This window comes from Zingiber officinale, chromosome 4A, assembly GCF_018446385.1.
Source record: "Zingiber officinale cultivar Zhangliang chromosome 4A, Zo_v1.1, whole genome shotgun sequence".
NCBI classification, from domain to species: domain Eukaryota; kingdom Viridiplantae; phylum Streptophyta; class Magnoliopsida; order Zingiberales; family Zingiberaceae; genus Zingiber; species Zingiber officinale.
The window spans coordinates 574180-646268 of record NC_055992.1 but is presented as its reverse complement, the minus strand read 5'-3'; the positions used below and the strand labels follow the sequence as shown (position 1 = coordinate 646268).

The window sequence follows — 72089 nt, the reverse complement described above, 5'->3', positions numbered from 1 at the left end:
ATATTATTCTTCGTAAGTACAAAGTTGTCTGACTGGAACACTAGCCTAAATCCGGCCTTAACTCGTGCCGCTCCAGAAACTAGGTTCTTACTGATGTCGGGAACATGGAGTACATCAATGAGTGTTAGCTCCTTTCCGGATGTCATCTTCAGAACAACTTTTCTGAGTCCGACAATTGGCGACGTCGTGGAATTACCCATATAGAGCTTCCTGCCATTTATTGGAGTATACTTGGAGAACATCGCCTTATCGGAACAGATATGACGAGTTGCTCCAGTATCAATGAACCACTGCTTTGGGTTGGTATCCACCAAGTTGGCTTCAAATACAACCGCAGTGAGATCCAAGTCCTCAAGAGAGGTTGCGACGTGGTTCGCAGCATCCTTTGGCCCCTTGGTTGGCTTCTTCGGGCGTCTGCAGTCCTTGGACAGGTGTCCTGCCTTTCCACAGTTGTAGCAGGATCCCTTGAACTTCTTCGCTTGTGCCTTCTTCTTGAACAGTTTCGGCTTTTTAGCGTTCGGCTCGACCAGGTTGGACATATCGTCTATAGTCCGCTTGGTTCCTCTGCAGTCGGATAACTTTCGATTATCCTCCTCTATTCGTAGCCTCAGGATCAGGTCTTGCAGCCCTATCTCCTTTTGCTTGTGCTTTAGGTAATTCTTGAAATCCTTCCATGACGGAGGAAGCTTCTCAATTACCGCAGCAACTGCGAATGACTCGTTCACTTCATTCCTTCGGCGTCCAGATCATGCAGTATTAATTGCATATCTTGGACTTGAGATGAGACGCTCTTTGAGTCCACCATCTTGAAATCCAGAAACCGGCCGACGATGAATTTCTTCAGTCCGGCATTTTCGGTCTTGTATTTCTTCTCAAGCGATTCCCACAAAGATTTCGCTGTCTCCAATGAACAATACACGTTATACAACGTGTTGTCCAAGGCGTTGAGAATGTAGTTGCGACACAGAAAATCTCCGTGCGTCCACGTATCGCAAGCAGCCTTGCTACCGTCCGTAGCGACTAGCGGGTCTTCACGCAAAAACCTTACAAGGTTTAGCGTTGTTAAGTAGAACAACATCTTCTGCTGCCATCTTTTGAAGTCGGCTCCGGTGAATTTCTCCGGCTTTTCTCCGTGCGGAATGGATGTCGGAACGGCCGTCGGAACAGCGGTCGGAATGGCGGTTGGAACGTCGTTGGTAGCCATATCAGTTTGTACGGAATATCATTTACGACTGTTGTTTCCGGTAAATTCCGGAGTATGCAAACTGATCGTCGAGGCTAGTGTTCAACACTATCTCCGTAAACGATATTGCTCCGCTACGGTGCTTAACGGATTGTTGCAATTCGTTCCCAAGATACAACGACGATAATCGTCTCGGAATCGTAGCACTCCGACTTCCGAGACCAGCGAACCTTCTCGTACGCTTCTTGGACTCTTGAATGCACAAGATGAGTGAGTGAATACTTGAGGAAGAGAAGATTAAGTTGAGTGATTTAATTCCAATCTGGAGGGTTCTATTTATACAGAAGGAAGAGGCTTTAGGGAGGGGTGTGACCTTTGGGTGGATTAATCTGGGCCGTCCGGACTGAAGAGTTATAACCCTTCACATAGCCCCTTTAATCTCATCCATCAGATCTAAGAGTTGTGACCCTCAGATCTATCAGCCATCGGATCTGGATCCATTGATCCGATGCTTCAGATCATGTCTCATCCCAAGCCGTCAGATCGTGACTCATTGTGATCCAACGCTCTAGATCGCATCACAAGCGATCCACCATACTTCTTTGATCAACGTTGATCAACGGCTGCCATCCGTTCGCCCAACCAACTGTCCAGTCATCTCCCTTTGCCCACGAGGATGCCACATAGGCACTGCCATGTCAGGTACTAGCCTGACACGTCACCCGAGTGCCATGTAGGCACTGCAATGTCACCTGGAGTGCGAAGTGCAAAGTGCCCATTGCGCCCGTGCGCCCGTGCGCCCGTGGCGGGTGGCGGGCTCACAGGTGCGAGCACCTGCTCGCCCCTGAGCAGAGAGTACCTGGTACTTTTCTGAGTTAACTCCAATAACTCAACATCATTAATAAGTAAGGAATGCACATCAGAAATTTCCGATGTGGGACTATTCTCCCTTGCATTTCCTTAATGAATAACCAACGTTATTTTGGGCCGACTTTGAACATTAATTTCTCATTCACCCTTAATCGGTTTTGAGCAAATTAATAGTCTAAATCTATCTACGCGAAACGTAGATTTCAATTTTGAAGTCAATTACGACTTTCAACAATTGATGACTTCCGATTTTTTCCTCCTCAAAATCGTATTGGTCCATTTAGGCCCCAATATCCAACACTTATCAAATTACAATTAAAATTAACGAATCTCTTCTACACTATAAGGTAGTATTGAGGTGACTCGGGTCATCTCACAAGGAATGCAACGATAGGATGATAACTTGAGGATTGATGATTGCTTTTGGGGGGGCTTATCAATTTGGGGGAGGGGGGAATGAAATTTAAAAGCAACTATGAAATCTAATCATAATAAATGAAAGACGATGCAATTTAAGGGAATCTAGCTATGCTAACCAAAACTACGATTGCAATAAAATCAAAAGCAACATAAAGTAAAGCATGAAGGAAACCTATACTAATCTAATCTAATTGTATCCGAACAAAAGCAAGAACTTAAAGCAATCGAAAGAGACAAGGCATGCAAGAATAAACTAACCTAATTGCAACAAATGGAAAAAATATATGTGATTGGGGAAATTCATCGAACACCTAATATGCATCTACCAATTCAAATCTAAAACATGCAATCTTAAAGATGGGAAGCAAATACCATTACAAGCATTCAATCAATTACATGTTAACTCAACGAAAGACAACCAACAGCTATGAACAAGCATAACCATAATGAAGAGATCGACCCAACACATCGGAGAGTGATGACGACGGTTACTGTAGGACCGTTGCGGTCGGCTAGAAGGATGAGGGTTGAATAGCCCTGAAAAAATAAAACACAACCCTTCCCGACTTTTCAAACTAACCCTTGCATATAAAATAGAAAAGCAATAAATAAAATCAGAAAAGTAAAAGGCACACGAGATTTACTTGGTTACAACCGGGGAGGCTGTTAATCCAAGGAAAATGATCACACTACTATCTCCTTCAGGCGGAGAAGCCTCTTTTACAGCAATGTAGGCACAGAAAGAAAGAAACTAATCTAAATAGTGGAAGCGCACAAGCATTGTTACAATTTCTGAACTGATTAAATAGCTTCTGGACTAAGGCTATATTTATAGCCTTGGTCGGGGCGCCTGGAAGGGGTTCCGGGTGCCCTGGGGGGATAAAACTTTATCCCCCAATGTTAAGATTGCGTTTGACGCGATCTGGTCAACAAACTAGGTCCGGGCGCCTCGGAATGGTTCCGAGCGCCCCGGAGCCTAAAGTCAATAGATGTTGACTTTTTCATCCGGGGACCACTGCTCCGGTTCAATTCGCCTCGGTCTGGGTCTTCAACTCCGGATCTGCTTGCTTGGGTGATCTCTGTCGTCCGGAAAAGGGCTCACCCAAACCTAACTTCCGGTCTTCTCGAGCGGGCTTCCCTCCGGCTTCACGTCTCTCGGAATCGCCGCGTGTTTCCTTCTCGTCCACCGGCGTACTCATCCGCAGTCTTCGTCCCTCAGATGCACCGCGTGCCGTCCATCTCGCTAGCTGCGTCTCTTGCTCCTTGAGCAGTCTTCTGCTCTAGCCTTCATCCCTCGAAACCCCCGCACGCTTTTTTCTCATCCGCCGGTATACTCTTCCGCAGCGCCCTCGTCCCTCAGACGCACCTCATGGCGTCCTTCTCGCTAGTTGCGTCTTCCACTCGACTACCTGTGCTCCTAAGCTCCTGCACACTCAGACGCAACAATCTTCCCCTTTTTGGTGTGAGCAACCCAAGTTAAGCTAGGGAAAAAAATAGACATAAAATAAAACTAACTTAATTTGCAATTTTAAGTACAAAAATAAAACAAGTTAAATTTTGGTCTACCTCCCCATAGACTTATACTTTTCCTTCTCCCCCTTTGATCACATAAAAAAATGGGGTTCTAAGAAGACATCTAAGGGTAAACACTTAGAAATTTTAAGATCCTTAAAAAATTTGCAATAATAAACAGTCTCTTTAACAAAAATTTTTAAGTAAGATTTTCAGAAAGTTTTCTAAGTGGAAAAAAATTCTAACTTAAGCAGCTTTGCAGAAATATTTTTTTAAAAATTTTCAAAAAATGACTTAAGCAGAAATTTTCAATTTCAGTAATACTTTTAACTTAGGCAAAAAAAATATTTTTTGAAGGTTTTTCTAAGTATAAAAGATAATTTTTCTAAGGAGAAAAACAATACTAAAAAAAAAAAATTCTAAGTTAAAAAAATATTTCCAAAAAAATCCTAACTTAAGATTTTTCTAAGTAAAAATTTCACGTAAAAGTATTTTTCTAAGTATAAAAATTTTGAAAAAAAATGTTTGAAAAACTTTTAAAAATATTAATTAATTCTAATTTTAATGCTTTGACCGAAAGTTAATTAAACATTTATTTCAATATTTTGGCTTCCAAGTTGTGGCGAGGCACTAGGCATTCTTGGTTATTGGAGAAACAACCACTTCCTTAGATAAAGCCTCATAGAGAAATTCATTGTTTAATTTTCTCACTGGAAGCATTAATTTAAAATTTTAGTTTAAGCATGATTAGGAACCCAATATAGGTTCCAACCTACTAGATTAACTAAAAAATTTTTAGGGACATATTTTCTTGAAATGTTCCTAATTTGTCCCTAGTGATATCTAAAGTACCAATTTAAATGATTAGATCTTCTAAAATTGGTTTTAGGTGAACATACATAGTTTTTTAAGTTGTCTATTTGAATTTTCAAATTTTGATTTTCTAATTGTAATTTTTCATTTTCCAATTTTGATTTATCTAATTCTTCTAAAAGGCAGGATTTAGCTAAAATTATTTTTAAATTCTTTATTTCTTTTTCTAATTTACAGCAGTCTTTAGTTAATAACTTGACAAACTTAGAAAGTTTATCGGGAGGAATAGAACGTACTTGACTTACCTTGTCGAGTTCGTTGTCTGTGTCTCCTCCTGACCTGCTGCTTTCTTCTGATGAAGCTCTCCCTTCATCGATGCTCTCGATGCTCATCTCAGAAGAGCTTGAATCGCAGTCGTCGTCTTGATAGCTCACCATCAGTGCGAGTCCGGAGAATGCTTCCACTTCCGATTCAGACGATGTATCGTCCCACGTCGCCTTTAGGGCCTTTCGCTTTTGGATAGGCTTCTTACCCTTCTCCTTGTCCTTGTTCTTCAGCTTGGGGCAGTTGTCCTTGACGTGCCCTTCTTCGTCGCAGTGGTAGCAACGGATCGTTCTTTTCTTCTTTCCCTGCGGATGGTTAGTAGATTTGGATTTACAAAGTATCTTGAATCTTCTTACCATCATTACCATTTCCTCATCGTCGAGAGAGGATTCCGATTCTGGTTTGTCTCTCGAAGCTTTGAGGGCGACGTTATTCTTGGACTCCTTCATTCCTGCACATCTTGACTCACACACTTCAAATGTTGAAAAGAATTCTTCTAATGAAATCTTTTCTAAATCTTTAGAAATGTAAAATGCATCTACTAATGATGCCCATTTAGTATTTTTAGGAAAGCAATCTAAAGCGTACCTTAGTGAATCTCGATTACTTACCATTTCTCCGAGATTTGAGAGTCCGGTAATAATTTCTTTTAGTCTCGAGTGCAGATGCGCGATTGTCTCGTCTTCCCCAAGTCGCAGGCTGGTGAGCTGATTGCGAAACAGATCTCTTCTGGCGAGCTTGGCTTCGGACGTCCCTTCAAGCAGCTCGAGGAACTTCTCCCAAAGTTCCTTTGCCGAGTCGTAGTGTCCGATCCTGTTGACTTCTTGAGGTGGAAGAACGCTTAGCAGATGGTATTCTGCTTTGCCGTTCGCCACGTATTCAACCTGCTCCTTTTTTGTCTATTGACATTTTTCCTTACCTTGTGGAGCTACAAACCCAGATTCCATTGTTAAAACTAATTCGAAATCTGTTGTAAAAATACCTGCATCAATTTTTTCCAGGTGGCGAAGTCCCCTTCGTATTTCGACGGGTGGAAGCTTGGTCCGGCCATCTCAATGTTTCGTTCGGCGGCTAGTCCTCCTGAAACACCTCGGCTCTGATACCACTTGTAGGACCGTTGCGGCAGCTAGAAGGGGGGTTGAATAGCCCTGAAAAAATAAAACGCAACCCTTCCTGACTTTTCAAACTAACTTTTGCATATAAAATAGAAAAACAATAAATAAAATCAGAAAAGTAAAAGGCACACGAGATTTACTTGGTTACAACCGGGGAGGTTGTTAATCCAAGGAAAATGATCGCACTACTATCTCCTTCAGGCGGAGAATCCTCTTTTACAGCAATGTAGGCACAGAAAGAAAGAAGCTAATCTAAACAGTGGAAGCACACAAGCGTTGTTACAATTTCTAAACTGATTGAAAATCGTCTGGACCAACGCTATATTTATAGCCTTGGTCGGGGCGCTTGGAAGAGGTTCTGGGTGCCCTGGGGGGATAAAAGTTTATCCCCCAATGTTTAGATCGCGTGTGACGCGATCTGATCAACAAACTAGGTTCGGGCGCCCCAGAGCCTAAAGTCAACAGATGTTGACTTTTTCATTCGGGGACTACTGCTCCGGTTCAGTTCGCCTCGGTCCAGGTCTTCAAGTCCGGATCCGCTTGCTTGGGTGATTTCTGCAATCCGGAAAAGGGCTCACTCGAACCCAACTTCTGGTCTTCTCGAGCGGGCTTCCCTTCGACTTCCCGTCCCTCAGAATCACCGCGTGTTTCCTTCTCGTCCGCCGGCGTGCTCATCTGCAGTCTTCGTCCCTCGGACGCATCGCGTGCCGTCCTTCTCGCTAGCTACGTCTCTTGCTCCTCGAGCAGTCTTCCGCTCCGACTTTCATCCCTCAGAACCCCCGCACGCTTCCTTCTCGTCTGCCGGTGTACTCTTCCACAGCGCCTCATCCCTCAAACGCACCTCGTGCCGTCCTTCTCGCTAGTTGCATCTTCCACTCGACTACCTATGCTCCTAAGCTCCTGCACACTTAGAAACAAGGTTAGAAACATACAGGACCTAACTTAACTTGTTGATCACACCAAAACAACCTTGGGGTTCCAACAGTTACAAGGGAGCTTCAGATGCCACTGCTATCCGGAATGTGAAGGGGTTGTGAACTTAGCGGAGACGAGGCTACTAGATGTCTGCAGACTAATGAAGAGCTCTCCTATTCAAACCCGAAGAGGAGAGGTGGCTATGAGCACTTGGTAGAATTTGCTAGAAGGTGGGAGTGCTTCCCTTCTAGCCCGAAGGGAAGATCTTTGTGGATGGTCGGAAATGCTGCTGGAGAAAATGGTCGGATGGATTCCTTATTCAAACCTGAAGAAGGGGCCGACGACATGGCTGGGAGGATGAAGAGGAAGGAAGAAGCTCTCCACCTCTTCTAACTCGAAGACAAGGTAGGGAGCTTCGGTGGTGTTGGCGATGGGTGGAAGAAGAAGCAGAAGATGATGAAGGAGTTCCGGTGTTGGGTGCTTGGCATCAGGAGTGTGCCCACGTGAGAAGAGGGCTTTTGTGTTGGTGCCAGGTTGAAGGTTAGGTATGATGGTAGATGCTTGAGAAGATGAGGTGCGGTGAGGGGCGACCGGTAGTGGGGAGGAGATTATCGTTAGCCCTTGGGAGTGGAGGAGATGGATCGCAAAGGAGGAGGAAGAATTGCTACGTTGATGCGTCGAGGGATGTCGCATGGAGTGACCCCCTTCTTGTTAGTCCGCGTGAGAGAAGGGATGGAAGGGTTTTTCTTCCTTCGATCTGAGCCATCAAGGGGGTAAGGAAGGCGGAGACCAAGGACTCGAAGTATGAGAAGGAGGGGGAAGAGGCAAGATCGATGGGGAGGAATCCATCCATGACGAAGGAGGATGGAAGCTTTACTTTTCTTGAATATGGGCATCGAGGATAAAAATCTTTTGCAGTCAGGTTTTGACGCTCCCAAATTTCGGCTGTGTTTTTAGGCAAGATTAACACAACGGTTATAATCTTATTGACAATGATTATAAACCGTTGTGAATCAATTTCTGACGTGAGTTTTAATGTGGGAAAAACACATCACTTATAATTTCATTGATAATGGTTTATAACCGTTGTCCCAACCATTGTAAAGAAAAAAACAATTCACATAAGGATATCGGTTTTGGAAAACCATTGTAAATGCATTGTTATTTTAAAAAACTATTCTGCTAAACGACTACGAATAGTGTCAAACCGTTGTCTTTTGCGATAACTGTTGCATCAAAGACAACGGTAAACCGTTGTCTCTTTCCAAGTTTACAACGATTTTTTTCTAAATCGTTGTCTTTGTAATGTTGTCTTTTAGCAGTTTTGTTGTAGTGTAATTACATTAAAACTAACTTGGGATACTTACAATCGCCCCTTTTGTGATACATTACCCAAGGTTAAGATTATGATCAAACAAAAACATAAAAAACTATTGTAATTAAGTATGAGTGAAATATTGCAATTAAGTACAATCGAAATATTGCAATTAAGGAAAAACAAAAAAATAAACAAACCTATTTTCCTCTTAACTCTTAAGTTCTTCTCACCTTTGGATCACATCAAAAAAATAGAGGTATATATCGAAAAAAATTTGAAAAGTTTTCTAAAGATGATTGAAATTGACCAAGTTTGAGAAAATTTTTCAATAATTATTTTTCAAATATCTAAATTTCTAAAACTTAAAAACTAGATTTGTAAAATAATTTTAAAACTATTTTTAATTTTCTAAAAATTATGAATTTTTATTTCACTAACAAAGACAATTATCTCTTAAATTTTTCACAAGAAAATAATATATATTTTAACAACAATAAACCATTTAGGATAGCATATGTATTTTGAAAAAAAAATGCTTAAAAATAGATTTTCACTTCAAAAATATTATTGCAAAAATTTTTCAACATTCAAAATCTAGTTGTTAGTTTTTGAAAAATCAATGTTTTGAAAAATTTAATGCCGAGAATTTTAAATATTAAAATTTCACCTTTTGGTAGAAAATTCATTAAAAATTATTTATTAGTTAAAAAAATCTTGAAAATTTTTCTATCTACAGAAAATTGGAAGCTTTAACACAAAATTTTTTAAAAAAAAAATCAAATAAAAATTATACGAAAAGAAGTTTTGACAGTAATACTTTTAATTATCAATTATCTACTAGGTCAAAATGAATTTTGGAATCCCTAATAAGTTTCTCCCTTCCAGATTAAAAAGATATTTTCTTGCAATATATTTTAGTATCACTTTTCTATTTTAGCCCTTGTGAAATTTAAAAATACCAATTTGGTTCTTGAAGTTTTTTTTATAATTTTGAACTTTTGAACAAACTTAATTCTTTTTTTATTTGTTCCTTTAATTTTTTATTTTCAATTTTCAGTTTATCAAAATTTTCTAAGGGACATGGATTAGCTAAAGTAGTTCTTAATTCTAAAATTTTCCTTTTTAATTATATGCATTTCATCCTTAGCTTGCATAGTGATTTAGAAAGTTTTCATATACCTTTGTATAGTTGATTAGGAGTAGAATATTCTAGAATATTCCCAAGAAATATATATGGGAGTAGATTACAAAAGAATAGTTTAGAAAGTTCGAGATATATATACTTTAATAGCTAGCCTTTAGATGAATATGTGTTAGCGTAATCCTAACAATTGGTTAGGAGGCGTAACTAGTATAAATAGGGATGAACTAGATGTTGGATAAAAGAATTATAGGTGAAAAAATGCACTCTACGTGGAAGAGGAGAATAGAAAGTTGAAATGTGAACTCAACTTTCTTTTATTCATTGAAAAATGTAAACATACTTATAGGCTTATTAGATAACCACTACTCTCATATACATATTGGATCTAGACCCGTTTTCTTTTACCACCTCATCATATTCTATCTCTATCTTATCACGAACTCTTATTTTTATCAAGAATCATCAATTCATCATATTCTATCTCTATCCACAATTAAGTTTAATTTCCAACAATAGATCTTATTTTGCAACCAAGCCAACATTTCAAGTAAAACAAAGGTTCAAGACAAGTTCAAGTTCTCTAGCTAGCTTAATGTTCCCTCTTCTACAAAGTACTTTTCATTCCAATAGCAACAACACAAACATCGATCATTTATTAGCCATGAACTACTCACTGTTCTATTCTTGATCTCTATTAATTAATCAACCTAAGGATCTATTGCAGGCCTAAGGAAAGATCATACGGTGGATGCAACAATGTTCCTCTTCTCGCATTGCAGGACACGATCCTTGCCCAGGACCTAACGTAGATAGCTGCTGCTTTATCTCTGCCCTCGTTGTGGTTTCTGCCCACGCCAGCTCGGGAAGGTGGAAGCATGGGAAGATTCCTATGCAAGCAGTGCCCAACGCAACATAAGGGGGTCACTGGCGATTGTTTTAAAATGTCATCTTAACTTAAGATATATTGTGATATTAATAAATATGATTATAATAATTTATGAACATAATGTCACTAATATTTATTTAAAATATATAACTTGAATTCAATATTTATATATCATCATATAATTCAGAATAAAAAAGTATAAAATATAATTTAAAGTGCTAGTAAATGTCGTTGTAATTATAAAATTGGTCATTAAAAGGGATATTTAATTTATAAAATTAATCAATTTTAATAAGTGTTTTTATAAGGACATTTTTTAATTAAGTTAACCCACCGACTCACTTAATTAGGCGCCACCTGATTAGATGGAGAGTTTGCAATAACGAATTGCGCAATGATAAACATACGATGACTCATGACATAGAACAAAGTAGCTTTTAATTTTTTACCTAGAAACACAATTTATTCCAGTTTGCCCCTTTATTTATATAGCACCATATATGTACAATTAATTTATAGGCCCGACGTGAAAGGAACGCCGGTGGCTGGTATCCACGAGTCGCCGGACAAGAAGCTTCCGACGGTGAATTTTTCAGCTTCAGACGAGTTATTGATCACGTGATAACCGGGCCAAGTCACCCTCCTACTCGTGTCGGCGCCGACGCCAGTGTTCATGAACTCCCCATAGTACAATGTGTCCGGCGCGGGGCGGTCGTCCCACTCCAACCACCCCGCTGGGTCGATCAAGTCCCCCAGCTCCGTCTTCATCACCACCGTCCTCGAATAGTTCCCCCACGGCCGGCCGAGGTACGTCTTGAATAACCCCTGCACCGGCGCGAGGTCCGATGCTGCAGCCACGACGGAGTTGTGGATCGATATGCCGGTGGTCTGGTCCGAGCTGTTCCTGCCCTGAGCCGTCACTGTGTTCTTCTGGCCGCTCATTGGCCGCCTAACGCAGAGGTTGCAGTTCTGGAAGACAACAGTGGCGTTGCCGAAGATGAAGTCGATGGTTCCGTAGACGTCGCAGTTTCGGTAGAACTGTGTTTGGGAGTGGACGTAGAGGGTGTCCTGGTAACCCTTGAAGCTGCATCTGTAGAAGACGGACTGGTTGGACTGGGATAGGAGTGCCACCGCCTGTTCCTTTTCCGGCCCGGCCGTGTTTTGGAACGTCATGTCGCGGGCGATGAATCCGTTGCCCGATACACCTGATCAGTGTACATTGAATTACAAACATTAAACGGATCCTGACCAATTTGAAGAAATATTAATTAAATAGATGGATTAATTAGAAGCTAGCAAAGTGAACATCTATTTCTTGTACGACTGTTTAATTTTGCAATTAATTCAACTAGTTCGCTAGCTGGTAAAAAAACTACAACTAACTGTTAGTCGATCGTAAACATATTAATTAATATGAGAATATATATATATTCTCATATTAATTAATTGTAAATTAAATCAATTGATTATTTATATATTCATAACTAACCGAAGGTGGGCGTTTGGAAGGTCCGGTAGCCATCTTTAACGCTCCTGTTCCCGGTCACCACGGTAGCATCTCTCCCGTCGCCGGTCATCATTAAATTCTCCATCGAGCTAGGAATCTCCACGTACTCTTTGTAGACGCCGGCCTTCACGTATATCACAAACCTCGTCGTGCTTCCTCCCCTCTCCTTGGGCACAGCCGCCACGGCTTCTACAATGGATCTGTAGTCGCCGGAGCCATCCTGCGCCACCACGAGATCCGGATTCACGTCCGAATCCGCCAGCAGCTTCCGGTCGGCCGCCGCCACCCACTCCGGGAACAGTAACCCCAAACGGCGGTGCCGTTTATGCTGCCCGCCGGCGGAAATCAGCATCGACGACTGCTCATATGACGCCATCGGCTCGCCGTAGCAGTGTTCTAGCCGTAGCAGCAGCAGGAGGAGGAGGAAAGCTAACAAAAAATTCGCCATGGATGCAGAATTCGCAGAAACTTGATGAAGAAGAATAATTAATTATATTAAACGTACGGCTGCATGCATGCTCTTAATTCGTTTATATATTATGAAATTGGATCAGTGTAAATCTATATATACCAAATTTATAGATATTTTATTTGATTTAATTGTCATATATATTTATATTTAGACGATCTCATTCCTTGTATAATTTATTTGTGCTTATCGGTCAATTTCATTAATAACATGCTCTTCATTTATACCAGGGTTAATTCGTTTATATAAGAATCAGGTTCAGGTTCAATTCGTTTGTGATCAATATATTATGAAATTGGATCAGTGTAAATCTATATATACCAAATTTATAGATATTTTATTTGATTTAATTGTCATATATATTTAGACGATCTCATTCCTTATATATATAAGGACCTACGGTCAAATTCATTAATAACATGCTCTTCATTTATACAAGGTAGGTTAATTCGTTAGTGATCAATATATTATATTATGATTATTAGATTGGATAAGTGCAAATTTATAAAAACTTTAGAGATATTTTATTTGATTTAATTGTCATATTTACATGATCTCAATCCTGATGTGTGTCTATATGAATATATTTGTGCTTATCACAAATCGTGCTAATTAAGGACGACCAACTTCATTACTAAAAAAGTACTGAGTTAATAATAATAATAATAATATTATGTAGATCTTCATTAATTGATTAGACTTGACTCACTCATCTTATCGCGTGGACTTGGCCTAACTAGGCTTTGGTCATGCCCGATTGATTTGATTTGTTAGGATTGATTATGACATTTAATTTGTTTCAAATTATCAAGTTAATTAATATATAGGGGTTGAGCATGCATGGCCTAGATATGTTACGTTATTGATGACTCAATATATATATCAAGCTAATCCAAGGCAATGTAAGCACCAGTAAAGTCTCCTTCTTCGAGCGAAGTCGGAGGTGGAGAAGTCTCGTACAACGTTTGAAAGCACGAATTGTAAAAACGAAAAATATAGTTGAAAATGAAGTACAGAAAGTGTTGTCCTAAATGAAGAGGAAATAGAGCTCTATTTGTATTCTACTAGTCGAACTCGTCTATAGCATGACGTGACATCTCCTGGCACCTGGAGTGGGTTTGGGTGCCCCAGCGGTGCACTTTATCTGTTCGTAATGACTCTTTAACGGCGTGTTGATAAGCCTTTATCGGTACCGGGGGCACCTGGTCGGTCCGGGTGCCTTGACTATTGCTGGTGTGGACCGAAAAACTATCCCCGTTGCTACTTTCGCGAAGAGGCGCCTGTTTGGTACCAGGCTAGTTCGAGCACCTAGACCTCGTCCGGGCTCCTAAACAAGTCAATATAGAGCTGACTTGTATGACTATTTCTCCGGTCACTTGGGTGATTCTCCGACCATCTAAAGTTGAGCTCACTTGACCCCCAACTCCTGAACCCAACTCCGGCCTTCTCCTCGAGTAGGCTTCCTCCCCGGCTTCTAGTCCCTCAGACCGCAACGCGCATCCTTCTCGCTCCGCCACTGTACTCTTCCGCAGATTCTCGTCCCTCAGATGCATCGAGATCGTTGACTCGCTTCTGCGCCATGTTTTTCGTCTGCTGTGTCTTCCGCTCGACTTCTTGTGTTCCTAAGCCACTGTACACTCAGACACAAGCCATCAACTACATAGGATCCAACTTAACCCGGTTGACACTACAACAAAACTATTGAAAGACAATGGTGAAAAATCGTTGTAAAAGATCCCAAAAATCCGTTGTAAATGGAAGCATTGAGAAAGATAGGTCCCTCAAAAGACAACGGTTAAAAACCGTTGTTGTTTTAAGGAAAAGACAATGGTTGTTAATCGTTGTCTTTTGAGGGTCCCATCTTTCTCAACTCTTCGATCTACAACTGAATTTTGGGGCCTTTTACAATGGTTGTTAATCCTTTGCCCGGAGCGCTGGAAGCAAGCAGGGTCGTTGGAGCAAACAGTCGAAGAGCAGAAATAGAATGCGGAAGAAGAAACGGCGACATTGCAGCTTTATAAAGATGGGCGCGGTCGACCGGGGCCGTCCGATCTAGGGCACAGGAATCGAAGTGCGCATCCGACCGTTGAATTCAAACCGCCAAACGTCACATTGGTAGCTGTCACCTCGAACGTGCGGAGACTGCGCCAACGACACGTGGCGTCCTCTCACTGGATAGCATTTAATGGGCGCGTGCTCGAACTTAATGGAATTGATTTACACGCATCACGAGGAGATTCGGACGGCGTCAGCATTAGCTGACCGACCCGCGCCCCTTCGAAAGTGGTGAGGAAAAGTATCCAAAATACTAAATATGAAGACACAAAGCACCGACCGCGAGAAAGAAAGATCAGTCCTTCGGAGACCAAGCGGGATCCAACTCATCTATTAGCCGACCGGCCAACCACTCGCCAGGTTATTCGTCCAGTCAGTTGGACTTTCAACCTCCTTCGACTAGACTTGAAGGGAAGGCATGTGATCCGGTGGTAAAGGGAGGGGGGCCCGCCCGACAGGAGGTCAGAGTGGTAAACACCCAGCAGTTGTTCGATCGGGCGAATTACGTTCCTGGTCAGCAGGAGAGATAGCCGACCCGACATGTCGACAACTCGGCCTGACGTCGAGTTTCCGACGCTCATGAGGCAAAGCAGGAAGAAACGGAGGTAGAGCGGCCATTCCGCTCGGCTAACAGCAGACACAGCAGCCGGCCGAACGGGCATCCGTCTAAAGGCATTAGCCGACAAGGCCTCAGTTCGGCTCGGGAAAGGCGCCAGCCGAGCGGGTACTCCGCTCAGCCCAGTAAAAGACAGAGGAAGCAGGTGGCGAGATCTTCCTAGGAACTAGTGTCGACGACAAGAGCATGGCCGGAAGCCTGGTTAGACAGAGAATCGTACGGTGGAAACTTCCATTGTCATATCAGATATATGCTCGTGCTATAAAGGTAGAGTGTCGGGCATGCTTTCCTGACACGACCATTACATGTATGCTTTGAGAAGCGTGCATGCCTTGGTAAGCATGCACGCGCCTTCCGGAGGCCCTGTATAAGACTCCCAGATTTCGACGATAGTATGCGCACTATTTTCTTTACTGTAGCCACAGTTCTCTTCGCTTCTTTCCATTGGATATTTGACTTGAGCGTCGGAGGGTCATCGCCGGGAACCCCTCCCCAACTCGGCATTGTGTTTGCAGGTTCACGGCAGCAAAGGATCTACGTCTTGAGAGTCTTCAACCAGTCGACAGGAGCGCCACGTCCCCAGCGTCCATCGACTCAGCTGTCGGACAGGATCAAACTTAATTTTCCTTGTTTGGAACACATGATCGATTCTAATTGGTGGGTATACCTAGCTAGTGATATTTATCCCGTAATTAACTGATTGATTAATTAAGAGGATTAATAACTAATTGATTAATTGGATGCATAATAAATGGTTAATAATAGATTCGTTGATTGAATTGAACTAAACAGGAGTTGACTAGATGCAATTATTGGTAATCTATTTAGCTAACGAGTAATTATCAAGTTAGTGAATTTGATTTATTAACAGTTAATCAATTGATTAATTAGCTAATAATGACCTTCTTGATTGATGCATTTGTGAAATACAAAGGTTTAATGATTTAATTTATTTAACTCTAAAGATAATTAATTGGTTATAATTTGATAATCTGATTAAGGATTTATTGAATCAGTAATCAAATGTATAGGTTATTAAATATCAAGTTAACTACTTGGTAATTAATAGTCAATGGAATTACTAATAGGATGGTAGCATGATTTGCTAGTTCACATATTATAGATCCTTAAATTTTCTTCGTATCCTACACTTGTAGGATTTGAGCTCGATGTAGACCTCTGACTTGAATACAGTTAGGATGATCTACATTTGAGAGATGGATAACCCTTCCTTGACCTCTTTACTTCCGTTGATCGTAGTGCATGATTTACCTTTGATTTGTGTTGATCATGTTGCATTTACTTGCTTACCATGATTCCATTGGATTTGTTTCCTGAGTTGATACTTGGTTGCTTGTTCTTATTTTACTCTACCTGATATCCATGCAGTCTCTGTTATCGATGTTATTTATTGTCATTTATACTCTGCTATTTTGCTAGTAATAGTGTACCATAGCATAGTGGTAGCTTATACCCTTGGGTGTGATTGTTTACTGCTTTACTTGGTTCTCGTTACATTATTTATGTACCCCGACTGCCCATGAGATTGATCGTGGTAGCGTGGTTCGCTTGCAGTTAGTAATTTATTTGTGTACCTTGACTGCCCACGAGACATGTCGTGGTAGAGTGGTTTGTCTACAATCAATAGCTAGATAGCTACTTACATATCCTGTCTGCCTACGAGACAGGTCATGGTAGCTTGGTTCGCTCATTGTTAGTAGTTTTGCTATGAACCTGAAGTTATCATGAGACAGATTATTGTTGGTGCGGGTAGCACAAACGGTCTAACCCAAGTTTTGATGAATGACAAATAGGTTAAGTTAGTTGTGTTGTTGTCTGACACTTTGATCAAGTGTGCAGGAAAAGTCCAGCTAGGTCGACGGGCTGACCGGATAGCTGGCGAGAAGTCCAAGCGGGTCGACGGGCTGACCGGACGCTTGGCGAGAAGTCCAACTAGGTCGACGGGCTGACCGGATAGCTGGCGAGAAGTCCAAGCGGGTCGACGGGCTGACCGGACGCTTGGCGAGAAGTCCAGACGGGTCGACGGGCTGACCGGACGGCTGGTAAGTCACTGGAGGGGAGTGACTGCGAGGACGCGTTCCCGGGAAGGGAACATTAGGCGTCGATCCGGCTTAGATCCATTTCGGATATCTAAGTCGAGATCGTGACTAGATTCCGGTCTCGGAAAGACGGAATCTAAGTCATACTCTTGATGCTAATTTTTATTACTTAGCGTATCTGTAAAAATGTGCTAACAAACTGTGCTGCAGGGTTTATTTGCCTCGGACTAACACTGTTTTGCAGGTAGGGAACAGTGAGGGTCCGGGCGCCCGGAATGGCTCCGGGCGCCCGGAAGTCCGGGCGCCTGGAAGGGATCCAGGCGCCCGGAGGCAAATTTTATCCCCAGGACGACGTTGACACTTGGAGCATGCTGGTTGGGAGTGTTACGTCACACTCCAGGCGCCCGGAAGGGATCCAGGCGCCCGGAGCAGCATATAAAAGAAGCCCCAGGCAGGAGCTTCAAGACATCAGTCTTCTGAGAACTCTGAGTCCAATCACTCTGCTGCTCTACGCTCCAACAACGTTCACAAAGCTCCGACGACTCACTCCGGCTCTCTTTTTAATTCATTGTTCGTCGGTTAGCTTTGTTTTCTTTCTTTTCATTAGCAATATTTGTACGTAAATTGTAATTATTCGAATTGCTAGTGAATTGCCCAACGAAAGTACTCAAGGAGTACGGGCCTTCGAGTAGGAGTCGTCACAGGCTCCGAACGAAGTAAAAATCAACAGTGTTCATCTCTTTACTTCTTTACTTTTCCGCTGCGTCTTAACTCGAGATTTTCGAATCGATATTCACCCCCCCTCTATCGAATCTAACGGTCCTACAAGTGGTATCAGAGCCGGTACCGCTCTGATTTGGTGCAACCACCAATCAGACAGGGGGTGAAATCATTTTTTTTAACAATTCAAAACTGATATTATTATCTTTTTGGAAGATTTTTTCTCGTTGCATTTAAAATCTAAATTGGTACAACACCAACTTAGAGTTTCTATTTCTCCCGCACTGCTAATCCAAGACGAAGTCTTGGGATTTTTTTCCAGTTAATTTAGTGTGTGCAGGATAAGATGTCTCAACAAGAAGGCTTCAGCACAGTACGTCCTCCCCTATTCAACGGGGATGACTTTTCGTACTGGAAGAGGAGAATGGAGGTCTACATGAAGACAGACTACGACCAATGGATGAGCGTCACAAGGGCTTACAAAATTCCAGTAGACAACTCCGGGAACATAGTAGACCCTGAAGACTGGACAAATGATGTAAAGAAAAAGGCATCAATTGAAAACAAAGCCATCAATACTCTACACTGTGGACTAACACGAGAAGAACTGAACCGGGTCGGACCGCATCAAAACGCTAAGGAACTTTGGGATAAACTGATCGAGCTGCACGAAGGAACAAGCGACGTAAAGGTAACAAAGAGAGATTTGCTGTTAAATAGAATTTTTAATATAAAAATGCAGGAAGGAGAAACGGCAAGTCAGCTCCACGCGAAGGTCAAAGATATCCTCAACGGTCTCCACGCGATAGGCCACCAAATGGAGAACCGAGACTTAATCAGGTACGCGTTAAATGCTTTTCCGCGAAACAATTTGTGGGCATCAATCGTAGATGCCTACAAAATTTCAAAAAATTTATCTAAATTAAAATTGGACGAACTCTTTTGTTAATTAGAACTTCATGAGCAAACTAACTCCAGGGTCGAGAAAGGTGTAGCTTTATTTGCAGGTTCATCTAAAGAAAAGAAGAACAAGCCCGAATCCGAAGAAGATTCCGATCAAGACTCTGAAGACGAAGAACACCTGGTGAACCTGGTAAGGAAAATGTTCACCAGGAAAAAGAAAAGCTTCAGCAAACAGGATCTTCAGAAGATCAGTTCGCTAGCCGACTCAAGAAATGTCACATGTTTCGGATGTAACAAAAAGGGGCACTACAAGAACGAATGCCCAAGATTGAAACTTGACAAACCAAAGTCAACAAAGAAGAAAGCCCTCAAAGCAACATGGGACGATTCCTCCTCAGACGAATCGGAGGGAGAAAGGCAAAAGCACCAAAGTCACCTCGCGCTGATGGCTCGCGAAGCTGATCGGAGGAATCGGAAGACGGGTCCGAACCCTAAACGAGCCACGAGTCCGTACTCGTTTCCGAAGGTTCCGAAGAGGTATACCTAGACTAAAATCGTAAATTCTTTAGAATTATCTCGTGTTTAAATAAAAATTAGTTAAATTGGAAAATAAAATAAATCGCTTCTTGAGGAAAATCAAAACCTCAAGGAACAATTAAAAAATTCGAATCCAACTCAAGATCGAACACTTGAGGAGGAGAATTTATCATTAAAAAATGAAATTAATAAGTTAAAAGAATTGTTGGAAAAATTCACAACAAGATCTAAAAATTTAGATTTAATTCTAAATAACCAAAAGGCATGCTATAATAAAACCGGACTTGGATATAAGTCAAACTCAAACAAAACCTTTAAATCATTATTAACCCAACACAAAGCAACTAAACAAGCTTGGGTCCCGAAAGCGTGCTTAACCACGCAAGTAGGACTTAATCAATTCTATATACCTAAAGATAAAATACATTATATAAACTTGAATAAATCAGATCAAAAACTAAAATATAAATCTAAATTAAAATCAAAATTCAAAACTCAACAAAATTTAGATTATCACCAAGTTGATTATAACTATAAAAAGAATCGACACAAACCCAAAATCTAAATTAATGGCCAATAATTCAGGGGGAGGCTCCAGAATAGCTGGCACCTCCAAAACTAACCTACCCGACAGGGTAACCCAAAACAAACTAACCCGGCAGGGTAATTAGGATTAGTTAAAAAGAGACCAAGTTTAACTTGAAACATGGTACTGGTGAAATTTTTGGATGATAGTACGTTAGGGAAGCTTGGGCATCGCATGTCTAGAAAGATATGGCTTCGATCTGGTGCATTTGGCCAAGTGGAACTGACCGAAGCTACCCTTAAACGAATCCTAACCAGTTAGACAAAGATTTAGTACTAAGTTCCGTGGATAGGACTATTCGGAAAACTTCGAAAGGTTGGTTACTTCTAATGATGTTCATGTAACTCACCAAGCTTAGAAATTTATCCGAAGAATGCCTATTTGTGGAAACCAAAACTAAATCTGAATCTAACACACGTTAAACCAAAACTCCATAATTAAAAATCTAATTTCATCTCACAAAATCATAGGATTCCTTGATTGATAATATAGATCGGGTGAGATGAATAAAACTTAAAAATTAATTTCAAAATGTTAATTTTAAAACTTAAATTAATTTCAAAATTTTAATTTTAAAACTTAAATTAATTTCAAATTTTCAATTTTAAACTTAAAAATTAATTTCAAAATTTCAATTTTAAACTTAAATTAATTTCAAATTTTTAATTTTAAAACTTAAATTAATTTCAAAATTTTAAAACTTAAATTAATTTCAAATTTTCAATTTTAAAACTTAAATTAATTTCAAATTTTCAATTTTAAAACTTAAATTAATTTCAAAATTTTAATTTTAAAACTTAAACTAATTTCAAAATTTTAATTTTAAAACTTAAATTAATTTCAAAATTTCAATTTTAAACTTAAATTAATTTCAAAATCTTAATTTTAAAACTTAAGTTAATTTCAAAATTTTAATTTTAAAACTTAAACTAATTTCAAATTTTTAATTTTAAAACTTAAATTAATTTCAAAATTTCAATTTTAAACTTAAATTAATTTCAAAATTTTAATTTTAAAACTTAAATTAATTTCAAATTTTTAATTTTAAAACTTAAATTAATTTCAAAATTTCAATTTTAAAACTTAAATTAATTTCAAATTTTCAATTTTAAAACTTAAATTGATTTCAAAATGTTAATTTTAAAACTTAACTCCAAAACCTAAAAACCAAAAAAAAAAAAAAAAATGTCAGTCCAAAACCAGGGGCGGGCGCCCCTGGTATTCCCCTCCGGGGAGCCCGGAGGGGATCCGGGCGCCCCGCCCTAAATCAACCCCGGGCGCCCGGAAGGAATCCGGGCGCCCGGAGTCCCCTATAAATAAGGGGCAGCAGGCGCCCCCAACCTCTGCCCCACTCATTCTCACTTTTGCCAAGGTTCACTTTGAACCTCAGTGCGAAAGTACTCTAAATCAAAATTTTCTTGCGATGAAGACGTTGTTGCGATTCAACCGAGGTCGTCAAATCTATATTTTTTCGATGGCTCCTCGGTAAAACATTCTTCCCCTCTCAAAATTTTTTTTCTTCTAAATTTTTTTCTTAATATTCTTTATATACAGTAGGAAACGAACAAATACTGATGCTGGACCCTCCAATGCTAGTACAGACCCTAGGTTTCCCATAGACGAACTTAGGATTAAATTTGAGTCCACCATTTATAAGGCCATTAGGACTACCTTCATAGATAGAGCGTTCTTCCTTAGGTCATGTCCCTCTGCTTTAGAGGTTATAGGCCACTATAATTTAAGGAACCTTGTCGAATGTACTAGTCTAATAAACATAAGTCTATGTGCCGAATTTTGCAATAACCTAGTAAAAGTAGACGATTTCACCTATACCACTAGGGCAGCAGGCACTGATATCGTATTTTCCCCTACGACTATCCGAGAGTTTTTAGAGTTGCGTCCATCTACTTGCTCCTTTTTGTGCTATCCTCCGAGGGATCTACCGTTCGACGATCCCTACTCACATATTACTCTCGATACGATCTATTCGTATTTTTTCGGGGGAGAGAGAGATCCCACGGTGACACAGTTTAGGTCAGTAGAACTGCGAGTCCAGGACTACGCACTTTATAGGGTTGTAGTCCTTTGCATTTTACCACTGACTACTCGGGACATCGCTGTGATGCGCCCATTCCATTCGTTCTTACTTTATGCCCTGATTCATAGGTTAGACATTGACATTAGCCTACACATCTTCTCCACCATTATCCATTCAGCTGGATTTGTGACTGACAGTCGAGTCCATATACCATTTGGTCACGTTCTGACAGCCTATATGTCCTCGCTGCACATTGATGTCACTAGGGGAGACGTTGCCCATATGACCGAGTTCGATGTTATAGCCGCTCGAAACTTTTCTCTAGCCGGCATCCACATAGATAGAGATGACGGGACTATGTCTTGGCGGAGGGGGGCACAGCACCAGCCCGATCCAGACGCACAGGTGGACGAGTTCATGCTCGCACTATTTCCAGAGGAAGCCGCACCGGCTCCACCACCACCCCCAGCTCGAGCACCACGACACGCTCCCCGCACTCTAGCCGACCGTATGACCGGACTAGAGAGAGCTATGGCGAGTCTCCAGCAGGAGAACTCTGACTTTCATCGGGACATGCGGCGAGAGGTTGCCGAGTTACGAGCTGCCGGAGTCACCCGACACACTGAGCTGATGGCACTTCTTCGATCCTTGGGATCTGGACCACCCCCTTCATCATCTCAGTAGCCTTAGTGATGACCTACGTCTGTAGCTACACTACTTGTAAAATATTTTGGATTTATCTAGTAGCGTTTCAAACTTACATTGAATATGTTCTATCTTAATAGGCTAGAATCTTTCAAAAATACTTTCAAAAATGATTTTACCAACTAATAGGCTAAAATTGTTTGTTTTCAAAACTTTCCATTCTTAGACTTTCAAAACAGTTTTGGCCTTAGACTAATTTTGAATCCTTAGAAAGCATGTGCCCATAGGTCTAGTTCTTGAGCATCTCACCAACACCTTAGGTTTACCTTGCTTGTGTTTGATAAACATAGAAAGGGGTGAGATGCATAGGCCAACTGTCTGGACTTAAGATGCTAATTTCAGTGCATCAACATAAGTCTGGACGTTAAATACAATTCAGATATTAATCAGATTAAAGTTCATCAGTCAAGTCAAACACTGACTGGTTGTAATTAACTTAATCTGACTAACCAAGTGAAAGCTACTATCTTCTGATAGTTAGTTAGTACCTAATTGGTTAGACAGCTGGTTAAAGTTATGTCAGGTTCAGGGGGAGGAATTAATTAAAAATTTTCCTTTATATAAAATATTTTAAATTTTGTCTGAAAAATGTTCTCTTAAAAATTTCTTAAACCTACTTTTGAAAACTAACTCTTATAAAACTAAGTTGTTTTTAAAAATTGGGTTTTACTTTTTATTGAAAATTGATTTTGAAAATTAGATTTAACTTAGTTTTGAAAATTGTGGAAATTAGATTTTTTAAAACTTAAGTTTACAAACTAAGCTTCTCAAAATCATTTTTCTTAATTTTGAAAATCAAAGTTTAAAAATCAATTTTCAAAATCAACTTGCTTAAAATTGTGAAAATTTTCTAAATCAAATCAAAATTGTTTCTTTTAAATCACAAACTTTTTATCCATTTTTCTTAGTTTTTGAAAACTCAACTTTTCAAGTATTTTAAACAATGGTTTTGAAACTAGTACTTTTGAACTTTAAAATTTTGACTATTTTTAAACTCCCCCAAGTCAACTTGACTATTTTTTAACTTGCTGTTAAAAATTGTACTTTTATCAGTATCTTTGAATTTTTGAACTAAACCTTTTATTACTCTACACTATGCTTGTTTACCCCTGCTTACTTTTTGATGAATGCCAAAGGGGGAGAAGGGTTAGGTGGTTAAGTTAGCTAAACCAATTTGAAAACACAAACTGACTTTAAAACCACACAAATGCATGTTGTTTCGTACATATGCTTTCACTAACTTAACCAGGTTGTCATTCCATCAAAAAGGGGGAGATTGTTGGTGCGGGTAGCACAAACGGTCTAACCCAGGTTTTGATGAATGACAAATAGGTTAAGTTAGTTGTGTTGTTGTCTGACACTTTGATCAAGTGTGCAGGAAAAGTCCAGCTAGGTCGACGGGCTGACCGGATAGCTGGCGAGAAGTCCAAGCGGGTCGACGGGCTGACCGGACGCTTGGCGAGAAGTCCAACTAGGTCGACGGGCTGACCGGATAGCTGGCGAGAAGTCCAAGCGGGTCGACGGGCTGACCGGACGCTTGGCGAGAAGTCCAGACGGGTCGACGGGCTGACCGGACGTCTGGCAGGTAAGTGAGGTAAGTCACTGGAGGGGAGTGACTGTGAGGACGCGTTCTAGGCGTCGATCCGGCTTAGATCCATTTCGGATATCTAAGTCGAGATCGTGACTAGATTCCGGTCTCGAAAAGACGGAATCTAAGTCATACTCTTGATGCTAATTTTTATTACTTAGCGTATCTGTAAAAATGTGTTAACAAACTGTGCTGCAGGGTTTATTTGCCTCGGACTAACACTGTTTTGCAGGTAGGGAACAGTGAGGGTCCGGGCGCCCGGAAGTCCGGGCGCCCGGAAGGGATCCAGGTGCCCGGAGGCAAATTTTATCCCCAGGACGACGTTGACACTTGGAGCATGCTGGTTGGGAGTGTTACGTCACACTCCAGGCGCCCGGAAGGGATCCAGGCGCCCGGAGCAGCATATAAAAGAAGCCCCAGGCAGGAGCTTCAAGACATCAGTCTTCTGAGAACTCTGAGTCCAATCACTCTGCTGCTCTGCGCTCCAACAACGTTCACAAAGCTCCGACGACTCACTCCGGCTCTCTTTTTAATTCATTGTTTGTCGGTTAGCTTTGTTTTCTTTCTTTTCATTAGCAATATTTGTACGTAAATTGTAATTCCGAATTGCTAGTGAATTGTCCAACGAAAGTACTCAAGGAGTACGGGCCTTCGAGTAGGAGTCGTCACAGGCTCCGAACGAAGTAAAAATCAACAGTGTTCATCTCTTTACTTCTTTACTTTTCCGCTGCGTCTTAACTCGAGATTTTCGAATCGATATTCACCCCCCCCTCTATCGAATCTAACGGTCTTACAATTATGATGTGTGGTAAATGTGTAGGACCTGGTGCGGCCAGTACGATGAGTTGAATTGCCCTGAAATTATGATTATACCCTTCTTGTTCTTACGACTTGAGTTAGACAAACACTTTAAAAAAAAAGAGAAAATGTTTATAAATGAATATGAGGCTATTGAAATTTACTTGGTTTGCAACCGGGAATGTTGCTAATCCAGGGCAATGTAAGCACTAGTAAAGTCTCCTTCATCGAGCAAAGTTGGAGGCGGAGAATTCTTGTACAACGTTTGAAACCACGAATTGTAAATACGAAAAATATAGTTGAAAATGAAGTACAGAAAGTATTGTCCTAAATGAAGAGGAAATAGGGCTCTATTTGTATTCTACTAGTCGAACTCGTCTGTAGCATGACGTGACATCTCCTAGCGCCTAGAGTGGGTTTGGGCGTCCCAGCGGTGCACTTTATCTGTTCGTAATGACTCTTTAACGGCGTGATGATAAGCCTTTATTGGTACCGGGGGCACCTGGTCGGTCCGGGTGCCTTGACTATTGCTGGTGTGGACCCAAAAACTATCCCCGTTGCTACTTTCGCGAAGAGGCGCCTGTTTGGTACTAGGCTAGGTCGAGCACCTAGACCTGGTCCGGGCTCCTAAACAAGTCATTATAGAGTTGACTTGTACGACTGTTTCTTCGGTCACTTGGGTGATTCTTCCGCCATCTAGAGTTGAGCTCACTTGACCCCCAACTCCTGAACCCAACTCCGACCTTCTCCTCAAGTAGGCTTCCTCCCCGGCTTCTAGTCCCTCAGACCGCAACGCACATCCTTCTCGCTCCACCATTGTACTCTTCCGTAGATTCTCGTCCCTCAGATGCATTGAGATCGTTGACTCACTTCTGTGCCATGTTTCTCGTCTACTGTGTCTTCCGCTCGACTTCTTGTGTTCCTAAGTCACTGCACACTCAGACACAAGCCATCAACTACATAGGATCCAACTTAACCCGGTTGACACTACAACAAAACTGTTGAAAGACAATGGTGAAAAATCGTTGTAAAAGACCCCAAATATCCGTTGTAAATGGAAGCATTGAGAAAGATAGGTCCCTCAAAAGACAACGGTTAAAAACCGTTGTTGTTTTAAGGAAAAGACAATGGTGTTTAATCGTTGTCTTTTGAGGGTCCTATCTTTCTCAACTCTTCGATCTACAACTGAATTTTGGGGCCTTTTACAATGGTTATTAATCCTCTGCCCGAAGCACTGGAAGCAAGTTGGGTCGTCGGAGCAAATGGTCGAAGAGCAGAAATAGAATGCGGAAGAAGAAGCGGCGACACTGCAGCTTTATAAAGATGGGCGCGGCCAACCGGGGTCGTCCGATCTAGGGCACAGGAATCGAAGTGCGCATCCGACCGTTGAATTCGAACTGGCAACTGGGCCAACGACACGTGGTGTCCTCTCACTGGATAGCATTTAATGGGCGCGTGTTCGGCCTTAATGGAATTGATTTAAACGCATCACAAGGAGATTCGGACGACGTTAGCATTAGCTGACCGACCCGCGCCCCTTCGAAAGTGGTGAGGAAAAGTATCCAAAATACTAAGTATGAAGACACGAAGCACCGACCGCGGGAAAGAAAGATCAGTCCTACGGAGACCAAGCGGGATCCAACTCATCTATCAGCCGACCGGCCAACCACTCGCCTAGTTATTCGTCCAGTCAGTCGGACTTTCAATCTCCTTCGACTAGACTGGAAGGGAAGACATGTGATCCGGTGGTAAAGGGAGGGGGGCTCGCCCGGCAGGAGTTCAGAGTGGTAAACCCCTAGCAGGTGTTTGACCGGGCGAATTACCTTCCTGGTCAGCAGGAGGGATTGCCGATCCGACATGTCGACATCTCGGCCTGTCGCCGAGTTTCCGACGTTCATGAGGCAAAGCAGGAAGAAACAGAGGCAGAGCGGCCATTCCGCTCGGCTAACAGCAGACACGGCATTTGGCCGAACGGGCATCCGTCTAAAGGCATTAGCCGACATGGCCTCAGTTCGGCCCGGGAAAGGCGCCACCCGAGCGGGTACTTCGCTCAGCCCAGTAAAAGACAAAGGAAGCAGGTGGCGAGATCTTCCTAGGAACTAGTGTCGACGACAAGATGCAGGGTCGGCAGCCTGGTTAGACAGAGAATCGTACGGTGGAAACTTCCATTGTCATATCAGAGATATGCTCGTGCTATTAAGGTAGGGTGTCGGGCATGCTTTCCTGACACGACCATTACAAGTATGCTTTGAGAAGCATGCATACCTTGGTAAGCGTGCACACGCTTTTCGGAGGCCCTATATAAGGACTCCCAGACTTTGACGATGGTATGCACACTATTTTCTGTACTGTAGCCATAGTTCTCTTCGCTTCTTTCCGTCGGATATTTGACTTGAGCGTCGGAGGGCTATCGCTAGGGAACCCCTCCCCAGCTCGACATTGTGTTTGCAGGTTCACGGCGGCAAAGGATCTACGTCTTGGGAGTCTTCATCCAGTCAACAGGAGCGCCACGTCCCCAGCGTCCATCGACTTAGCTCTCGGACAGGATCAAACTTAATTTTCCTTGTTTGGAACACATGATCAATTCTAATTGGTGGGTATACCTAGCTAGTGATATTTATCCCATAATTAACTGGTTGATTAATTAAGAGGATTAATAACTAATTGATTAATTGGATGCATAATAAATGGTTAATAATAGATTAGTTGATTGAATTGAACTAAACATGAGTTGACTAGATGCAATTATTGGTAATCTATTTAGCTAACGAGTAATTATCAAGTTAGTGAATTTGATTTATTAACAGTTAATCAATTGATTAATTAGCTAATAATGACTTTCTTGATTGATGCATTTGTGAAATACAAAGGTTTACTGATTTAATTTATTTAACTCAAAAGATAATTAATTGGTTATAATTAGATAATCTGATTAAGGATTTATTGAATCAGTAATCAAATGTATAGGTTATTAAATATCAAGTTAACTACTTGGTAATTAATAGTCAATGGAATTACTAATAGGATGGTAGCATGATTTGTTAGTTCACATATTATAGATCCTTAGATTTTATTCGTATCCTACACTTGTAGGATTTGAGCTCGATGCAGACCTCTGACTTGAATACAGTTAGGATGATCTACATTTGAGAGATGGATAACCCTTCCTTGACCTCTTTACTTCCGTTGATCGTAGTGCTTGATTTACCTTTGATTTGTGTTGATTATGTAGCATTTACTTGCTTACCATGATTCCACTGGATTTGTTTCCTGAGTTGATACTTGGTTGCTTGTTCTTATTTTACTCTACCTGATATCCATGCAGTCTTTGTTATCGATGTTATTTATTGTCATTTATACTCTGCTATTTTGCTAGTAATAGTGTACCATAGCATAGTGGTAGCTTATACACATGGGTGTGATTGTTTACTGCTTTACTTGGTTCTCGTTACATTAGTTATGTACCCCGACTGCCCATGAGACTGATCGTGGTAGCGTGGTTCGCTTGCAGTTAGTAATTTATTTGTGTACCTTGACTGCCCACGAGACAGGTCGTGGTAGAGTGGTTTGTCTACAATCAATAGTTAGATAGCTACTTACATATACTGTCGGCCTACGAGACAGGTCATGGTAGCTTGGTTCGCTCGTTGTTAGTAGTTTTGCTATGACCTGAAGTTATCATGAGATAGATTATGATGCGTGGTTAATGTGTAGGACCTGGTGCGGCCAGTAAGATGGGTTGAATTGCCCTGAAATTATGATTATACCCTTCTTGTTCATACGACTTGAGTTAGACAAACACTTAAAAAAAAAAGAAAATGTTTATAAATAAATACGAGGCTATTGAAATTTACTTGGTTTGCAACCGGGAATATTGCTAATCCAAGGCAACGTATGCACTAGTAAAGTCTCCTCCTTCTAGCAAAGTTGGAGGTGGAGAAGTCTCAAACAACGTTTGAAAGCACGAATTGTAAATACGAAAAATATAGTTGAAAATGAAGTACAAAAAGTGTTTTCCTAAATGAAGAGGAATAGGGCTCTATTTGTATTCTACTAGTCGAACTCATATGTAGCATGACGTGACATCTCCTAGTGCCTGGAGTGGGTTTGGGCGCCCCAGCGGTGCACTGGAGTGATGATAAGCCTTTATCGGTACCGGGGGCACCTGGTCGGTCCGGGTGCCTGGACAATTGCTGGTGTGGACCCAAAAACTATCCCCGTTGCTACTTTCGCGAAGAGGCGCCTGTTTGGTACCAAGCTAGTTCGAGCACCTAGACCTCGTCCGGGATCCTAAACAGTCAATATAGAGTTGACTTGTACGACTGTTTCTCCAGTCACTTGGGTGATTCTCCGACCATCTAGAGTTGAGCTCACTTGACCCCAACTCCTGAACCCAACTCCGGCCTTCTCCTCGAGTAGGCTTCCTCCCTGGCTTCTCGCTCCTCAGACCGCAACACGCATCCTTCTCGCTCCACCACTGTACTCTTCTGTAGATTCTCATCCCTCAAATGCATCGAGCTCGTTGACTCGCTTCTGTGCCATGCTTCTTGTCTGCTGTGTCTTCCACTCGACTTCTTGTGTTCCTAAGTCACTGCACAATTAGACACAAGGCATCAACTATATAGGACCCAACTTAATCCGGTTGACACTACCACAAAACTGCTGAAAGACAATGGTGAAAAATCATTGTAAAAGACCCTAAAAGTCCGTTGTAGATGGAAGCATTGAGAAAGATAGGTCTCTCAAAAGACAACGGTTAAAAATCATTGTTGTTTTAAGGAAAAAACAATGGTTGCTAATCGTTGTCTTTTGAGGGTCCTATCTTTCTCAACTCTTTGATCTACAATTGAATTTTTGGGCCTTTTACAATGGTTTTTCACCGTTATATTTTAAGTGAAAAGACAATGGGTTAAGACCATTGTCTTTGAGTAGCTTATTTTCTCAACACGTCAATTTACAACAAAATTTTGGGGTCTTTTACAATGGTTTTTCACCGTCGTGTTTCAAGTAAAAAGACAACAAGTTATAACTGTTATCTTTGAACGACCTATATTACTCAACACATTGATTGGCCATAGTTGTTTTGGGTCATAGATAATGGTTTTTAACCGTTATCGTTTATATTGAAATCATTGTTGTTTTAACTGTTGTATTTTAACCGTTATTGTTTCTCAACACACATTAGAGAACAATAAACCATTTAAGATCTGATTACCTTACCAAATTAATATCAACATACAACATCAAAAAGAACAATATGAAGTACAAACTCATATCATCCTATTTTAAACGATCACCCTTAAAAACAGATAACACGCACAAAGAAGGTGCCATAGAGATGAAATTTACACTTTTCTGATCACAAGCTACTATACATCACAAATCTAGTGAAGCAAACCTTGAGAAAAGCTGGATGTTGCTTGCACAAGATTCTCGTGGCTGAATAGTCTACAAAATGACGAATACTTCTCTTGAAGTGTCTGCAACTCCTCGCGTGATTTACCTTCAGCGTCCATGACAAGGGGGAGTTGTTGTAATGTCACAACACTTGTCTCTTGATATTCTAAGCTTTCACCTGAACCAGAAGCATCAGTTTTGCGCTTCCTCACAATATTGTTAATTGCTAAAAGTATACACAAATTCGAATCAGAGAAATAATAATAGATGAAAATAACCAATCTTAATAGTATCAAGTTCAATATTGAAGCAAAAAATGTTGAGAGATGGTCATAAAAAAATAGTCAAATCTAAGTGACAAACGGACAGCCAAAATAAAATAAATATATAAATCATTCTTTGGCTAAAAACAACATTCTCCATGTAAAATTGAAATAAATTCACTTGCCTGTCCAACAAGCTGATCTAAGATTTGATGGTTTTTCTGATGGTAATTGCATTCCGATTCAACCTTCAATACCAATTATCTAGGTTATATCTAATTCTTAAATAAAACAAAGAAGCTCCACAATGAATTTGACATAGGTATACCATCACAATAAGTCAGTGCAAGGCCAACCTTTGTTGTTGAGCTTTGACAATAGTCATTACTGCTACAACTTTTTTGCCTAACACTGCCATGTTTGATTTAAGTTCCTGAAGCCTTGTTTCAGTAGCTTACAATTTTGAATTGTTGTCAACATTACCATGGCCTTCCCTTAGTCTCATCTGACGCTTTGAAACTTTAATGCTCTATGTAAGTGTAGACGTGACACCGTGTGTTATTTAAATAAAGTAAAACACTAAAAAAGAAAACAATGTGATCAATGACATAGAAGATTACAAATACACATAATACTCCAAGTAGCATTTTGTCGCCAAAGAGAATTTGTAAATGTAGATAGTACAATCCAAGTAAAGACTTAACAACCATGAGCTATCTAGGAGTTATTCATATTTAAACTTCAGCTTCTAAAACTTAATTTCGCACTATGAAACCACTGCACTAATGTTGATTTCTTTGTTCAAAGTCCCTTGGGCATATAGAATAAATCATTTGAGATAGAGGGCATGTTCTAATTACATTGTATAAATGCTTAATGTTTTGTTCAACATAGTAGTACTAAATGATCATAAAATCAAATCATGTGTTTGTAACAAATTATAGATTTTTATTCTAACAAACCAAGAATCTTGAGAGTTGCTTCTAGCGCTTCTAGTGTCTCCATCTATCCAAAGTCTTCTAAGGCATTGTTTAGAAGTTCTATAAAGGTGTTTCCTTTTGACAATGAGTAACTAACTTGCAAATTTGACTCAAAGTGGACAATATCATGAGGGCTTAGGCTCAAAGTGGATAATATCATGCCATTGTGGAGATATCTAAATCCCTTTTGGTCCTAATAGTAACATCATGGAGTGTAATAATATTTGCCAACTGAAGTAAAACATTGTTGATTGATATAATAAAATTAGCACACACATCCTAGAATAAACAACAAAGAAAATATCTTGATGAGTAAAAGTCTAAAAGATTACTATAACGTGGCAAAAAAGTGAAAGTTTTTCTTTAATATTTACTTCAATGGGCTGCAAAAAATATCAAATTGAACTTTAGTATGTGTATAATTGTAAAGGAAAAGAAATTAGTGGGAAAATTCAAGAGAGCTAAAAATGATGAAATGAGACTTTAATTGGGGCTTTTTCACTGCAGCATGCTAAAAAATGTGGGGTTAGCCCAAGTCCTCTTAATCTCCAAACGCTATGTTTTGTAAGTTTAGTTTTCTATAGAAATAAAAAGAAAGTGTTAGACATGACGATTTGGAGAAATACATTCAGCTGCAAATAACTTTGTAGTCATTACTGGTTAGGCAACTGATACAATCTCAAGTGTTCACTCTGGGAGCTTATCAAATTACAATTAAAGTTAACGAATCTCTTCTACACTATAAGGTAGTATTGACATGACTCGGGTCATCTCACAAGGAATGTAATGATAGGATGATAACTTGAGGATTGATGATCACTTTTGGGGTTTTGATATCAAATTGGGGGGGGATGAAATATAAAAGCAACTATGAAATCTAATCATAATAAATGAAAGACGATGCAATTTAAGGGAATCTATGCTAACCTAAACTACGATTGCAAGAAAATCAAAAGCAACATAAAGTAAAGCATGAATGAAACCTATACTAATCTAATCTAATTACATCCGAACAAAAGCAAGAACTTAAAGCAATCGAAAGAGACAAGACATGCAAGAATAAACTAACCTAATTGCAACAAATGGAAAAATATATGTGATTGGGGAAATTCATCGAACACCTAATATGCATCTACCAATTCAAATCTAAAACATGCAATTTTAAAGATGGGAAGCAAATCCCATTACAAGCATTCAATCAATTACATGTTAACTCAGAGAAAGACAACCAATAGCTATGAACAAGCATAACCATAATGAAGAGATTGACCCAACACATCGGAGATTGATGACGACGGTTACAAGGGAGCTTCAGATGCCGCTGCTATCCGGAATGTGAAGGGGTTGCGAACTTGGCGGAGACGAGGCTACTGGATGTCTGCGGACTAATGAAGAGCTCTCCTCTTCAAACCCGAAGAGGACAGGTGGCTATGAGCACTTGGTAGAATTTGCTAGAAGGTGGGAGTGCTTCCCTTCTAGCCCGAAGGGAAGATCTTTGTGGATGGCCGAAAATGCTGTTGGAGAAAATGGTCGGATGGATTCCTTATTCAAACCTGAAGAAGGGGCCGACGACATGCCTGGGAGGATGAAGAGGAAGGAAGAAGCTCTCCACCTCTTCTAACTCGAAGACAAGGTAGGGAGCTTCGGTGGTGTTGGCGATGGGTGGAAGAAGAAGAAGAAGAAGATGAAGGAGGAGTGTGCTTGGCATCAGGTGTTTTTCTAAATTGTAACGTTGTCTTTTAGCAGTTTTGTTGTAGTGTGATTACATTAAAATTAAATTGGGTACTTACAATCGTCTCTTTTTTTATACATCACCCAAGGTCAAGATTATGGTCAAACAAAAACATAAAAAACTATTGCAATTAAGTATGAGTGAAATATTGCAATTAAGTACAATCGAAATATTGCAATTAAGGAAAAACAAAAAATAAATAAACAAACCCATTTTCCTCTTAACTCTTAAGTTCTTCTCATCTGTTGACCACATCAAAAAAAAAAATAGGGGTATATATCAAAAAAAATTTGAAAAGTTTTCTAAAGATGATTGAAATAGTGACCAAGTTTGAGAAAATTTTTCAATAATTACTTTTCAAATATCTAAATTTCTAAAACTTAAAAATTAGATTTGCAAAATAATTTAAAAACTATTTTTAATTTTCTGAAAATTATGAATTTTTATTTCACTAACAAAGACAATTATCCGTTAAATTTTTCACAAGAAAATAATATATATTTTAACAACAATAAACCATTTAGGATAGCATATGTATTTTGAAAAAACAAAATGCTTAAAAATAGATTTTCACTTCAAAAATATTATTGCAAGATTTTTTCAACATTCAAAATCTAGTTGTTAGTTTTTGAAAAATCAATGTTTTGAAAAATTTAATGCCGAGAATTTTAAATATTAAAATTTCACCTTTTGGTAGAAAATTCATTAAAAATTATTTATTAGTTAAAAAAATCTTGAAAAATTTTCTATCTACGGAAAATTGGAAGCTTTATCACATTTTTTTTTAAAAAAAAATCAAATAAAAAGTATACGAAAAGAAGTTTTGACAATAATACTTTTAATTATCAATTATCTACTAGGTCAAAATGAATTTTGGAATCCCTAATAAGTTTTTCCCTTCCGGGTTAAAAAGATATTTTCTTGCAATATATTTTCGTATCAGTTTTCTATTTTGGCCAATGTGAAATTTAAAATACCAATTTTGTTCTTGAAATTTTTTTATAATTTTGAACTTTTGAACAAACTTAATTCTTTTTTTATTTGTTCCTTTAATTTTTTATTTTCAATTTTCAGTTTATCAAAATTTTCTAAGGGACATGGATTAGCTAAAGTAGTTCTTAATTCTAAATTTTTCCTTTTTAATTATATGCATTTCATCCTTAGGTCTTGTTATATTTGATCCTTGTGTTTAAGTATATAGGAATTTAGGAGCACAAGAAGTTGAGCGAAAGACGCAGTTAGCAAGAAGAATTACATCGAAGATTGCTTGATGAGAATTACATCAAAGACGCAATTAGCAAGAAGCGGAAGATTGCTTGATGAGAAGGCCAGAAGATAGATTCGGGTGAGCGCAATTTCTGATGACCGAGATCACCCAAGTGACCGGAGAAGGCGTCGAACAGTCAACACAAGGCTGACTTATTCGAGCGCCCGAACGGTCCAAATCGGTCGCTTGGCCAATTCTATTTCTCCTTCCTCAATTCAATCGCTTGTAGATGTAGGATCGAAAAGGATTTAGATATCTCCACAATTGCATGATATTGTCCACTTTGGGTCTGAGCCCTCATGGTTTTTCTCTTGGGCTCTTTCCAAAAGGCCTCATGCCAATGGAGATATCTTTTCTCTTTATAAACCACGATCTTTCCCATGTGTTTTATAATGTGGGACTATGTTTGCAACATTGCAAACTCAACAATCCCCCCCTCAAACAAAGGACCACATGCTTCCCAAGTCTGATCCTTCGACCCACCAGGTCCTCTATCCTTCGGTCCACCCGACCTACTAGGACTTCCTTTATCTGGTGTCTGGTCCTCTTAATTCGAACATAGGAGACCCACTTTCTTTATTCTAGGTAATATTGTACTCACATGGCTTAATCAGACCATGGCTATTGTGCGCAGTCGGTGGTTAAACCTTCTGGCAGTCCGGGCTCTGATACCAATTGTAGGATCGAAAAGGATTTAGATATCTCCACAATTACATGGTATTGTCCACTTTGGGCCTGAGCCCTCATGGTTTTTCTCTTGGGCTCTCCTTAAAAGGCCTCATACCAATGGAGATATCTTTTCTCTTTATAAACCATGATCTTTCCCATGTGTTTTACAATGTGGGACTATGTTTGCAACCTTGCAAACTCAACAGCATGTCCAAAATATGATCAACTAGGAGGATTGTCAGCTGGAGGAGGTGATAGAGGCCGCTCGGGTGTATGTAGTGCTCGAAGAATCTCCTCTCGGAGAGAAGTGAATTTGGAGGTCATCTCGGCCCGTAGTGTTTGAAAATCGTCTGAAATGAGCTGTCGCGTCTGCGTGGAAGACTCGTTGAGTCGAGTGAGTCTATCCTCAATAGATATGGAAGTGGAAGGTTGGGCTGACGTCGAGGGCTGAGCTAAAGGATCCTCAAACATCTCAGTAAGTGTGAATCCTAACACCTCCTGTCCCTTGGCTGGAAAAAAAATACTCATCTGAAGCTAGGACGAACCCCTCGGCTGGAGCAGCACCCTTGACTGGAGCAACAATCTCATCCTCGGTTAGATCGGCCGGCGGCGACCCACCTCTCTATGCGAGGACCCCCTGAGTGGTGATGTCTATATGAGCTAACCTAAGGTGACGCTAGCCAATCTCGTCATAAGGTCTAAGGGAGGTAACCGTCCCCTGGGTCGTATCTATCCCTAAAGTCGAGAAGATATATGTCAGGACATGACAGTAAGGCATGTGGACTACAAGGGACGTAACGAGACTGGTCGCATGAATGATGTTATGAAACATGTGTAATGCGATGTCTATATCTAAATGTTGACATAAGGCATACAAAAAGAAGGAATGTGAAGGGTGCATCTTCGGGACATCCCGAGATGTGATCGGTAAAATACATGATGTTAGGACTCGATACATAATGTAGGGGAGCTAAAAATCCTTTCCACCAACTCTGGTGGAATAGGTTAGGTCATCAACCCTCTCAAGGTTGTTATAGAACTGAGCACATAGGTCTTGATTTACTATATTACTACAGTAAACCAGCTTACCAAGCTGAAAGTGCTCAATCATCTGGATTCTGGACCACGGGCTGACAATAGTTAGTAAAAAATGTTCTACTCAAATATCTACATTTAATTGGAGAAAATGTATGCTCTATAAACTCAATCCTATGTCGCTCAGTGGGGAACCTAGGATCGGCAGACGGGGCACTACCGGAAGTAGACGCAACATTACGTCGTTTCCTAATTTTAACCAAACATAGATATAACAAAAAAAATGCACAATAAAAGTATATAGAAACATTTAAGATAGATTGGGGTATACCTAGGAGGCATTGTGAGGCTTTGATGAGGTTTAGATGGGAGGAACTCGAGTTGAAGGCGCCTCGGTGTGGGTGATTCGCGAGAAAACAGCGAACAGAGAAACCTCTGTTCACTGGAAAATCGTGAGTTGAGGGCGCCTTCATTGCCCTGAAAGCGCCCTCAAGGTCGTATGGAAGGCGCCTCATATTCGCTCAGAGGCGCCGTAAGACGGTTTTGGCGGGAAATTTCCTGCCGCTCTCAAGGGTGCCTCCTTTGTGTTGGAGGCGCCTTCGAGAGGCGCCTTGCCGAGGCGTTTCTTGTTCCCCCTTTTTTTTGCTTTTTGTTTTTTTGTTTTGTTAAGTTTAGGTTTAAGGTAAAATTTGCTAAATTGATTAAAATTATTTAAGTGATTTATTTAAGTTAAAATTAGTTAATTGATTAAGTTAAAATTATCTAAGTGAAAATTAAGTTAAAATTAATTAAGTAACAATTAAGTTAAAATTAATTAACCATGAAATTAATTTATTTGTTTAAAATTAATTTATTAATTTGATTAGGTTAAATTAATTAGTTGATTAGGTTTAAATGAATTAGTTAATTTGATTAAGTTAATTTAGGTTAATTTGATTAAGTTAGTTAATTAGTTAATTTGATTAAGTTAGTTTAGGTTAATTTGATTAAGTTAGTTAATTAGTTAAGTTAGCTAATTAGTTGTAAAATAATTTTAATTAAGTTATTAATTAAGTTATGTTTAATTATGTTAATTAAATTAAGATTTAAATTGTATTGAATTGAAGGTTTAAATCGAATTGAATTAGGTTTAATTAAATTTGACTAAGTTCATCCTATATCCATCTCACCCAATTCTAAGTTATCAATCAGGAAACCTTATGTATTTTTTTGAGATGGTTAACTTTAATTTAGATTATATCTAAGGATTAATTTACATTTGAGTTAGACTTAGATTTTTCAATTAGTCAATTAAATATACTTTTCAAGGATCGGCTCCCAGGCTGTGGCGAGGCACTAGGCATTCTTGGGTATGACATCATCCACCACTTCTAGACAGAGCCTTTCAAAGAAATTATATATTTAATTTTCCTTTTGAAACTCCTAGGACTAACTAATCAAGTGTAAATTACGCCTGAGTCCTTAATCTAGCCTAATCTAAGCATATAATAAAAGCAGGAAAAATAAAGCAATCATCAAACAATTCTTATTTATTTATAAAGATAGTGTTTCTATTGACTCCCCCTGGATCATAGCCTCGATATGGTCTATCAAGGTAATGTATATGATCCTTGGGGACCCAGTAATGACCTAGTCCAACGTGATTGACCAAGTTAGACTTAGGTACCCATGCTTGGACTACCTTTCTATTTGGTCTGTTAACAAGTGATAGATATGAACGACATTTCCTTTTAGTCTTAAATCCTAGTCCGAATCTATTGTATACGGCCTTCTATTTTCCAAGAATCAAATCAAGATTCTTGGAATCCAGTGTAAACCTTTCCAATGTGATCTTCAAATCCTTGACTTGAGTTTTCAGGCTGGAATTCTCATCCTCAAGCTTTTGAACTTGAGTTGAGGTTTCAGTCTGAATAGGGTCAATCAAGGATTCAGAGTTAGTCACCTCTTTAAGGGACGTGACCTCCTTTAGAAGTGATTTGATCCGAACGTTGGACTTAGCTAATTTACGCATAAGATAATTAACTAAGTTATGCAACCGAGAGATACTTACAGCGTGGTTCGGCCCTTCGGAAATTGATACGAATCCATGGCTTCTCTCAGAATTAGCTTCTGATTCGTCCTTGCTTTCGAATTCGTTGATTTGGTCTCGGGCTGTCAATGCAAAGAAGCTCGTCTGTTCGAGCTCTTCAACAGACTCTTCTGATGAGGACTCGTCCTAGGATACGTTCAGAGCTTTCTTCTTTCTTTGCTTCTTAGCATCTTTTTGATTCGGACAGTTGGCTTTGATATATCCCTTTTGACTGCAGTCGTATCAGGTTACTTCGAACTTGACCTTGGAACTTGGTTGAACCTCCTTGGATTGGATTACCTTCTTGACGTCCTTCTTGTTGAAGTCCTTCTTCTTTTTGTAGAGCTTTCTTACCAGATTGACGAGTTCGGCTGTGATCTCGTCGTCATCATTGTTTGAGTCTGGTTCTTCTTCTGACTCCGATTTAGTTCTGCGTCTTGCTTTTGGTTCGTGTGCTCTGCTTGTACCTGCAACCAAAGCTATATCCTTCTCGGTCGATCGAGCGTTAATTTGTTCATACAATTCAAATTTAGCAAACAATTCATCTAGTTTAATTAAAGATAGATCTTTAGATACCTTGTAAGCATCTACCATGGATGTCCACAAGGTATTCCTCGGAAAGGCATTTAGGGCGTACCTTAGGATGTCGCGATTCTCCACTTTCTGTCCGATTGCGTGGAGTTTGTTGAGCAAATCTTGTATACGGCCATGGAGCTGGCTAGCCATCTCACCTTCCTGCATTTTAATATTATATAATTTATTAAGTAGTAAGTCACGCTTACTCACCTTTGTATCGGACGTGCCCTCGTGCAACTCGATCAGCTTTTGCCACAATTCTTTGGCGCTCGAGAACGGGTTGACGCGGTTCAGCTCCTCCTTAGTTAAGCCGCACTGAAGTGTACAAGTTTCTTTGGCGTTTGCTTCTACCTTCTTTATCAGAGTTGCATCCCAGTTCGGGCACAATATCAGTTTGTCGTTGCCGTCAGTTGGGAGTTCAAGACCAGTCTTGACGATCATCTATACTTCGAAATGAGTCTGAAGGTACGACTCCATTCGTCCCTTCTAGTAGCCGAAGTCTTCTCCGGTGACGAGCGGAGGTCGGGCTATATTGTATCCTTCTTGAAGAGCTCTAGAAACTTGCACAAGGAAAACAACAAAAAGAAACTTGATCCTAGATTAGTAGTGCGGGTTAAAAGAAAAACTAACATGCGATCTCGAGTGGTGTTGCACCAACTTCGAGAAAGATTTGATTACGAAAAAAAATCAGAGGGTGGCAAGAATACCGATTCCGATCGACTCCGAAAATCTAAAAATCACCACGAAAAATGTGCTTGATTGTTGGTTGCACCAAATCGAAGCGACCCCACTCTGATACCAATTGTTGGAACGAAAAGCGCTAGAGGGGGGTGTGAATAGCGCTCGTGGCTTTCACTTTTCGTATTCGGAAAACTTTAGAAGTAGACACAGCGGAATAATAAAGCACAACACAAAGAGACACCAAGATTTACTTGGTTCGGAGCCTGGGGCGACTCCTACTCCAAGGCCCACACTCGTTGAGCATTTACTTTGGGAAACAACTATAATCACGCAAAAAGTACAAGAGATTATTACTATTTAATTGTACTAAAAGACTATACTGACAACAAAGAATTGAAGTTTCGCAGCTTCGGGTCGTCGGGGTCTTGTTGTAGCTCAGCCAGATCGTCTCGTTAGCAGCGCGCTGAAGAAAGATTGTTTGGAATGTGTTGATGCAAACTGCTAGTCGAGACTGCCTTATAAAGGCTGTTGAGAGCGCCTTCAAGCCCCTTGAGGATGCGTCCATCACCGTCGGATCCGCAGCGTGGATCAGCTCCGAAACAATCTTCGCCTATCCACTTGAGGGCGCCTCTAACCTCCTGGAGGGCGCCTTCAATGCAGTCCAAGGTGCCTCAACACTCCATGAGGGCGCCTATAGCTTCGTTGCGCGCACTCCTTAGCCTTTGCACTCGAGACGCCTCCAAGCTCCATGGAGGGCGGCCTCGGGTACTGTTCATTCGAGGCAAAGCTTGCTCCTTTGTTCATGCAAGATATGTTAGTCCCAAAAATACTCTACAACACAAAGTTAGCACATAATAATAACATGAATATAAAAGCCTGACAATCATCGGGCTGTCCGGTTTTGACTTCGAATTTCTAACCCGGAAATCCTAGGTCGAACCGACGCCTATTGTTCCCTCTTTGGGGAATGCGTCCTCACCTACTCCACTCAGGAGAGTATACCTGTTACCAGACCGGTCCTCCAGACCGACTGGACTTTTGCTCAGCGTCCGAGTCTTCAGGTCTTTTTGCTGGACGTTCGCTCCACGACCCGTCGAGTCTTTCACTTGGTTCGTGACACCAAGGCTTTCCACTTAGAGTCCCCGACTCTAGGACTTTTGTCCCAAGACCTCGACCCGCCAAGGCTTTCCGCATAGGATTACCACCCCCTAAGACCTAGGGTTACCACCCCTAGCGTTTTCCGTCCTGCCTAACCGCAGCTAGGACTTTTGCCTAAGATACCTTAAGATTTTTCCTGCAAGCTCATTCAACACATTAGATCACAACTAATCTTAATTTTGAATCCTTTGCCATTATCAAAATTCCGGTTCGATCGTCAGATGCTTCCCGCACCAACAAGTCCATAATTCTTGTGAAAATTGTCTTTGATACAGTTGCGTGAACCATGCTGAGCGCCTTGTATCTCACTACAAGAAAACATGGCTTCAGAGACGAAAAATTCCGTCTCTCAAAGTCATTTTTCTGTCTCTAATGAATGTTTGAGACGGAATATTCCGTCTCAAAAATCAGTTAGTGAAAGTCCCGTAGCTAATTTTGATACGGAAATATTTCGTCTCTAATTTCAAAAATAGATTAAACAACTATTTATGAATCAGTTTTTAATTTAACTAAATGAAATTAATTTCAAATGCAAATTTCATTTCTAATTTTGTTTTAATTTTTTTTTTAGTCTGTCTCAAATTATCTAACAAATATAATGTTAATATGTTTATCAATCCATTTATAATTCTGTTTATAAATCCACATATAAATTTATTTGCAAATTTATCACTAATTTTATCAATATTTCATATTTGCATATTACTTTGCAACAAACAATCACAAATTTCAAATAAATTAAAATATTAAAAAAACTAATTTCTAAATCTAAAAGTACAATATGATTACCATTAAGATAAATAAACATTCACATCGTCTCGAGATAAAGATAAAAGCAATCACACATTACAATTCCAATTTTCTTTTCCTTTTAATAATTTCTCCCTCCTCCCTCTTGCCAGTAGCATGCATGTCTTCAATATCTTGTGATAATTCTTTATTCTTCTTATTAGAGCAAATCTGTTGAAACTTTAATTGTTTGATCTTCCAAACTGTCGATCGCGTTCAAGTTTATACACCCTCCCCTTACATGAGTCACCCATCACAACGCAACACTGTAGAAAATTTGCCGCCCGCCACATCACATCATGATTGAAGATTGAATGAAGAATTAGTAGAGTAGTCATCAACATTTTATTTTTCTCTTTCTTGTTCCTGTTCATAATACAATAACTTATATTAGTCTAAAAATTTTAAAAACAAAAAAATGAGATACACACACAAAAACAATAATGAACAATTAATTATTTTTACTTACACTAACTCAAACTGATTTATTGTCTGATACTAAAAATTAAAAGAAGAATGTAGGTAGATTTTTCAATAATAGAAACAAATATTTTGAATCTTTGTAAAGGCTTGAAGATGGTCAAATTATTTACACCTGTGAATGTTTCATCAGAAAGGTCAGAGAAAAAAAATCAGTTATCGGCTAAGTCAAGAAAGTTAAAAATTTTCTTCTCTATATGTTAGAGAAAAACAATCAGTTATTATTCAACTAATATTCATAATTCATAACTTCCTTCGAACACCATGTTTGCTATTGTATAAACCAGGATGCAAGAAAGTTTGATAGAAAATCAAGTCCTTTTAAAACTATAGGTTATTTGCAAGGAAAACCCAGAAAAAATGATTAAAGTGAGCATTAAAGCAGCCAAATGTAATACATTACATCAATAGAAACAGCAACATGGAAAGGAACTAATAAAGAAATGCCTTCTTTTGGTGATTAGAGAGATTTGGAAGTTGAAAATAAATCCTTTGCAATAAGAAAACACACACCTGACACATTCAATGAGTTCAACTCCAATAGTGATGAAAAATTACTCGTACTTGAAGTAGCAGAGAACAAAGCCACACACCTGACACAGGAAAGGAACAAAACTAAAGACAAGGACTATACAACGCAAGAGGAAATATAACCATAAGTAAGAGATTGCAATTGCAAAATGATCTCAGTAACTAATTTAATACAGTATCTAGAAATCTTGTGACAGAAATGGAGGGCACAAGTTGAACTAGTATCCAAGATTTTGGCAAGCAAGTTGGCATGCTATTGACAGTGAAATGAAGCAAAATAATTAAGCAATTGCTTGTAAGCAAGGTTCTAGTGTGTGGAACTCAACCGATTTGGAGAAGCAAAAGCCAAAACTTACAAAAGGAAATGCAGACTAAAACTAAAATCAACTAAGCAGAAGAAACGGGATATTAATCAAGAAAATGGCACATTGGTAGATGTCGATCATCCAATAGTCAACAAATGCAGTAGCAATCACATCAAAATCAATCCCTAATCCAACACGAAAGGAAATGCCACCCAGCAAGATCACTTCATTTTCAATCTGGCCAACTCACCTATTCCTGCGGTCGCTTCTTCCACTTCCGGGCGGCATTCTGGCAGCATGTCGAAGGCGAAGGAGGATCACGCCAAAGCCAGGATCGATGACCATGATCCCCTTGACCGGGAATTAAAGGAACAACTACTCCTGCGCTCACTCGATCACCTTGCGGAGTGTGCCGTAGCTGAGGTTCTCCCGTTCCTTGCTGTCAAAGTAGGTGAGCTCGTCTTCATAGTGCGCATAGTAGGGGCCATAGAGTCGGACCTCGAGGAGACAGGAGGCGTCGTCGTAGGAGAAGCAGTTGACAGACTTGGGGATTAGCGCGTTAGGGAGGCTGCGGATGTGGTTCCAGAAGAGGTCGTCGATGGTGGTGGAGCACAGGTGGATTTAAAAACATGGATTCTGTAATGCGATTTGGGGAAAGAAAAAACCTTTATTTGGTTGCTTTCGATCTTAGCGAAGGTGACGATGTTGAGCACTGGAGGCTTACCAATGGTCGCTTTGAAGCGGCCGCAGGCGTTCTTGCCACCGTGGGCGTCCTTGCTGTCGTGGCCCAGGTGTCCTCACTGCCATGCGAGGTGCACAACTTGCTCGAGCGAGGAGGTCGGCTACGAGAAGGAATTAGGTTAGGAGCGATTTAAGACAAAGGGAAAAGAAATTTAGAGAAAGGGAAAATAAAATACTTATATTTATATTTTATATGTATTTAATATTTATTTTTTATAAATTTATATGAAATATTATTTTAAATTTGTTTTATATTTCATCTTAAATTCCTTTTATATTATATTTTTTAAATGGAATACATCTATATTTTTTGTAACAAATATATGATTGTATAAATTTAAAATAAATATTTTCATCTCAAGTTGTTATTAAATTTTAAAGGAATTTTTGATAAAAATTATATAATTTAAAATTCTATTTATAATCTATATTTATTTTTATTTATTAAAAGTTATTTATAATTTTGTCAAAATTTTATTTTTATTTTTATCTTAATTTTTTTAAAAATATTATATTTATAAACAGACTGCTAAATTCTGTAACAAATCCTTCTCTAAGTTACATAAATATGAAATGAATTTTATTTCTATCAAAAAAATTATCTCAAATTTATATAAATTTAAAACGGATTTTTTCTATCTTAACTTTCCATTAAATTTTAAACAAATATTTTAGCAGAAATTTTACCGTTTCAATTTTTGTTTGTAATCTGTATTTTTTTTGTTTATAAAATTTTATTTGTAATTCCGTCTCAAATTCATTTCAATTTCCGTCTTAATTTATTTTCCAAACATTATATTTTATTAAATTGAAATAGATTAGTAATTCTGTAGTAAGTTTGTTTCTGATTGACCTAAATCTGAAACATATTTTAATTCTGTCTTAAAATCTGTTTCTGAAGCCCTGTTTTTTTGTAGTCTCTTGGCATTCTCCGTGGCATAGAACCACTACTATTGTATGGTCGGGTTCTCTCTCAACTCGATAGGTGGTACATTAGACTCTGTCGAGCCCCAGAGTTCGGTATCTTTCATAAAGGTTTTCATCTTCATGGCACACATGGCATAATTTTGCTTGTCGAAGGTTGGTGGTGCTCTGAATGTGACGCTTATCATATTGGAAGTGTTTAGGTTGTACAGTACTTCAGATTTAAAGGTTGTTAAAGCTCTGATACTACTTGTTGAAAGGAACGAATGTTGAGGTTAAGTGTTTTAGAGGTGTAGAGAAAGGAGAGAACAAAATATACTAAATTTGTAATTATAACTATACTCAAGAATTGAACTTATCCATTGTAACTACCCTCATGGGGTATTTATACTAAGTTATCATAAGCTAAAAAGATTTAACAATTACTACTATTAAAACACAATTACTAACACTAAATGATACAGTTTGAATCCTCTGGTCTTTTATCCTGGTCCCCTCTTGGTAAACTATAAATTTTGGATATTTTTTATATAGTGAATTGATCCGAAAAAATTATTATCTGAATTGCCTATATATATCTTATCAATGTAATTAATTGATTTTTTCTCAATTTGATCCCTGAAAAAAAACTCAATTAAATATATTGATAAGATAAAAAAAATTAAATGTAAAAAAAAATATAATTTATTCATGGTATTGAGGCATCTGAAATTTACAGTGGACCAAGAGAGGATCAGGATAAGGGATTAGCGGATCATGTGCTAAATGATAGTACTCCAAGAGACCAAATTAAATCACCAACTTTAAAGTCTTTTATTGTCGTTGAAACTGATAGTTCATTTAACCCTTTGCTACCATGCTCGGTATATCTACACTGCACCTGTCTTTATACAGTGATCTCCACTGAATGTGCTGTGCCGCAATTCGCTTTAGACTGTAGTATTTTCGATGGTGCCGTGCAACATTTGATGTCAACTACAACACAATGTGTAATTTTGTGGCTTAATCTGTATCATTACCCCCGATGAAGAAGAACGTTGGAGCTTGGACTTCTTCGCCGACATCGACCTCGATCAATCTCGGATTAATCGTTGCATGGAGTCGGAGTCGTCGTCCTCGTTGCAGTAAACTGGCAACGACGGAGCCGAGCCAGAGTACTTACTGACAGATAGTATTCCCCTGAAACAGTGGTGGTGGTCGATGATTCATCAGGCCGAATCTTGCTCAGATCCGGCATGGACTGCGTCCGGAGAAAAAGCTAGCTTATGAGTCGTTGCTTTCTTCGGGCCGGGACATGCCTTGATCTTGTCCGGCAAAGAAGCTAAGGGAGAGTTGGTGGTAGTGATGGCGGTGTTCGGTGGTTGCTTTTTAACTCGTTGAGGAAGAATCAGTAGCGATCGAGAAGGTCGACCACCTCCTCTGTTCCCATGCTGATCCAGGACAAGCAAGCAACAAAACAGAGAGAACACGAAGAAAATAGAAGCCACGTGATCAAATAGAGGGTTTGCAATAATTAATTGCGCAATAATTCCAGATTGGATCATACGAGGACTCGTAGATAGAACACAATCTATCATACGAGGACTTTAGAATTTTCCTACACAATCTATTGGACTTTCTAGTGTTCCCGTTTATTTATATCGCACGATAATTTATAAGCTCGACGTGAAAGGAATACCGGTAGCTGGTATCCACGAGTCGCCGGACAAGAAGTTTCCGACAGTGAATTTTTCAGCTTCAGATGAGTTATCGATCACGTGATAACCATCCCAATGCATCCTCCTACTTGTGTCGGCGCTGGCGCCGGTGTTCATGAACTCCCCATAGTACAACGTGCTGAGCGCAAAGCTGCCGTTCCACTCCATCCACCCTGCTGGGTCGATCAAGCCTCCTAGCTCCGTCTTCATCACCACTGTCCTCGAATACTCCCCCCACGGTCGGCCGAGGTACGTCTTGACCGACCCTTGCACCGGCACGAGGTCCGATGCTGCAGCCACGACAGAGTTGTGGATCGATATGCCGGTAGCCTCGTCCGAGCTGCTCCTGGCGTGAGCCGTCACGACGTTCGATTGGCCTTTCATAGGCCGCCTCACGCAGAGGTTGCAGTTCTGGAAGACAACAGCGGCGTTGCCGAAGATGAAGTCGATGGTTCCGTAGACGTCACAGTTTCGAAAGAACTGTGTGTGGGAGTAGACACAGAGGGTGTCCTGGTAGCCCTTGAAGCTGCAGTTGTAGAAGACGGAGTGGTCGGACTTGGATAGGAGCGCCACCGCCTGTTCCTTTTCCGGCCCGGCTGTGTTTTGGAACGTCATGTCACGGGCGATGAATCCGTTGCCCGATACACCTGATCGATGTACATTGAATTACAAACATTAAACAGATCCTAACCAATTTGAAGAAATATTAAATAGATCAATACGTAGGTTTGATAAAAATTGGATGAAACTAAATTAAAATTGCTAGCTAGCATGTTGATCGACTTTGTAAGATACAAACATTAAACGGATACTAACCAATTTGAAAAATATTAATTAATTAGATCAATACGTATATTTTAGAAATTATTGATACAGTTGACGATCGTGAAAAATAAAATAAAATAATTTTAGAAATTATTGATTAGAAGCTAGCCAAGTGAGAAAATCTATTTCTTGTATGATTGTTTAATTTTGCAATCAATTAATTTTTTACCAAGTAAATTAATTCAATTGTTTATTTATTACTAACCGAAGGTGGCCGATTGGGGGGTGGTGTAGCCATCTTTAACGCTCCTGTTTCCTGTCACCACGGTAGCATCCATCCCATCGCCGGTCATCATTAAATTCTCCATCGTGGTAGGAATCTCCACGTACTCTTGGTAGACGCCGGCCTTCACGTGTATGACGAACCTCGCCGTGCTTCCTCCCCTCGCCTTGGGCACAGCCGCTACGGCTTCGGCAATACTTTTGTAGTCGCCGGAGCCATCCTGCGCCACCACGAAATCCGATTTCACGTCCGACTCCGCCAGTAGCTTCCGGTCGGCCGTCGCCATCCACTCCGGGAACAATAACCCCAAACGGCGGCGCCGGTTATGTTGCCCGCCGGCGGCAATTAGCATTGCGTTGTTAACGGCGAGCAAGATTCTGATAGACTCTGTCAAGTTTCCGCCGTCGTCCATCACCGGCGCCGTCAAACCGAGCTCGAGAAAGCCGTCGCGGCACGTGCGCTGGTTCGTCATGGCGGCGCTGAGCCACATCTGTGCATCGTCACCCGGGCGAACCAGCGACTGGTTCACGAGGCGGACCGTATCAGCCAGCAGCTCGACACAGTCAGACCAGGCCCGTCTTCCCGGCTCGTCGAACTGGCTCGGGTTCCTCGCCACGGCCCGCTGGTGGGCGAGGACGGTCCTCTCGAGCGTGGCCCGGTGGAGGAGACCACGGAATTCGTTCCAAGTCAGCGACGACTCCTCAATGACCGAGTCGGACCGAGTCACCATGGAGTTGCACACGTCAGGGTATGGTGTCTGGGAACAGAAGGCCACGATCGGCTCGCTGTGTTGCTGCTGCTGCAGCAGCAGCAGCAGCAGCAGCAGCAGCAACAGCAACAGCAACGTGAAAGGTAACAAAAAGTTCGCCATGCAGAATTCGCAGACAACTTGATGAAGAATATAATTAAACGGCTGCATGCATGCTCTTCATTTATACCATCAATATATTATTAAATTGGATAAGTGTAATTAAATCTATACAAAATTTATAGATATTTTATTTGATTTCATTGTCATATTTAGATGATCTTATTCCTTGTATTAGTTTATTTATATAGAAATATATTATGATTGTAATCAATCATAATTAATTTAGCATCTATTCCTTAATTATATATAGAATCAAATTATGATGATAATTAATCATAATAAATTAAGGATTTATTGGTTAATTAACATATGTAAATTAAATGTGTAAATGTTCGTATGTAATAATATCTTACTATTTTATTAAAAATCTTCCTTTTTATAGTCTAAAATGAATTTAAGTTAATATCTTTTTTTCTATTCACACTAAAAATAATTCCAAGGTTTATTATTAATTCCACAAGCGAAACAATCAGTGATTTAGAGTTCGAGATTCTGTTGCGGCATATTATTATGAATTTTTCTCATCATTAATTTTCTCTAGTTGTTTTATATAAAAAAAATATAATTCTTCCCACATCTTAGAATTGACAACATTATGATCAAAGAAGCATCTATAAATATTTTAAGCCGACAATGTTAAAAACTATATTTTTCTTAGTTTTTTTTACTAAGACAAGTATAATATTAAATTAAATTAATTTTTTTTCATAAGGAAGCCGTAAAGGTGACACTCGAAAATCGAAACAATTCGGATTTTCAAAGACCCAAATAATTCAGATTTTCAAAAGTCAGGTACTTTATTCTAATGACTTTACTTTAGTATTTTAATGCTAAAATACTTTAATTAATATAATTTCATTATAAAAGGTCAATGTGATTTCAATGTATTATATTACGTATGTGTACGATCAGTCTGACATTTGGAAATTTGATTTTATTGATATAACTTAATGTTTTTTTTCCTTTATCAAAAACTATATTTTTAATGTATTTTAAAAATTTAAATCTATGTTAGCCTTTATTTTAATTTTTATATATTTTATAAATATTTTAAATATTATTTGATTATAGTGTGTTTTGCAGAAATCCAGTAGACAATAATTGAGAGGAGAAATACCAATTTAATCAAGTCATGATTTGGATCAATTATCAAATGGTTAGAGTGGAGCAAGAAAAGAAGAAATACCAATTTAAAAGCCCAATCTAGTTCAAGGTATCTTCAGCTAGGGCTCAAGTTTCCTCGGCGAGGGTAACCAACCTCACCGTTCCTTCGTCACAATTCCAACAGAGAAAATCCAGCTTTGGTTCCTGTTGTGCTGGAATTTTAAGTTGGTCCCTTGTTGGTGATGTAAATCTGATTTGTTCCCTATCCATCTAAATTGTCAACTTCTTATGGGCTATGCTGTGGGGAGCTATAGATCAGAGATATCGTCAGTTGTGATGCCGCCCACCTGCTCTGGGGGTTCTAGATCCGGGCCCTTCGTGGGTAGTCGACTCAGAGTTGATCGTGGAAAAGGAAGTTTGGTTAACTTAGTTTCAATTCTACATTCCTTGTTAATTTCCAAACAGATCTTACATTTGACTAATTTGATTTTTGATCTTAGTTGTTCTTCAGTTGTATTTCAATTCTTGTTATTTAGTTTAGTTGTTATTTTAGTTTCGTTTAGCTTAGTTTCTTGTTAATGATGATTAATCAGACTGGGTAACATCGAGCCTGGGATGATCAATCCGGTCCCATGGAAGTTTTCCACCGGCCACCAGGGTAAATCAGGAAGCACTCGCAGCGGGCATCCCAGAAGTTCAGCATCATTTAGTTGCGTACCCCATTTGAAGGAAATTTTTTTACAAATTCATCATAATTGGGGCTAGAACCGCGGGTACCTAGGTGACAATCTGGATGCCCTACCGTTGCATCATAGCTCCGGGGGCTTAATTTCTTGTTAATGAGCAGCTTAGGTTAGTTGTTTCATATTAAGTTTTTAGTTGCAATCAGGGTGAATTTCTTACTTTAGTTCAAAAGTTAATTAGTTGCAAATAGCTTCTCTTTATTTGTATTCTTTCATTTACTAAAGTAGATCTCATTTAATGCTATGCTGATGGTGAAATCATAGCATAGAGTGACAATGTGTTATGACATTACTATTAACGGGTAGATAGGATGTTGTTCATTTCATTAGAGTAAATTCATTCTTGTTTTACTATCTTATTAGCTAGGTTTTAATCCAACCCCCAATATAAACCCCTGGTTCGATTTTGTCTGAAAACAAACGTTCTGCCATTAGTTCCATGTGAGAGACGACTCGGTCTTCTACTATACTATCTTAGTGAAGGTTAATGTTGGTGCAATTTCCAGTAGGTCAAGGTTGACCTAGTTGACCAAGCGTAAACCTTGGTCATGGTTTCGATGTTTGACAATACAGAAAGACATGTAGACATGGATAATGCAGGTGCAGTTGTCCATGCGGAGAGATACTAATCAGGGTCTGATCAGGTTGGATGAAGAAGAGTCAAGTAGGTCAAGGTTGACCGGATACTTGACTGGGAAGTCCTAACTGGGATGTTAGGCAGTTCGGAAAGTCCTGGTGAGTGAAGCTAGGCAGTCGGGAAATCCTGGTGAGTGAAGCCAGGTGAAAATCCTAGTGAGTGAAGCTAGGTGAAAGTGAAAGTCCTGGTGAGTGAAGCCAGGCAGTTGGAGAAAGTCCTGGTGAGTGAAGCTAGGCGCTTGGGAAAGACCTGGTGAGTGAAGCCAGGCAGGGGAAAGACCTAGTGAGTGAAGCTAGGCAGTTTGGAAGTCCTGGTGAGTGAAGCCAGGCAAGGGAAATCCAGATGGGTCAAGGTTGACCAGACATATGGTGAAAAGTCCAAGCAGGGAGCTTGGCACGGGAAAAGTCCAAGTATGGAGACTTGGCACGGGGAAGACCAAGTTGGAGACTTGGCACGGAAAGTCGGAGAGGGCTCGGTAGCTTGTTCTCCGGACTGTCGTCAGAGAGGGCTCGGTAGCTCGTTCTCTGGACCGGACGAAGTCGGAGAGGGCTCGGTAGCTCGTTCTCCGGGCTAGGTCAAGAGAGGGCTCGGTAGCTCGTTCTCATGACCATTTAGGGTTTAGGGCTGGAGCTCTAAACCTGGATCGGTCTGGTGACCGATCCAGCGATACGCCTGAGTATCTGATCGGTCTGGTGACCGATCAGATAACAAACAGAAGGGTTCTGTAAGTCATCTGATCGGTCTGGAGACCGATCAGAGGAGTTGAGCCAACTTTCTGTGAGTGAACTGATCGGTCTGGGGACCGATCAGCAGGGAGTCTGATCGGTCTCCACGAACGATCAGAGACGCAGCCACCTCTCTTACAGAGAGGTGGGATCGGTCCGGGGACCGATCAGACTGGGGCCTGATCGGTTCCCAGGACCGATCAGAGGTGCCCTGGACCGATCAGGCTTCAGCCTGATCGATCCAGAACTATCCGTTGGCTCACAACGGTCTTCTGTCTTCTGCTGTCTTCTGGCTTCTTTTTCGCAGGTGGATGCAGGTTATAAAAGGAGATAGAGGGCTGCTACAGGCTACTTCTTCTTCTTCCTCCTCTGAACTGAGCTGCTGTTCTTCTGAAAGCTGTGCTCTTGAGCTTTGCTGAGCTCCAAAGCTTCGTGTGAGCTTCTTTGACTGAGTTGCTTGTTGGCATTCGTCCGTGAAGTTGGTGCTTCATCCGGGACTTCAGTCGACGAGAAGGCAAGCGAGTATTTGTACATTCATTGTGTATTTTGTTCTTGCTCTTCTTTGTATTTCCATATTGCTGTTGCAAGCTATTGTGGCGAGGTTTCTCCACCCACAAGGAGTATTTATTAGTTGGTTCTCCGGGGACTCATCCACCGACGGATTGATAGGGCTCGTCCACCTTACGGACACGCCGAGGAGTAGGAGTATCACCTCCGAACCTCGTTACATCCATCGAGTTTGAGGTTTGTCTTCTTCCTTTTCGTTTCTACGATTTCATTTCCGCTGCACTAACCCTAATCGTAGGAAGAAACGCGAAGAATTTGGGGCGGCTATTCACACCCTCCCTCTCTAGCCGAGTACGACGATCCTAACAGTTAAGACGTTTGGTAGATTAGAAATTAATTAATTTGATCTAAGCGAGTGACCGACGTTCTTTAATCAAATTTTGATGTCGTTGCCAAAAAATTTAATGATGTTCATTTCTTTTTAGACTGTGCATAAGTATGATCTTTATCTTGTTCTTGTTTTTTTTACTTTCTTATTTTATTTTTCTTTCGATGTAACTATCAATATCTCTCTCTTGCTTGGAACTTTGTAGGTTTTAGGAAAGAAGCAAGAGAAGTAATATTAATAGCTACACCATGAATAAAGACCTATTTTGGTCAAAGTTCACCATTTAGACCATCGTTTTAATTTTTTTAATATTTTTCATTTCATTCTTTTCGATTTTATTCATTCGTATTTATATTTCTTTGGTGGTTGTAAAAAAATCAAAAATATTATTAGGACTTAATTATTTCATATCTTGTATGCATTTATTCTATCTTGTGTATTTTCCTCTATCTTTTGATTGTATCTGCATGAATATTTTAGATAAGACTAGGAAATCACTTTTGTGTCATCAATAGTTTCAGTGTGTGATTAGAATCTCAGATTTATTAAGCAAAATGAAAAGCAACACTAAAAAAAACTCTCAGAGAGTTTTGACACCAGATTTGTTAGATAATTCCTTTGACATTTGATATTCTGATTTGGAGACAAACTTTGAGTTATGGACTATTGTACATTTATTACCAAAGTTTCATGAACTTTTTGTTAAAGATCCCAATAGACATCTACAAGAATTGGATATGATGTATCCACATTGAAAACCCATGGCATATTAGAAGAAAATATCAGACTTAGAGCATTTCCATTCTCACTAGCCGATTCAGTAAAAGATTGGTTGTACTATCTCCCACCCAATTCTATCACCAGTTGGTTTGAGATGAAGAAATTATGTCTAACGAGGTTCTTTCCTACCCTAGGATTGCAGCTATTCGGAGGAGTATTTATGGAGTCCAACAATTCACAGGAGAACCGTTACATGAATATTGGGAGAGATTTAAAGGACTTGTTACTAGTTGCCCTCAACACTAGATTAGTGATTAGCTACTTATTATATACTTCTATGAGGGATTGCTTCCCATGGACAAGAGTATGGTTGATGTAGCTAGTGAAGGGGCTCTAGTTAATAAGACACATATTTAGGCTAGAGAACTTATTGATATTATGGCTACAAATTATTAGTAGTATAAGAGTAGACCGATGATTGTCAAGAATGTTTATTCCTTTGCCAATGTATTCTCAACCAGAATCCAGTATCATCAACTTGATCCTCAATATTATCAACTTTATCAACAGGACAAGTATAATTCAATTGCAGGATTCAGGTATAGGAACGCACAACAAGATATTTCTGAGTGGCCCTAGTATTATCAGCCTTACTTTTAGCACCATCAGCCTCAGCAAGATTTTATAGAGCAGTTGGACCAAACTGGCAACAACAAGAAACACAGTTCCAAGAAAGGATACATTCATCGACTTAGTTACAATTACTATCATATCAACATACCGCATCAATTCCTGAGGAGACGGATTGTAGAGTTTGTGATGTTCCTGACTTTGTTTCAGCTATTCTACATAACTCTTCTAGTTTTTTATATTGTGATTGATCCTGTTTGAATGCTATGAGATGGTACACTGGCTCCGATAGATGGTTGGTCGAAGAATAATGAGCTTCTCGAGATCTAAAGGAACTCCTAAATGATCCTATGCACAGTCAGACAAGCCAACAAAGCATTAGTGACCTAAGACCGGGATAGAAATCCTTGGTTAGGCACTCCAATGCTCAAGTCAGTCTCCTCTCTTGAAAGTGGAAGAAGAACAGTAAAGCAAGTGCCAGAAAGTAGTAATTCAGATGCAAATACTTGACTACCTTGCTAGCAGAGAAGATTTTCCTTTTGATACCACCTCACATAACCTCCGCGATCGTGAGGTGGTCCCCAGTTTATTAGAGTTTGTTAGGTGATAGAAGAAAGTACAACCTGTATGTTTCATGATAGTTCGAGAAATCTTTTTCCTACCCATACATGTACCTCTTTTGTTACTTCTGAATTGGGCTCTCGATGAAATACTCCAAGGAATGTGTCGTGGTAACTAATTAATCAATGAAGAAACTTTGAAGGAATATTCCCTAACAAGTTCGTCAAGCTATTCTAATGTTGTCGACTGTTTGTCTGCTGAATGTATCTTGACCAGTTATTGAGCTGATCAGATATTTAGAATGTGTTTTGTTGAAAGTATCTCGATCGGTCATCAAGCCTTCCATATATAAATGTCTTCTGTGGAGCATATTTTCATCGGTCCCTAAGTCGGTGGTATGTAAGTTGTATGATAGACAGGCCGTTATAATATATTTAGCGCCTCATATGAAGCTATTCTGCATTTATACCTAATTAATTTGAAATCTGATTATGAAAGCTACTGACATCAAGAACATTAAGCCTGTTCAAGCACACCTTGAGGAATTTATGTTCGATTAGGCTTCGTCCAGCCGATCATCTATTAAGAGTTTTATAGAAGGATGATTGCCTTTAAACTCGCCCAGGCTTTGCTCGGTCAAGCGCACATAGAAAGCCTTATGCTCGATTGGCTTTTGCCCGATCGATCATATGTTAAGAGTTTTATAGGACTAATTTCCTTTAGGCCTACCCAGGCTTTGCCTGCTTAAGCGTCCGTATAAAGCCTCACGGTTAATCAGCCTTTACCCGACCGATCGTATGTTAAGAGTTTTATAGTGTTAATTGCCTTTAGGCCCGCTTAGGCTTTGCCCAGTCGAGCGCCCGTAGAAAGCCTCGCGTTCGAACGGCCTTCACCCGACCTATCATATATTAAGAGTTTTAAAGGGGTAATTGCCTTTAGGCCCTCCTGGGCTTTGCCCAGTCGAGCGCCCATAGAAATCCTTACTTTCAATCGGCCTTCGCCCAACCGATCATATGTTAAGAGTTTTATAGGGTTAATTGCCTTTAGGCCTGCCCATCTTTGCCTGGTCAAGTGCTAGTAGAAAGCCTCATGTTCGATCGACCTTCACCCGGACGATCGTATGTTAAGAGTTTTAAAGGGTTTGTTGCCTTTAGGCCCGCCCGGGCTTTGCCCAGTCGAGCGCCCATAAAAATCCTTATGTTTGATCGACCTTCACCCAACCAATCGTATGTTAAGAATTATATATAAGACTAAGTGCCTTTATGTTCGCTCGAGCTTTGCCTGGTTGAGCACACATAGAGAGTCATATGTTCGATCGACCTTCGCCCTGTCGTTCACATGTTAAGAGTTTTATATGAGGCTTAAATACATAGAGCCTGAACAACCTTTCATCCAGCCGAACTCTTCTAAGTCCGACCGACAATTAACTGACCAAGCATCCTATTTCTCATTTTCATCATAAAACCTTAGAGTTCTTATATTCTAACAAGCTTGCAGTCGGTTGGCCCTATACGAGGGTTCTATTTTGGAGCTACACGGACGAGATTTAAGGACTCCGAGGTCGGGCGATCAACATAACCAAATAACGAATACCACTCTATCTCCACTTTGACGACCATCTCATCTTGAATTTGATATCCACGTCATATCCGGAACCCACTCGTCATAACCCTTATCACTAGTCTCCCTTTTAAGTCTAGTCGAAGGAGGTGTAACCGACTAACTGGACTCAAGTTCTGCTCTCGTTCACTCCTCCTCTGTGATTATAAATGTTATTTCTTTTCCCAAACCATTTATTATTATTATTATTATTATTTTTATTATTTTTATTTTTATTATTATTATTATTTAACCCACTAATCCTGAGAGAAAGATGTTTTAACTCCTTAGAAAATCAAATGCTATTAACAATCAAATTCCTCTTTTTAAAAAGGAGGGCATAATGTTAACCACTGTATATTTCCTGTTGCTATCCCGTGATAGTTTTGATGTGAACAACTAAGTCAGATTAGGTTCTGTTGGTATTTAACCCATGTGTCTAAGTGTGCAGGAGCTTAGGAGCACAGGAAGTCGAGCGAGAGACGCAGCTAGCGAGAAGGACGACACAGGAGAGAGCCGACGGGCTCGGTGCGTCAGAGGGACGAGGTGTTGCGGAAGAGTACACCGACATACAAGAAGGGCGCGCGTAGCGGTCTGAGGGTCAAGAAGCCAGGAGGAAGACTGCTCGAGGAGAAGGTTGGAAATTGGGTTCAGGTGAGCCCTATTCTGGTTGGCCAAAATCACCCAAGCGAGCGAAGCAGCGGAAGAGCCAAAGGAGAAGTTTTGAGCTCGGTAGTAGCTGCTAGAGGCGCCTCAATGGATTGAAGGTGCCCTCGCAACCTTCTGGTGGAAGGCACCTTCAAGCACTTGAAGGTGCCTTCAACCCTTCATAGAAGGCACCTTCAATCACTTGGAGGCGCTTTTGGCTGGGCAAATTTTTCCATTGGGAAAGGATAAAGCCTTATCCTTTGGTGCCTCACTAGAGTCGCCTTCCAGCCTATTGGAGGCGCCTTCCAACCGAGGATAAGATTTTCCAAACGCTATAAAAAGACCCATAAACCAAGGAAATAGAAAACAACACTTGTAACTGAATCCTCTTGAGTTCTGTTCTGTAATTGAGTGTATTAACTACTATAAAGAGACTTCTTCAACTGAAGAAGAGTTTAGCGTGCTTCAAACTTCCTTAGATTAACAACCTCCCTAGTTGTAACCAAGTAACCCTTTTGTGCCTCTTATTTTTTTTTAGTTAGAGCCCTAGAACCAATCATTTGATGATTGTATGGACTCATGTATATCATATTCTTGTATATATATTAAGGCATTTGGTTTTTTGGTTATTATGCTTATTTGTATTAGTGTCAGATAAAATAAGTATAGTAACGTCCTTGAGTAGAAGGTTCTTACCTATATCAATCGATTGGTTGAATCGATAGTGAGATGATATAGGGAACACTACTCTAAATCATTCCTAGTTGAGTATTAACATTCAGGGACAATGTTAATACAATAAGACTAGCATGTAGGTCAGCTCGATGACTTGATCTCACAAGTCATGGATATAGAGATATCAAGCTGACACATTGGTATGCATTAGAGAATGTATACTGAATGACCCACCATGAGAAAGTATCATGGATCGTTATATGAGTGTCATATACTTTCTCATGTGGCTATTAGTATGACTATTAGTCCTTTGACCTGAAGTCACCATGGATCCCTACATAAGGAGTTATGTACTTTGGTTTCGTCAAACGTCACCCGTAACAGGGTGGACTATAAAAGCGATTACTGGGTATGTAACAAATTATGCAGAGGGATGTGAGTGATGTAGATGGGATCTATCCCTCCCATATGACGGGAGCGACATCAATATTCTTGATAGAGTTAGACCACGAAGTGCATGGCTATGCCCAAATGAGTCAACATTAGATGTTGAGCTCATTTGATCGAGTGAGTCTACTTGGAGTTCAAGATTTAGATTGATTAGAGGATGACACGGTCTATGCCTCACATTGATCAATCTAGATGTCTAGGATAGAAGGACAATGTCACATATTGTGAGGAGTCACAATTAGTAGTCACAAGGTGATGTTGGATCTCGACATTTCTTGTAACTTGGGTAGTAATGATGTGTTGCTAGATACAGCTCATTACTTATGCTCCTAAATGGGTTTAGGGCATTGCCAACGTTACAAAAACCTATAGGGTCACACACTTAGGACATTTAGATGGAGATTTGGTTCATATGATGAACCAAGAGGATTAGATTCATTTGATGAATCAAATTGGATTAAGAGTAATCCAAATTGGGCTAATTGAGTTAGACTCAAGTTGATTCATGTATTTAATGAGTCTAATTTAGATTATGACTCATTAGATCAATTTAATTTAATGAATTAGATTCATTATATTAAGTTGGCTTGAATCAAATGGTTAGATTAGATCAACCATGAGAGAGATTGAGTCAAGTTTGACTTGACTAGAGAGGAAGAGGAAGAGTCAAGTTTGACTTGACTCTTTGCCACATCATGAGTGAGGTGGCAAGATGTGGACCAATAGTGTTGTTCCACATCATCTTGTTTTGCCACCTCATGGAGGTTACAAGCCTCCATTGCATTTAATGTGGGTTGGCCACATTAAATGAGTGGAGGTTACTCATTTGCCACATCATTGTGAGGTGGCAAGATGTGGACCAATGGTAATGGTCCACATCTTCATGATGTGTCACATCATAGGAGTTACACAACACCTCTTAATGGCTTCACATTAATTGTGATTAATGTGGAATGGGAGTTACACTCCATGGAGTGGCCGACCACACAAAAATGGTGAATGAAATTTGATTTTGATTCAAGGCATTACTTCTTCTTCTTCCTCCTCAAGAGAGCTCTCTCCCTTTCCCCCTCTTGCCGTGACCACACAAGGTGCTAGCACACCTTTTGTGTGTTTTCTCCACCTACGTGTTCGTGTGGATACTTCTAGAGGAGTATCTATTTTGATACTCTAGAGATCCGGCAATTCCTTGGACGAGCGGGAACGCGAAAGGGCACGCTTCGAAGGTATAACTCTCATCTAGTGTAGATCTAGAGTCTTTGAAACTCGTACTCGTATTTTCATTCGGTTTTTCCTTGCACGGATCTATGGCTTTGGGTGATTTGGGGTTTCCGCGACGCGAAAAGCGATTTTCGCGGCCCGAAAAACCCAACAGTGGTATCAGATCCACGTGCAAGGCGAGTACGAGTTTGTTTTTTGGTTTTATGAAAACTAAAGTTTCTGTAATTTTCTGTAAAATTATGATTTTTGGATTTTTATGAGTATTTTTCTCGAGTAATCGAAGCACAAGTGTTTAGACGCTTGTAGGCTTCGACTACCGGGAAGATTTTTTCCAAAACGGTGATGTTTCGACCCAAATCCATTTGGGACAGCGAGCGAAGGCACTGTAGAATCGCTTAGGAGCAACTCACGATGGTTAGATCGTGGGTAGGGGCACTTCTCCTAACCCCGCAAGGGGATTTGCTTCGCGATTGCGCCCGAAATCGCTAATCGGGACCGCTAGGAAGATTCTTCTCAAAGGTTTCGTCCCAAATCGTTTTGGGACAGAGAGTTTAGGCGTTGTTGGATCGCAAAGGAACCCTCGCGATGGTTAGATCGCGGGTAGGGGCGCTGCCCCTGGCCCCGCAAAGGGATCCGTTCCGCGATTGCGCCCGAAACCGCTAAACGGGACCGCCGGGAAATTTTACTCGTAAAAATTGTAAAAATTAATTTTAAAATTATAGAAAATTATGAAAATATATAATTTTGAATTATATATTAATTTTATGATAGTCATGGCCCAAAAACCCAATATGATTAGATTGTGTTGTAATTCATAATACGGCATGCGTGCCGTTATGTGTTTGCGCGTGTTGTATGTTTTTATTTTTCCGCGACCTGCGCGTCGTGCCTTTCTCATATATTCTGGTTGTAAATTAGATTTAGACTCGAATGTAACTCGAGTTTCAAATTGTAATGTACAAATTGGAGCGGTGGAGGGTCCACACGAGACGGAGTTCCGAGGCGGGCACGAGCAACACAAGGTGGTCAAAGGGAGGAGCTTGGAGAAGCTGTTGACCCTAGGTTGACCATTCGATCTTCTCATTGGCTTGAGAAGATCGTAGTAGGGCCATGACTAAATCACAAATGGATTAATTAGCTAATTGCTTATGTATATGATGCATGTTTAATAAGTAATTAATTAATTAGTGCCTTACGATTAGATTAGATCTAAGTCGTGCACATGATGCACCCTTGCGATTAGATTAGATCTAAGTCGTGCACAAGATGCATCCTTTTCGATTAGATTAGATCTCAATCGAACCAACTCTAAATGACTAACCGTGCCGTGATACCTATCACTACCTCGATCACATGTATTGTTGAATCTGCCAAAGCAGAGCAATACATATTATCTTGGTAGGGTACGGAGGGACAATCTTGGTCCCGCCTATCAACGCATGGGTGAATACAAACTCAATTAGATTGAGTATTCCTAGTTACTCGGTTGGATCGAGTCAACTATAGGCATTCTTCCAATAGTTGGAAAGATAGGACAAAATCACGTTTATATTAACTCTCGGGCGTATTAGCCAAAGCTAACTCGAGTTTTAATATAAATATGGATCTTGATCCTATAAACAAGAGCTGCATAGAGATGTAATTGGTAATCGTTACCTACCGATCATACTAAGTCTTGGGCGTATTAGCCAAAGCTAACTCAAGGGTTAGTATGATGTGGATCTTGTCCCACATGAATTATAGAATTCAGTGGGAGCATCATTTAGTTAAAGGCCTAATTAAATGATTAGGAATATGATACTTATTTCTGCATTTATTTCTGTTGTAGAATTTCCATGACGTCGAATATGAACATTTTCTCCCTGCGATCTGTCCTTAAGAAGGACAAGCTCAAACGGAGCAAATTTCCTGGACTGGTACAGGAATCTGAGAATAGTTCTCACTCAGGAACGTAAACTGTACGTTCTGGAGCAGCCCATTCCGGAGGCTCCTCCTGCCACTGCCACACGAGCTGACCAGGATGCTTACAAGAAGTATCAAGATGACGCATTAGATGTGTCCTGTCTTATGCTCGCGACCATGAACTCTGAGCTTCAGAAGCAACATGAGTTGATGAGCGCTTACGATATGGTTAAACATCTTTGTCACCTATATCAAGGACAAACAAGGCACTGGAAGAGGAACTCCAAAGAATACCTGGAAGATCTTAAGAAGAAGAGAAATAAGATTTCTACTTCAGGTATACATGTTATAGAAGTCAACCTCTCTATTTCTTCATCGTGGGTATTAGATACCGGATGTGCTTCGCACATTTGTACTAATGTACAAGCGCTGAGGAATAGCAGGGCATTGACAAAGGGTGAGATAGACCTACGAGTAGGCAATGGAGCACGAGTTGCTGGTATTGCTGTACGAACTTATCATCTATCTCTTCCCTCTGGGCTTGTACTAGAATTAGATGATTGTTGTTATGTGCCTGTCTTGACTAAGAACATAATTTCAGTTTCTTGTTTGGACAAGAAAGGATTTTCGTTTATAATAAAGAACAAATGTTGTTCCGTCTATTTAAACGATATGTTCTATTGTAGTACACCTCTGATAAACGGACTCTATATTCTAGACCTCGAGAGCCCTATCTATAACGTAAATACCAAGAGGCTCAAGTCTAATAACATGAACCAAACCTACCTTTGACACTGTCGCTTAGGTCATATAAATGACAAGCGCTTATCCCAACTCCATAAGGATGGTTTGTTGGACTCATTTGATTTTGAATCATATGAGATATGCGAGTCATGCCTACGAGGCGAGATGACCAAGACTCCCTTTAGTGGACACAGCGAAAGAGCGACTGATTTGTTAGGACTCATACATAGTGATGTATGTGGCCCTTTCAATGTCGCTGCTAGAGGCGGTTATAGATACTTCATCACATTTACTGATGACTTCAGTAGATATGGTTATGTGTACTTGATGACACATAAGTCCGAATCCTTTGAAAAGTTCAAAGAATTCAAGAATGAAGTACAGAACCAGCTTGGCAAGAGTATTAAAATACTTCGATCAGATCGAGGTGGTGAATACTTAAGCCATGAGTTTCGTGACTATTTAGCTGAGTGTGGGATTCTATCCCAACTCACTCCTCCTGGAACACCACAATGGAATGGTGTGTCCGAAAGGAGGAATCGTACCTTATTAGATATGGTACGATCTATGATGAGTCACACAGATCTTCCGACATATCTATGGGGATATGCTCTGGACACGGCAGCTTTGTTTCTCAACCGAATTCCATCCAAGGTCGTGATAAAGACACCATATAGGATATGGACTCGGAGAGATGCCCAGGTGTCTTTCATGAGGATTTGGGATTGTGAGGCTTACGTACGACGTCAAGTCTCAGACAAATTAGGACCCAAATCCGACAAGTGCTATTTCATTGGATATCCCAAGGAAACTAAGGGATATTATTTCTACATTCCCAGTCAGCACAAGGTAGTTGTGGCAAAGACTAGGGTCTTTCTAGAAAGAGACTTTGTTTCTAGAAAGACTAGTGGGAGCGCGTTCGATCTTGAAGAAGTTCAAGATGCGAACAATAGCACTGATGCCTCGATGGAAATTGAACCGGAACCACAAAGTGTTGTGGATGATGTTGTTCCACAAAGAGTTGAGGAACAACAACTAGTTCAAGTAGACATACCTCTTCGCAGGTCTGATAGGGTACGTCGTCAGTCTGAGAGATACTCATTTCTCTTGTCTGACCATGATGACATTGTGCTCATAGAGGATGAGCCTACCACCTATCAGGAAGCTGTGATGAGACCAGATTCCGAGAAATGGCTAGAAGCCATGAGATCCGAAATGGAATCCATGTACACCAACCAAGTATGGACTTTGGTTGATCCACCTGAAGGGGTAAAACCTATTGGGTGTAAGTGGGTCTTTAAGAGAAAGACTGACATGGATGGACTTATTTATAAGGGTCGCTTGGTGGCTAAAGGTTTCAAGCAGACATGGTATTGACTATGATGAAACCTTTTCTCCAGTAGCGATGTTTAAGTCCATTCGGATCATGCTTGCTATTGCAGTCTATCATGACTATGAGATATGGCAGATGGATGTCAAAACCACGTTTCTGAATGGAAACCTACTCGAGGATGTGTACATGACACAACCTGAGGGTTTTGTAGATCCACAGCATACTAGCAGAGTATGCAAGCTGCATAGGTCCATTTATGGACTAAAGCAAGCTTCTCGGAGCTGGAATCTTCGTTTCGATGATGCAATCAAACAGTTTGGTTTCATCAAGAACGAAGATGAGTCTTGTGTCTACAAGAAGGTTGTAGGGGATATAGTTGTCTTCCTCATATTGTATGTGGATGACATACTGCTCATTGGGAAGGACATCCCTATGCTTCAGTCTGTCAAGACTTGGCTAGGGAGTTGCTTCTCAATGAAGGACTTAGGTGAACCATCCTGCATTCTAGGGATACAGATCTATAGAGATAGATCTAAGAGATTGCTTGGCCTAAGTCAGAGTACATACATTGACAAGGTACTCCTTCGGTTTGCCATGCAGAACTCCAAGAAGGGATTTCTGCCGATGTCACATGGCGTGAGTCTTTCGAAGACTCAAGGTCCTTCTTCTAGAGAGGAGAGAGACCGCATGGATCAGATCCCTTATGCCTCAGCCATAGGATCGATCATGTACGCCATGCTATGTACTCGACCTGATGTCTCGTATGCTTTGAGCATGACGAGCAGATACCAGTCAGATCCAGGTGAAAGTCACTGGATAGCGGTCAAGAATATTCTTAAATACTTATGAAGGACTAAAGAATATTTCTTGATATATGGAGGCAATGATGAGCTAACTGTAAAGGGTTACAATGATGCCAGCTTCCAGACCGATCAGGATAATAAAAGATCACAGTCGAGGTTCGTGTTTTGCTTGAATGGTAGTGCTATGAGCTGGCAGAGTTCACAGCAGTTCTACAACGTTTCCATCTCATTCGAGAGATTATCGATAGAGGAGATGTGGAGATTTGCAGAGTACCTACAGAGGCTAACATCGCAGTTCCCTTGACCAAGGCTTTGGCACAGAGAAAGCATGATGGTCACACTAGGTCATTAGGCCTTAGAGCCTATACTGATTGGCACTAGTGCTAGTGGGAGATTGTTAGTTAGAGCCCTAGAGCCAATCATTTGATGATTGTATAGACTCATGTATATCATATTCTTGTATATATATTAAGGCATTTGGTTTTTTTGTTATTATGCTTATTTGTATTAGTGTCAGATAAAATAAGTATAGTAACGTCCTTGAGTAGAAGGTTCTTACCTATATCAATCGATTGGTTGAATCGATAGTGAGATGATATAGGGAACACTACTCTAAATCATTCCTAGTTGAGTATTAAAATTCAGGGACAATGTTAATACAATAAGACTAGCATGTAGGTCAGCTCGATGACTTGATCTCACAAGTCATGGATATAGAGATATCAAGCTGATACATGGGTATGCATTAGAGAATGTATACTGAATGACCCGCCATGAGAAAGTATCATGGATCGTTATATGAGTGTCATATACTTTCTCATGTGGCTATTAGTATGACTATTAGTCCTTTGACCTGAAGTCACCATGGATCCCTACATAAGGAGTTATGTACTTTGGTTTCGTCAAACGTCACCCGTAACAGGGTGGACTATAAAGGCGATTACTGGGTATGTAACAAATTATGCAGAGGGATGTGAGTGATGTAGATGGGATCTATCCCTCCCATATGACGGGAGCGACATCAATATTCTTGATAGAGTTAGACCACGAAGTGCATGGCCATGCCCAAATGAGTCAACATTAGATGTTGAGCTCATTTGATCGAGTGAGTCTACTTGGAGTTCAAGATTTAGATTGATTAGAGGATGACACGGTCTATGCCTCACATTGATCAATCTAGATGTATAGGATAGAAGGACAATGTCACATATTGTGAGGAGTCACAAGGTGATGTTGGATCTCGACATTTCTTGTAACTTGGGTAGTAATGATGTGTTGCTAGATACCGCTCATTACTTATGCTCCTAAATGAGTTTAGGGCATTGCCAACGTTACAAGAACCTATAGGGTCACACACTTAGGACATTTAGATGGAGATTTGGTTCATATGATGAACCAAGAGGATTAGATTCATTTGATGAATCAAATTGGATTAAGAGTAATCCAAATTGGGCTAATTGAGTTAGACTCAAGTTGATTCATGTATTTAATGAGTCTAATTTAGATTATGACTCATTAGATCAATTTAATTTAATGAATTAGATTCATTATATTAAGTTGGCTTGAATCAAATGGTTAGATTAGATCAACCATGAGAGAGATTGAGTCAAGTTTGACTTGACTAGAGAGGAAGAGGAAGAGTCAAGTTTGACTTGACTCTTTGCCACATCATGAGTGAGGTGGCAAGATGTGGACCAATAGTGGTGTTCCACATCATCTTGTTTTGCCACCTCATGGAGGTTACAAGCCTCCATTGCATTTAATGTGGGTTGGCCACATTAAATGAGTGGAGGTTACTCATTTACCACATCATTGTGAGGTGGCAAGATGTGGACCAATGGTAATGGTCCACATCTTCATGATGTGCCACATCATAGGAGTTGCACAACACCTCTTAATGGCTTCACATTAATTGTGATTAATGTGGAATGAGAGTTACACTCCATGGAGTGGCCGGCCACACAAAAATGGTGAATGAAATTTGATTTTGATTCAAGGCATTACTTCTTCTTCTTCTTCCTCAAGAGAGCTCTCTCCCTTTCCCCCTCTTGCCGTGACCACACAAGGTGCTAGCACACCTTTTTGTGTTTTCTCCACCTACGTGTTCGTGTGGATACTTCTAGAGGAGTATCTATTTTGATACTCTAGAGATCCGACAATTCCTTGGACGAGCGAGAACGCGAAAGGGCACGCTTCGAAGGTATAACTCTCATCTAGTGTAGATCTAGAGTCTTTGAAACTCGTACTCGTATTTTCGTTCGGTTTTTCCTTGCACGGATCTATGGCTTTGGGTGATTTGGGATTTCTACGACGCGAAAAGCGGTTTTCGCGGCCCGAAAAACCCAACATTTTTTTAGTCGTTTATTTTGTTTATGCAAGTGTTGATTATTTTTAAGCTATAAAGCTTGAGAAAGGTTCGTTTAAATTTTGCAGGGCTATTCACCTCCTCTAGCAGGACGCCCAAGGGCCCAACAATTGGTATTAGAGTCAGGTTTACTTCAGGAGAACTAACCACCGAACGAAGCACACGAGATGGTCGGACCAAACATCTATCCGCCGAAGTTCGAGGGGGAGTTCGCGAGCTGGAAGAGAAAGATAGAGATATTCTTTAAAATTGATTTCAATTTGCTTTTAATAATGAAATTCGGTTTTGTAACACCTGAGGGAAAAGAAGAATACCAATGGACGAAGAAGGAGCAGACCGACTTCATGGCAAACGACAAAGCAGAGTTCCATCTGTTGAACGTCTTATCGCCGCAAGAAGTCAACTTGATCGGAGCCTACGAGTCTTCCAAGGAGCTCTGGGAGAAATTCCTGGAACTTCACAAAGAAACCTCGGAGGTGAAACTCGCGAGATGAGATCTGCTCAGAAACCAGATCAACAACATCAAACTAGAAGAAGGCAAAATCGTTGCACGCCTTCACTCAAAAATCAAGGAGCTCATCATCAGACTCACGAATCTCGGAGAAAAGGTAAGCAACTGAGATTCGTTAAGGTACGCGCTTAACACATTCCCTAGAAACACTGAATGAGTATCATTAGTAAATGTTTATTATATATTTAAGGATCAAGAATTAACTATTTTAGAAGAATTATTTTCAACTTTTGAAGGTCATGAAACTAGATGTACAGATCTGAATAAGGAGCCAAACTACAACATTGCCTTAAAGGTAAAAACGAACAAACGAGACACTGAATCTTCTCTCGATGATGATGAAACGACGCTTGTGGTAAGAAAATTTTAAAAATTATTTAAATCTAATAGATTTAATCAAGTACAGGATAAAAGAAGAAGAAAAAAAATAAGATGCTATCACTGTAATAAAAAGGACACGTGAAAGATAACTGTCTTAAATTGAAGAGCAAGGACAAAAGACCAATTCAAACGAAGCATCGAAACCTAAAGACGACGTGAGACGAAATGTCGTCCGAATCGAAGATAGAAGCCCTCGATGGACTTGCACTAGTGGAAAGTCACCAATAAGACGGAAACGAAGCAAGTTCATTCGAAATGAGCATCGAAAGTATCGATGAAGGGGGAGCGACATCGGAAGAAAGCAGTACCTCAAGGGAGCTTTGGATCACGGCCGGGGTCAACAAGGTAAGTTAGGTACAATCTCTTCCTCCTGACAAGTTATTTCAGTTCGTAAAACTATTATCGAAAAGTTGCTATAATTTAGAAAAAGAAAATAAGAAACTAAAATTAAACTTAGCTAAATCTTGTCAATTAGAAGATTTTGATAAAATGAAGTTAGAAAATAATAAATTTAAAATAGAAATAGAAAATTTAAAAAATCGTACATGCTCACATATTATAAGATATAATAGTTTAAATTAACACTTTAGATATCATAAGGGTCAAATTAGAAAATTATCAAAGAAGTATATACCTAAGAAATTTTTAATTGACCTAGTAGAAAAGAACCTATATTGGGTTCCAAAATCATATTTGGATTAAATTTTAAAATCAGGGCTTTCAAAGAGAAAATTAAATGTTTAATTTCTTTAAGAAGTTTTGTCTAGAAAGTGGTTGTTATTCCAATAACCAAGAAGACCTAGTGTCTCGCCACAGCCTGGAAGCCAATTAATGAAATGAATGTTTAATTGACTAACTGTTAAGCATTTAAATTAACTAATGCTTTCAATGTTTGTCAAAAATTCTATCAGAAATTATTTAGAAATTATTTGTTTTAATTTCATCACTTACATTTTTTTTTAACGATTAGAAAATTTTTCAAAGTGTTTGCTTTAGCCTCAGATTTTTGGGCTTACACTTTAATATTTTTCTGAAATTTTTTCCTTAGAATTTTAGATACCCCATTTTTAATATGATCAAAAGGGGGAGTAGTGAAGATAAAAATTTTTTTACTTGCACAATTTTTTTTCTTTACTTGCAAAAATTAAAACTTTTTTTTGTTGTTCACCCTAACTTAACTTGGGTTTGATCACATCAAAAAGGGAGAAATTGTTGGTACCCCATGATAGTTTTGATGAGATTAACCAAGTCAGGTTAGGTCCTGTTGGTATATCACAATCACATGTAGCTAGTATCTACTAGTCATGTATATAAATATATATCTACAGATGCACCGCGCATTATATGCAAATACACATGCATGCCACATGGTCACCCCCGCCACCTCTTCAGACACCACGACCCCTGTATGGCTGAGAGGTTTGGGTTTGTGACAACTGTACTACCCTCCAGATACCACTATAGAGTGGCTAAGGCAGATAGTTCGCTAAATAGTTATCTAACTACATACCATCAAGGTCTCTGACTACTCACATCTCTAGCCGTCTGACTACTATACCCTCCAGATACCACTACTCATAAGTGGTCGAGGCTACCAAAGTATAACACTGAGCGCCGAAGTGAGCATGACAGGACTAACTCCACTCTTAGCTACCACTCTCTCATAGTGGTCGAATGGGCAGCTATAAGTATGACCGACAACTCTCTCATACCACAAGGGAGACTTTGGTTGTCAACATGCAATAAATGATGAACATGATCTAAATAATCATGATACTGACACAATCATCATTAATGCAATATCCCAATCATCATAAATAACTCCAATATAATGATCCATCTAATACCTATATTTAGAGGTATGAGTAAATCCAACTGGTGTCTACTAAACAACAAATACCATAAGTAGCAACATCAGACACATACATACCATACACACCCTACAACGTAGGTATAATAAACATGATACCTCCAATATCACACTAGACACATAAGATCATCAACATAGGCATTATCGACATGATTCTTCCAATAGTACATATCAGACACGTGTATACACAACATAGATACAATCAACATGGTTCCACCAATAGCAAACATCAGACATGTGTACATATACAATATACAAATGGACAATCAACCAGGTGACTCTTACAACACATACCAATAATGTGTAACTCAACATCAAATGCATAATCAGCATGTTAACTCAGTCAACAAGATATCTCCTACTATACATATTCTACATGTAAATATATAACAGAGTATGGATATTCAATTGTATCTAAAATGAATAGATCATCTTAAAAGTCAAGCACAAGTATCAAGCAGGATAACAATACCGATAGATTTAAGGTAAAGTAATATAATCCATCAAATAAAAATAATCATGCACTAAGTTTAAAGAACTAAAGAGACCAAAGAAGAAATACCCGCCTTTATATAACTCATGTGTGAAAGAACCCCCACGTCAAGCTGTCCGTCTCAAATCAAAGTCCTGCACCAATATATTTTATTTAGCTAAATTCATATGAATTAGATAGCTAAATAAAGTCCCTAAGATTGATTAGGAAAACCCCTAATCAAACGATCATTAATTAACCCTAATTAATGATTAACTTCAATTAATCCCCTTTTTCTTCACATAGCAATATTAATCATCTGTTAATCATTCTAATGATTCAATCGAATCCATCATGCATCAAATGGTACATCTATTCTTAATCCACAAACAACTTCCTTTACATACTCCAATTATCCAATCTAGTTTAATTCCATCAATTACTAAGCATCATGAATCAAACATGCATAATTCATTCACCTTAATCATATCTGAAAATCCAACCAAGATAACTAATTACTCATTAACCATGCTATCACAGATTGAAATCTCAAATAGAATCCAATACAAATCCATATCAACCTAACACCAACAAGAAATCGACCAAAACTCTATACATAGGTTACCTGGACTCAAAGTCCCCAATCCATATCTAAAACCTTCACATTTCACATGCCCAGTGAATTTACAATCCCCTTAAAAGGAACAATCTAACATGAGAATTAAAGAGGGTAATCTTGAAAGGAAACTAAACCAACAAAGGAGCAATGATCGGATGCCTATACCTCATCAATGATCTGATGGAGTCGTTGCATGTCAACTAGAGAACCAATCGAGGAAGAAAAGGCGAGGTCAAGTTCACTGCCAAAACAAAGGTAGGTGGCCACGGGTATGTTGGAGCTCGTTCCTGGCAAGAGCACACAAAAGGCACTAGTCACAGTGAGGAAGAAATCCACTCAAGAGCATCCACTCACCGTTAGGGCAAACGACAACAGGCAGTGGTGGGAGAGCTTCACTGGTGATGGCCAACCCACCTGGAATGTCAACATCGATGATCAATGATCAACACAGTAGCAGGCAAAACTAGAGCACAACATCGGCGATGTAAGCTAGGGCACGGATCGACGGAAATCAACCACAACAGCTCGGTGTGCATCTACGCCGGCGATGAGGAGAGAAGATCAAAAATAGGAGACGGGTGTAGATCAGAAATAGGGATCAATTTCTCCCCCTTTTGGCCAAAGATCTGCTCATGTAAAATGGAACCGACACCTCGGGAAGGAAGACAACCGGTTGGACTTTGCTGATCTACAGAGGGGAAGAAGAAACTCGGTCATCGGTGGTCGCTCGGCTCCGGCATGAATGGAATGGCGGAGATGCAGCAAGCAGAGGAGAAGTTGGGGAGGAGGGAAGTGAATTCGGAGTTAAAAGCCTTCGATCACTATAGTAATCTTTTATATTAGGGTTTCATCTGTTGGAGGATCGGTGGCCGGCTTGAAGGGGGGTTGGATAGACGGCACCCCCAAATCCTTGCTTCCTATGATGTTAGCGCAGCGGAATACAAACAAACACAAATAGAAAGCTAAACACTAAATACAAGAATGGAAATGCAAACCGCTAACACGTTCGTTTACGTGGTTCGGAGATAACTTGCTCCTACTCCACGGCGTGTCCGTAAGGTGGACGATCCCTCAATCCGTTGGTGGATTAGTCCCCGGCAAACTCCGGCTAGCTCAACCTCCTCGTGGGTGGAGAAACCTCACCACAACTCCAACCAAGAACACTTGGACACAAGAGAACCTTGAGCACTTTGGTGACTACTAATTAGGCTTTAACCAAGTCTAATTTCGTCGCCTTGGCCGGCCATACCAAGGTCCTTCTTATAGAGTTTGGAACAAATCAGAACCTGATTTGCCCGTTACCAGTCGACTGGTCCTTGCACCAGTCGACTGGTGCCAGCCCAACGGCTCTCTCAACGGCTATGCTACAGTGCATCAGTCGATTGATCCATCACCAGTCGACTGCTACAGTGCGCTACAGTAACTGCTACAGTGCCGCTGCAGTAAAACCCTAAAACTAGGATTTTACTCTGAGTACAATCTCTCATGCACTTGTACCCTCACCCTTATGACTCATTTGACACTTTCTTTGCAGCTTTGACCTCTTGCCTTCAAGCCTACTTCCTTTGGCTCTCGTCCCTCGGATGTATCCAAGCCCGCGGCTCGTCCCCAATGCCATCCTTCGCGTATGCCTCGAAGTCGCTTCCCTCGGCCCTTGTCCTCGCTGCCTTGTCCACGGTCCCTCGGATGCTCCATCCTTCACCGGACCCGAAGCCGTCAACCTGAGTCACATGTGTCACCTGCAGTCCTGCACAACTCAAGTACACATATCAAATAACGAGGGTAATCCTAACTTAAACCCTTTGCCCAAACACCAAAACACATGGTCCCGCGGACCATTGGGATTGCTCCAACAATCTCCCCCTTTTTGGTGTTTGGCAATACGTTTAAGTTAGGGAAAACATGTAGCAAATAAACATGCTAAAAACAATGGACTTACGATGCCAAGACTACACACTTGGACTTACTCCGCCGAATGGACTTACGTTGCCAAGGCTACACACTTGGACTTACACCGCCAAATGGACTTACATTGCCAAGGCTACATACTTGGCAACCGCCGAAACAATGCACCAAGCATTGAAACCTATCACAAGGCTCCCCCTACACCTAAGCTCCCCGTTGAGTTAGGATTTTATCACAAGGCTTTTTAAGAACCTATCACAAGGCTCCCCCTACGCAAAGGCA

The 72089-nt window shown here is 40.1% G+C and overlaps 2 protein-coding genes and 1 long non-coding RNA gene across 3 annotated transcripts; all 3 read right to left on the bottom strand.

The window, feature by feature from the left end:
- Positions 1-11013: 11013 nt before the first annotated feature.
- Positions 11014-12455, bottom strand: LOC121969085 (pectinesterase-like). Its single transcript, XM_042519008.1, has 2 exons — positions 11990-12455; positions 11014-11705 (listed from the first exon to the last, which is right to left on the bottom strand). Exons 1-2 carry the CDS (start codon positions 12453-12455, stop codon positions 11014-11016), a joined length of 1158 nt encoding a protein of 385 aa, XP_042374942.1.
- A 29276-nt stretch (positions 12456-41731) lies between these two features.
- Positions 41732-43883, bottom strand: LOC121973036. The gene is made up of 4 exons (XR_006109355.1): positions 43738-43883; positions 43264-43649; positions 42691-42770; positions 41732-42063 (listed from the first exon to the last, which is right to left on the bottom strand). It is a non-coding gene; the product is annotated as an uncharacterized LOC121973036 (long non-coding RNA).
- A 2447-nt stretch (positions 43884-46330) lies between these two features.
- Positions 46331-48294, bottom strand: LOC121969084 (pectinesterase-like). Its single transcript, XM_042519007.1, has 2 exons — positions 47406-48294; positions 46331-47022 (listed from the first exon to the last, which is right to left on the bottom strand). Exons 1-2 carry the CDS (start codon positions 48292-48294, stop codon positions 46331-46333), a joined length of 1581 nt encoding a protein of 526 aa, XP_042374941.1.
- Positions 48295-72089: the final 23795 nt, after the last annotated feature.

What these genes read in the sequence shown, in the direction of transcription:
- LOC121969085 (XM_042519008.1), bottom strand. Translation starts at nt 12,455, where the DNA reads ATGGCGAATTTTTTGTTAGCTTTCCTCCTCCTCCTGCTGCTGCTACGG. An exon ending in CTTCCAAACGCCCACCTTCG is followed by an intron (nt 11,706 to 11,989) that starts GTTAGTTATGAA and finishes TACACTGATCAG; the next exon opens with GTGTATCGGGCAACGGATTC.
- LOC121969084 (XM_042519007.1), bottom strand. Translation starts at nt 48,294, where the DNA reads ATGGCGAACTTTTTGTTACCTTTCACGTTGCTGTTGCTGTTGCTGCTG. An exon ending in CCCCCAATCGGCCACCTTCG is followed by an intron (nt 47,023 to 47,405) that starts GTTAGTAATAAA and finishes TACATCGATCAG; the next exon opens with GTGTATCGGGCAACGGATTC.